Here is a 72,089-nt window from a genome sequence, read left to right as displayed (position 1 = left end):
ACCTGTTTATCTTCAAACATAAGTGTAGCCCTATTTACTTTAAAATATACCAAGTATTCCTTGAAAGTATACCAGTGTGTACTTAGGTGCTTTGTTGGATTAGGACTAGAGTGCTCCTCACCTATTGAGATTGGACCACCTTTTAATGGATAACATCTTAACTTCACATTTATGTATGTAAATAAAAAGAAAAATGTAGGAAAACAAAGGTTGCCTCTGGCTGTTGAGAATGGGGTACTGCCACAGCGGGGCTGAGCAGAAAGCATAGGGAGGTCAGACAGAATTCCTACAGGATTGACTCATGTTTTTAGGTGTAATTACTGTCCTGAGGATGGGTTATGGTTCAGGTTCCTTCCTCCAACTAGAAGCTGTGGAAGTATGTGTTGTCTCTAGCTGATTAATAAATACCTGGTGCAAAAATTTCTAAGGGCTGCTCCTAATCTTACTACCCTTCTTTGCCTTCCTTAGCCCATAGGCAGATGCCTCCAGTGGCTGGCAACTTTGGACAAGGGGGCATGCCATCCCTAAGGGAACTGCAGTGTACAATTAATTTCATTTCATTTAATTTCCTTAGCCACTTTCTGAAGGCTGAAGTAAATCTCTCAGAAAGAATGGTGCAAACAGCAGCAGGAGCGATAATGTCTGTTTTGATGAGACGGTTTGATGGTTGTAAGTCTTTATTTAGCGACTGGATTAAAGACCAATGGAAAATTATGGTCCCCTTTAAACCTGATGACAAGAAATAAAAAGCAGAAGGGTTCCTACTCCCTGTTAGTTCTGTGGATTCCTATTTATAATTGACGTTGGCATCCTGCACAGAGCCATCTCCAGTTCAGTTTGTCATTTGCATAAGTAGCTTATAAAAGTCCTGTGGCTTGAGCACGGTGGAGATGCTGTTTGCTTTAGGTTGTGAGGAAAAACAGTCTGTCTAGAAGAGGAAGAGTCAGGATAATGTCAAGCAAGGCATTGTATTGTATCTTCATTTTAGAGGAGAGAATCTGTTGAAAAGTTGTGTCTTTAGATGATAAACCATCAGTTTAGTTCTTGACCTGGAACTACCAAATTGTTCTTCTGTCAAGTTGGGTTCTTGTAGAATAAATGACAGGCACATTCTATTTCCTGCTGAGTTACAGTCTAATAGTCTGTTGAGCTGTGTGTATTGAGCTCTTTTTTAAAGGAATCCCCTGCAGATTCCCCCCATACTTTATGATAATCATAGAAAGAATAAAGTGGTTTAGCAGAAACATCTTATCCCATCTGATTACTTTTTGGGAGCCATAGATGTCCTATCAGGCTATGCCTTTTGACAAAAATACAGAAGTGACTACAGCGATAGCAAAATACAGGTGAAAATCTGGACCCATTGAAGACTGAGGGAATTTTACTGTTTATATTGCAGTGGCCAGGATGTGACCCGAACTCTTCAGGAATCCATGTTCTCTGTTCAACTAGAATAGCCAGGGCATCTTCTAGAAATAAATGGAAGCATTTTAACATGCCTCTTACTGCCCTCAAAACCTGTAAGTTCCCAGGAACTTGTTTCCCTGGAAGTATACCAGTTATCTTTCCAGCTGAGGTCAGCATTAGCTGATGAATATTTGTTCTTGCTAAATGACTGCAGCCTCAATGTGTAATTGGAAGATTAGTTTCATGATGTCATACTAGCTAGAAATAAGGATGCAATTGCCTTGACAAATAGGAGTAATCAACTTTGTTGGATGAAATCTGTGGCAAGGATGCTGACAAAAAGTGGTTTTCTTTTACAAATAGTTATAAAAATGTTTTTCTTTCACAAATAATTATATTTGGAATAAGAAAATATAGTTATGTGTGGCAAAATAGGCAAATAGTAGAGGCAAAATAGTTATATTTGGAATGAGGCAATGAGGCAAGTTTGGATTTTTGCAAATAGGAACTGGGAAAGCAGTGGGGCCAAGAAAACTTCCCAGTAGATGTAATATTGGACAGCTGGCTTCAGTTGCCAGGAAAACCTTAAAGGTCTGGAATCTTGTAATTTACTAAGAACCTTTTCCTTTCTTACATTCACTTATTTGTTAAAGTTTATATTTGGATGCAAACAACATAGGTTCATTAGTTATTAGAAAGCTGTGATAACTGAGGTATAGAAACAGCGTTTGGACTTTTCTTTGAACACAGGTTTGAAGTGTAGACTTAGCTGACATCCTGGAAGGTAGAGTTGATTTCAAGTGGATGAAGGATCATCAGCATTAATGCTATAAATATGATTTCATAACATAAGCTGTTTAGGATATTTTTCAATTGTATAGACCTTTAGGTAAGAGGGTCTCTACTTAGAGGGATGCATTCATTTTTCAAACAGGTAGTTACTACTGCTGGAGCAGATAGACATCTGATATAATTATTTCATGGTCTTTCACTCCCCCCACCAGAAATAAACCAACGATCATGTACAAGTTTAAAGTCTTTGAAAAAACTTTCTGAAGTAATGGTGTTATGTTGGATAGCTTTCAGTGTTTGTGCATTGTTTGCTTAATTTTACCTAGTTTAAACTTTTATTTGTTAGTAGCTAGGGCCTGGTAGACTTCTGAATTGTGGGAACTTCTGATGTAACAGATGTTATAATGTTACTTGCATGCTCATTTCTTAACTTCTCATTTTTGATTAGGCAAATTCACAGCCAATTCCAAAACATCCCCTTAAAATTGATTCAAAATAAGAGAACTGCTTTCTATTTTCTTGCTGTTTAAAGGACTGTATGTGTCGGGGATAAGAATGGTTTCCCTCTGTGTTTGTAGAACATCCTTGCTGAAAACTGAGCAACGCTGAATGGCCTGAGTTGCTGAAATGACCTTGTGAGTGTGTACCCACAATTAATTAGAACCATTCAGGGATTCTGAGATGGATATTGGGGTATACCCACTGATAGCAGGTCAGCTGAGGGGGTTGGCCAACAGATGCAAATACAGTAAAAGCTGTGTTATCTGGCACTTTACCATCCAGAATGCTCTATTAAGTAGCATCTGTCATAGACAGCGTCTGTTTATGGCAGTGGACTGACGTGGCAAAAGCAAAACCGGAAGTCCCACTCGCATTTCTGGTTTCGCTGCTGTGAGCCGAGTCCCACTTCTTCCTTGAGGACTATGGCCCAGGGCAGAGTAGCCTGCACAGGGCCCCCCCTCTCCCTGTCCCGCAGCACACTGCCAGGCAAAGACATCTCCAATCCGCTTGGCTAGAGAGAAGCTCTCAAATAACTGGCATATTTGATTAACCGGTACCCCCCACTTCCCATGGATGCCGGCTATCAGAGCTTTTGCTGTATTCATTCCATTAGCTCCATTAGCAACTGGTTAAAGCTGTTGCATAAAATGAAGTAAGTTACCTTGCATTTAGGGACTCCTCAGTAAGTTCTCTATTACTCTATGGATGACTTTGGAAAAACTCTGCTCTGGTGAAGATGCTGCTTTATCATCTTTCCTTTTCAAGTAGGGGGAGCTCCATCCTCAGGCCATGCATAATCCAAATCCTTTCTTTCATTCTTTGATGCCCCAAACCCATAGTAAATGTAATTTAAAAACATTTCTACCATATTCGGATGAGATTCCCATCCTGTATTCATGTCATGCTGTTGAGTAGATGAGTGACTCTCAACGTATCCATCAAAAAACATAATAATTTTGAGGAAATGCTGCCTTTTATAAAGAAGCTGGTTCAAGTAACTGATTCTTTCCTGCATGTCCCCTGGCCTTCAGGTATTTACATGACTAATGCTTGTCAAAACCAGAGCACAAGGCAGGCCTTCTGTATGTGAACATATTTGAACCCTCCCTGATCTCAGTTCCTTGCAAGTTCTGACCTAGCCAGCACATGCATGGAAATCTTTGACTGCGCTGAACATTGAGGTACATATGTTGCTCTGTGCTCATGCAAGAGATTTTCAAACCTTTGATTAAATTTTATTAAAGTCCTGCTGAACTCAGAATCACTAAGGTCAGAACCACTAAGGTTGATGAATGTAAAATTGAAAGGTCTTTCCCTTAATTTCTATGGGGTTTTATTAATTGCTAGAGTGATATTTGCCCCAAAAGTTGTTTTTTTTAGTTTGTTGCTTATTTCTATAGCATTTAATAGAAAAATATATCTCTGATATTCAAAATTTCAATAGTCTGCTGAAAAAAATAAATATTTCATGTAATATGGAATAGTGTACTGCTAGAAAATGGCTTGTAATATTTGTTACATTTTAGACTACTCTTTTTTTTTAAATAAAGTTTTTACTTACAAAAAGAGCTCTGGAGCAATCTAGTCCATCTGCTTATATGACCCTACTCTAGTGTCTTATGCTTTGTGTTTCATTTATTACATAGTGACTAAAAACCTCTCCCCGTCTCTCCTTGTTGTTCATAAATTTAATTTTCTTGGTCCATCTGTTATTGGAGGCTATGTATCTTGTTTACCTTTTTGTCACTGTTGTGTAGTTTATTGGTGAGCTTCAGTACCTCCTCCTGTTGTCACTTTTGACGTTTTATAGTTGACAGTAACCAGAACAAACACAGATTTCACCGTCTTTTATTTCTTCACTGTTTATTTTTTCTTAGCTGGATTGTTCTGACATGTAATGGATTCTGGTCAGTTTCTCCAATTCCTTTCACGTTCTTTTGGTCTGCCACTTTCAGATATAATACTGGATGGCTTGTATATGCACTCATGTATATCACAAGTTTTCAGATTAGGTTCACTCAACCCTGGATGTTCAGCAGCTCTCACTCAGGGAATTTTATAGAAATAAGTTTACACAGCAACCGCGTACTTGAAGAAGAAAGAAAAAAAAGGGGTCCTGATGGGGGCTAGCTCTAACTTAGCACCCTGTTACACTGAATTGTGCAGGGCTGACTATGATGTTGGGGCCCTCATGGTGCTTCCTTTCCCCCATCACATGCTGGGAAAATGTTGCAATTAGTTGTACAATTGATCAGAGGAGCTGCAGAAACAGCCAAAGCAGGGTCCTTCTGAACCTTTGGAGAACTTCTGTTGTTTTGAATGGACTTCCTTACTTCCCCTCACAGTCTCTTCACCTCAGCTTCGCTGCACAACTGCTTGTCTTAACCTCCTCACCCACTTTCCCTTTCTTCTTTCTTTCCTTTTAGACATTCCCTCTCTAAATTGATATGCCCCCACAACAGTTGTGGAACTAAGTGACTGTTTGCTATTATTTCATTGCTTGATTTGCTCATGCATGTTATATATGCCCATCCTGTGCATCTACTCTATTTAGAGTGTACATCTATCCAGTCTATTTTGAGCGTACGTATGCTCGTCAGGCCTGGGACAACCTACCACTCTGTGCAGAATTTCTAATATGCTTGGACCACTACGTTGTTGGTTGGGTTTTAGGCACTACTCTGATAGACATGGCCCATATCAAGCCATGCATCTACTAAGTGATTCTCATTCAAGTCCATATCAGGGTGTGGGTGCATGTGTGCGTGAGTACACATATTTTTCACCTTCTCATACTTTGGTAAACAACACCTCATGTTATAGCTCCATGGGTGCCTTAAATTGATTCCTTATAATCAGGGATCCTGGTTTTCTCTGATTTAACAAAATCCCCCATTTTCGGTTTAAAAAAAAAAATAGTAACCCCAAATCCACATTTCTCCATAATTAAAATGAAACAACACTATATATCTATCTCTATATTAGTAGTGTTTCATTTAAATCATGGAAAAATATGGATTTAGGGTTACTTTTTAACCAAAAATTATTTTGTTTTTTTAAACTGAAGAAAACCAGGACCCCTGCTTATAATCAATGTTTAACAGTTCATATCACCTCAAGATTTCTCAGCTGTTTCAGTTTTGCATATAACTTTTAGCCTGGGCAGCAGACTCCATATTAGTACTGCTACATTTATTCCTATACTAATTTCTGTGTAAACAATGCTGGTGAAAGGTGCTAGACTGATACCATGAGTCCACGATACTTCAGGATGCACTAAATTTGACCTAGAGATACAGACCAAAGACAGTTTCAGCCAACCTCTGTCCTTGAGTTTTTTGTTTAATCTCACCTTCAAGGGCTCCAGTTCACTATTAGATGTCTCGAATAGTTTGTTTATTCCCTTCCTTTGTGTCTAATTTTCTGCATAAGACCTGCAAAGATTTTCTGCAAGGTACACTATTGCTGTCTGGGGCTCAAGTACTCCCTGCTATTAGTGTTTTTTCTTCCTTTCTCTGAATGCAGCAGCAGTAGTTAATACAAATATGCTGAATTTAAACAGCTTTAACATGAGCAGCTTGATGGCTCAGTGCTTCATTAATGGGATGGAACCTTCCAGCAGTGCAAATGTTGCGTAGCCTGGTAGCAGCTAACAGCCAATATGTGCCGACTTTTCAGTACCTATGTGAAATGAGTCAGTTGTCTCAGTCTACTTCCTTGCAAACTTGTGTCCATGGCAAAATATGTCAAGATATTTTCTTGGAAGCCTCAGAGACCGAGAGAGAGATAGAGGAAGATAAAAGCAGAAACTGGCCTTCCATATGGGGAGAATCTCTCATCTCTAAAGTGACTGGGAAGAAGAACTCTTTAGACTGCCTGCCACTCCTGTGCCTTATGTTCATTTGGGCCTGGGCAAATTTGTAATAAGCATACAGAAAAGTGTGTGTGTGTACGTTGCAAGGAGTTAATAAAAAATATGGACTTAAAATTAGCAGTCATGAAGCTTTCTCAGAAGTATTCAGTGGACCCAAGAAATTTACTTTCTAAACTTCTTTTTAGAAAGAAGTTTTTTCTTTAAATAGGTGTGACCAAACTTTCTCCCACCCCTTCAAGGGACCAACTTAAATTGCGGTTTTGCGATTTTCACAGAAACTGCAAAAATGGTGGTTTCCTCTATCACCACAAAAGATGGTATTTTCTGTGATTTTTTTTTTTTTTTTTGCGTGGAATTCCCTCCCAGAATAAAAGCTTACCAGAATACAAAGAATGTGCAGGAAACCCTGCAGCCATAGAGTACATGGTTTGAGATCTACTAAGAGGCTGAGCTTGTGTTGTAGACTCAGTGCAGGCACCGGTCAGGAAAGCAAAAGGGTTTTTGGTTTCTTCTTTAAGAAGCTAGATGCAGTACTGCAGCAATGTTGCAGGCTGAAGATGATGAGTGAAAAGAAATCCAAGAAAGATTTTAGATCAGGATCATGTAAGACAGTTCCCTGTTGGAACATTGCATGCAGATGGTGATAAACTGTTTTGCTCATTATACAAGGTGACTCTGGATGTGTTGAGAAAAAACAGCATTTATCAGTGTTTAGAGTCCGAATCACATATGAAGTGAAAAGCTGCGGCAGAGGCTGAAGGTCAGAGCAAGAAACAAACAGCTATGTCATCAATCTTTAAAAGAACCACCGAAATCAGTTTGACAAGGAGAGGCTACATTCACACTAGTGGAGGCATTCATGGTCACCAACATTCCTTTGGAGAAAATTGATAACCCTAAATTAAGGGACAACTTGAACAAACACGTGTAAAATGCTGGCAGTTTCCCAAATGCAAAAAAAGCTTTCAGTCTGATCCATGTTCTGCCAGTGCAGATTTTGTAATCTTGATTGTACTAGATGAAGCAACAAATGTCCAAGATAACTTTGTTCTGCATATTTTATATGTACCTGGCAGCTGGACAGACCATGACCTGCCTGTTCTTCCAAGAGTCAGTTCGCCTTGCGTCTGTTCATTTTTCTGCCGTGGCAAAAGCTGTAGTGAAGGCTTTTGTAAACTACAGCTTAGGATTTAACAAGATTTCAGTATTTCTGTCTGATAATGCAATGTATATGTGCAAAGCTTTCTCTGATCTTTTTCTTCTTGTGTCTCTACACTACATTTGACCATTTTGTTGCACATACTTGTGCTGTTTACTGTACTTTGTGTGATCTTTCATTGTACATGTGCCTTCAAGCAGTAGGCACTGCAGCAGGTGTTGCATAGTCTGAGGCTCTATATCAGTCACAGATGGCTGAACCACTGGTATAGTCCTATGACTATGAAGTCCTATGGACTTCTTTTTTAGTTCTTTGGAGCGTCCAACTCTGATGCGTACGTGTTGTGGCATCGCCACCTGTGCATGGTTTGTCAGCCCCTGGTGGTAATGACTGGCCTCTGGAATGTCCATTTTTTCACTGTCAGGTGTTTTTTTTCAGCCTCTCATTCCACATCTGTAGTTGTCTCCTTGGGTGTGGCATTGAGAGGTTGGGTGCTGGCAAGGAAGCTCCTGCACAACAAGTCATTTGCGTTCTGCAGGATGGTCATACAGATGGTATCTCACATCTTCAGTTTGTCTCGATTGCTCTGTCAAGCTTGTCACTGCTTTTCTGATGTCAGGTGGAACAATGCCAGCCAGCAGGCACACACTGTTTAGGCTGGTAGGCTTTAGACATCCTGTGATGCATCATCAGCTGTAATTCAGAATGATGTCAAGGAACTTAGCACGTATGGGTCTCCCCCATATGGGGCATGCATACTCAACAGAAGAGAAACTGAGAGCCACAGCAGTGGTTCAGATGATTGAGAGGCTAGCTCCCCATTTCGAGTTGGTGACCTTATATAAACTGTTGTTGTGGGTACTCACTTTTGCCTTTGTCTTCATGAAGTGTTCTTAGTATGAGAGGGTTCGATTACATGGGCCAGATTACCTTAGAGCTGGCAGTTGGCCTCATGGTTTTTCAGATGGAAGGTTTTTTACTTGTATTTTCTCTGGGTTGGTGTGTAATTGGTTTCCCATGTAGTATGAAGTTATGCCAGTTAGTACCTCACTCTGGGGATTTGTCAGCATGGTCAAAGCTAGTGTTTCGGGCTGTTATGCACAGGTCATCTGCATAGATGAAATGTTTATTTCCAGATCAATTGGCTGGTCATTTGTATAGATGTTATATAACTAGCGTACAGTGCTAGTACGCTTCCTTGGGGAGGACATTTAAGCTTTCTCTGATGTGCTCCATGGAATGATGCTCAACACAGCTCGTGTCACCTTCAGTGCATGCATCCTTTCTTCAGTAAGTGACATCTGGTGCGCACAGTTTCCTGGTGTGGATTAACGTGGTTTCCTCTCTTTAAAAAGCCTTCAAACACTGTCCAGGCCATAAGCTCTGATTTACATTGTCAATCAAAGCAGGGATCTGCATGAGACTGTGTCACTACCACCAGAGCCACTGCTTATAAGATAGAATTTGTTGTTTATTTCAGTTTATTATGCAAAGGGCTACATGTGTACATGTCGCTGTATGGTGATGTTGCTACGGTACCATGCTTTAGGACTTCATTTTGGAAGTCCTAAAGCATGGTGCAGTATGGGCAGTTACTGTGCCAGGCATGTGGTGCATGATTAGATTTCACTGCTACATTGCTGTAGCAGCCTGCTATATCGGGGGAGGGTACCACTATGGGGACGTAGCTGGCAATCATGGGTAGACTCACATGATCACTATGTCACCGTAGTACGCTGTATGACAATGTTGCTATGTCACCGTAGGGTGATGTGTAGATGCGCCCATAGAATATGAAGTACAACCTGAAACTTGTGTGTGAGGAGCTTGAAATTACACCCAGAACACAGTACATGCTTAAATTATGCAATGTCTGGGGCGACTTTAAAGATCAAGTTAAGCTGGTGGCTGAAAATGCTATCTGGTTCATGAAGCTTGTAATGCAGTTTTGAAAGGCAGCAGGCTTTGATCCACCAAGCACACAACAAGCCGATAGATTGTTAAGTTGGGCTGAAGACATGGCATCGCAGCAACTTTCAGACTGTCAACATGAAAACCAGCAGAGAAGAGAACTGTTCCAGGCAGTAGCTGTGAAGTTGAATCAGTATGATCAGTCACTACCACTGCAGTTTAAACAAGCAGCTGCCTCCTCTTTTTTTTTTCCTTTTAGTGCTGTTCATATTTTTGACCCCAATCAGAGTGTGTTGTTTGAGTTTTGACCCTTGGCTGCTAAAATCAATCTCTGAATGGCAGAAAGAGCATGACAAGGAACATGCTGCTTGCATGAACTTTGTCAAAGAGTGCTAGATGCCTTTGACTGTGACTGTATTTTGGGAGTCTGTTTCTGATCAGTTTCCACATCTCTACCCCTTGGCAAAATGCTACCTTGCCATTCCATCTAATTCAGGGGACACAGAATGTGTCATCTCAGTGTACAGACACCATAGAAACAGAGGATGCCCACTGCAACTGCCAGTGGATGCTGGTGTTTAACAACTAGCATGAATTGTTTCTATTAATATTATTTAGTATTACTAAACTTTTTGTAGAAGGCTAATGATAAATTATAATACTATTAGTTACAATTAATAATGTATATAAATTTATATTCATTTCATAGACATTTGGGCTGGAAGGAACTCCAGAGAATCACTGAGTCCAGCCCCCTGCCCCAGGGGTAGGAAGTCAGCAGAGATCATAGGATCCCAGCAAGATAAGTATCCAAATATATCTTGAAGGTGTTCAAAGTGGGTGGCAGCCTATTCCAAACCTTGGGGGCTTGGACAGTGAAGAAGTTCTTTCTTATGTCCAACCTGAATCGGTTGTGGAGGAGTTTGACATTTTGATCTTGTCATCCCTCGGGGCGCTCTGGTGAACAGAAGTTCCCCCAGATCCTGATGACACCCCTGATAAATTTATAGGTGATCATCAGATCACCCCTGAGCCTGCGCTTTTCCAGGCTGACTAGCTCCATTGCTCTCAGCCTCTCATCATAAGGTCTGTTTTCCTGACCTCTGATCATGTGCATGGCTCTCCTCTGCACCCTCTCAAGCTACTCCACATCCTTTTTGAATTGTGGGGCCCAAAACAGTACTTCAGCTGCGGCCTCACCAAGGCCGAGTACAATGGGAGAATGATGGCCTGGGATTTGCTTGAGAAATATCTATAGATGCAAGCCAGCATTTTGCTCGGTTTACTAGCTGCAGCATCATGTTGAAGGCTCATGTTCATTTTGTGGTCAATCATGACCCCCAAGTCCCTTTCATCTGTAGTGCCTATAAACATGCTGCAGGTTTTTTCTCCCAAGGTGGAGAACCTCGCATTTTTTGGTGTTGAACACCATCAGGTTCTCATCCGCCCATTTCATGAGCCTGTCAAGATCTGCCTGGATCACCCTCCTGTCCTCAGGTGTGGATGCTTTACCCAGAGTTTGGTATCATCGGCAAACTTGGCCATTCGCTTCTGACACCAATGTCCACATCATTGATGAATATGTTAAATAGCATAAGCCCTAGGACAGAGCGCTGAGGGACCCCACTGGTGACTGCGCACCAAGGCGATTGGCTCCTGTCGACCACCACCCTCTGGATCCACCCAGTGGATTGTGGTGAGGTCAAGGCCACAGTTAGCCAGTTTAGCCAAGAGGTGATTGTGGGATACCAGATCAAAGGCTTTTTTAAAGTCAAGATCTACAATGTCGATCTCTTTCCCCTTGTCCAGGTGATAGGTCACCTGGTCATAAAAGGAAATGAGATTGGTCAAGCAAGACTTACCCGCAACAAACCCATGCTGAGTATCCCTCAGGATATTGCCTTCAGCTAGTCTGTTAAGGATGGCCTCTTTGATAATCTTTTCCAAGACCTTCCCCAGGATAGAGGTCTGGCTGATGGGCCTGTAGTTTGCCAGATCTACTTTCCTCCCTTTCTTAAAGATAAGCATGACATTGGCCCTCTTCCAATCTTCGGGCACTTCACCAGAGCGTCAGGGGTTTCATAAAATATTTTAATTTAGAGTTAAACATAATATATACATATATAATAACACGGTCATTTATTTGATGTTTCTGCAGACTTTGCTATTTAATTATGCCATGGTCTTAGCCTTTCAGCCAACCAGCAGTGAGGGGTGGGGCCACCAGGGCCCCCTGGCCAATCAGCAGTGAGGGGAGCATGCTGTGAGAAGACCACAGAATTGGCTCTGCACACTATGAGTGACCCATGAAAATCCCTTTGTCTCACCACAATTTAGTGGAGTTATCAATGCCCTCCCCTTTTTTGTAGTGCACATCAGTAAGGGTAATCAGGAAAAATACATTTTTGACAGCAATCAATTCTTGTCAAAGAAACCAAGGGACTTTATTGATATAATACTGATGAATACATGAAAACCTCTTTAAAATCTGCACTGATCTATGACGATAGAAAAGTGCTGTTAGTGGGGTGTTTGTGTGCTTATAGAACACTATATAGTACCAGGACGAATGCAAGCCCTTTAATAGCAAAGGAAACCAAACTATAGCTGGGCTTTTCTTCTGATTAACAGTGTGAGAGCCTGTGTATTTTATCTAACTATAGGGGTCCAAGTTGCCATGCTGATCCCTTATTGTCTGAACTCACAAGTTGTGTAATTTTTTTTACTACAGACCTACAGAACCCCACTACAGAAAGGATGTGGACAAATTTGGGGGGTTCAGCAGAGGGCAGCAAAAATGGTGAGGGGGCCAGGGGACATGACTTATGAGGAAAGACTGAGGGAACTGGGCTTATTTAGTTTAGAGAAGACTGAAGGGGGGATTTAATAGCAGCCTTCAACTATGCCCCCATTGGACTTCGAATAGGTGGTCATGGGCAGCCTTCGAGCGTTCTCTTGGCCCCGTCCGAGTGGTGTGTCCCCAGAACTTAGGCATTGGGTAATGCTCCACCCTGAGGGGAGCCCTAACAGTCGCCTGCTGTGGGTTGATTCTATATGTTCTTGGAGTGGGGTTCCTCCTGAGGTCTCTTGCTACTCCCTCACTGGAGTCATTCTTGGGGCTCCACCTCCTCTACACCCCAACCAAGAGCCAACCTTCTGGGCTGCTAGATGATGGGTCTTTGGCCTGCTCCTTGGCTTGGCTACTCCTGACAATTGTGGGGTGTAGAATTATCTTGCTTTTGCTCTTGCCCCTCCTCTGAGCCTCTTTCCCAAACTGGCTTTGATCTTTCTCCGTGGCCCTGGATGGTCTTTCGGGGGGTGGGGGAGGTGCCCTCCATGTGCACGCCAAGATAGGATAGGTCAAGAACAACAACAAAAAAACAATGAGAAAAAAATAACGAAAGGGTCTGGGTGTAGGCTTCTGCTCACCCCACTCACAGGGCTGCCATCTTAGACTCTCTTTGATCCCCCGATGTTGTCCCTCTCTTTCTTGGCTGTCCTGCCAGTCAATGTGGTAGGCCACACCAGTGTGGGGAGAGCCCCTTTTAAGGGATCTCTGTCTCCCTGTAACGTTGGCTGGGGAGCACCTTCGCCCCTCAGCATCCCAGTCACCTCTGCTGCCATTTCCCCACCGCTGGCTTTTAAATCCGCTGAGCAGCGTTTTTTTATGACATCATTTGCTGGCACTGCTACCAGCCGGCAATAAAAGCGGCTGATGAACTGCGCTGGTGTTTCTCCTCGGTGTGACTCGCTCTCCCCTGCAGGAGTAAGCATTTCTTCTTTTCAGGGCTCCTTCCTCTGGGACAAACTATCTGAAGTGGGATTCAAAAAAGGATGGAGTTAGACTGTTCTCAGTGGTGGCAGATGACACAACAAGGAACAATGGTCTCAAGTCGCAGCAAGTGAACTTTAGGTTAGACATTAGGAACAATTTTTCTCACTAGGAGGGTAGTAAAGCACTGGAACAGGTTACCCAGAGAGGTGGTAGATGTTCCGTTCTTGAATGTTTTCAAAACCCAGCTAGACAAAGCTTTGTCTGGGATGATGTTATTGGGGATGGTCCTGCTTTGGGTAGGGGGTCAGACTAGATGACCTCTTGAGGTCTCTTCCAACCCTAACTTTCTATGATTCTATGATACAGTTTAAGTTGAAATCCTCTCCCTAATGTGAATGAAATTTTGTTAGTACCAACTGTTTTATACCAGTATAACTTCTGGCCATGGAGGAAGGAGAATAGGCCATACTTATACAAGGCACTTGTGCATCAATAAAGGCGCCTTCATATCAATAAAACTCCATCCATTTTATGACTTTTTTTTTTTTGCTATAACAAGAAAATCAAGTGCATAGCTGAATCTCACCAACACAGTGACAGTAGTATTAAATATGTGGACCAGGCCTTATAAATGTCTTGGAAGTATGAGAGAAAGCTGCCAGGTGGGTACCCATGCAACGTTATAAATGTGATATGGTATTCTGAATTACCAATCTATCCAAGTATACAAAATATAAAGTTGTTGTTTTGAATCTCTAGAAATTTAAATCTCATAAAGTCAACTAGAAAAACCTAGAGCAAAACTTTTAGGTCCACATAGTGGCTTGGATTTGTACCAAATTCCAATCTTACTCTGATATAATTGCTGTGACTGTAATGGAGGTGCTCATGGGTTTTTTTTGCCAGCATAAGTGAGAGCAAAGAGCCTGTGTGCTAATTTTGCCCTGTGCTAATCTGAATACAGGGAGAATAGGTATGGCAAAACACTGTGTTTGTCTAATGTAGGAGAAAACAATAGGCTTGGACAAAAAGATGCTTTCACTGTTTCATTGTAAAAATGGTTTTCAAAATACTTCTCTGTCTAAATAGTTAAAGCCTATTGCTGTATCTACTTGCATTATTTGAGGGCTGTATTCTTTTCATAGTAGTGAGTTAGGATCAGCTCCAGTATTCAATATTATGGTGGGATGACTATAGCAGATGCTGGAGGACCTGGGCCATTTCTATGCATAGGCTTCCACAATGGTTTGTTGATACTAATTGCTCTGTGTGTGTGTGTGTGTGTGTGTGTGTGTGTGTGCGCGTGCTGTATGCTTCTGTTGCATACATGGAGTTGAATTAAGTGTGTGTGTGTGTGTGTGTGTGCGTGCTGTATGCTTCTGTTGCATACATGGAGTTGAATTAAGTGCACCAGAGTAGTGCGGTCACAGTGATCAATCTCTTTTGGAAGCTCAACATCAGGCTTAGTAGGGCAGCAGCCAAACCTCCTTTTGATCATCCTCATCTCTAATTGCCAATAGTTATATACAACAGCTAACACAGACAAAGGCATCAACCTAGTTGATTAACTAAGATGCTGTTTCACAGACATATGATAGGTCCAACAGGTCTAATAGAGCTTATAATGAGGTTCAGAGGGACTCTAATGAGGCTATAATGGGCATCCAAGCAGAGCTATAGATGAGATGAGGTATTCTGAGGGACTATAAAGAGGCTAGAATGAGGTCTTTCTTTCTTTTTTTTCTTTTTCTTTTTTGGCAGGGCCAATCTTGTTACTACAGGTGGAAGATAGCTTTATATACCCATTGATCTCATTCCACAACCTACTCAAAGTCAACCTCTAGTCCAGAGACTCTTATTAGAAGCTCAGCAATGGATGATGCAACTTGGAATCTCTTTCTCAATCTCTGTCTTTTTAATGCTTTTGGGTTGTCATAATCTAAGCAGTGGCACCCCAGTCCATGTTATGCTTCTATTTATGCTTGTGCTGAGCTGTATCCTTCTTCTTTCTTTTATTTTTCTCCATCACAGCATAATGACCATGTCCATGCCTACTCTGGGGGAAATTACTGTTTTTATCATCTATATTAATGTGCTTCACCAACTTTGAAACTTTGTCGAATACAAAAGAATAGAGGAGGATGTGCTTAATTTGAGTCCTAAGAAGGTAGTAACTAAACTTCCTTTTTTTTTTAGTGGATGCAAGTGCAAAGTATTTAATGGAATTATTAGTTTACATGAAAACACTGCAATTAGTGTGGTGCATAAGATTAATATGAGAGAAAAAATATACAATAAAGAAAGGAAAAAATGAATAATCATGGTAAAATGGTATGAATAATCTAAACAGTAATAGCATTAGTGTTCCATTAGGTTCTTAAATGATTTAGTTTCTCAGAGTGCTTTGACATACTGCAGTGCATGAGATGCTATTGTAGTAAATAATTAGCAAAGAGGGTACTGTTGCTTACCTTGAATGTTATAGTGCTAAAGTCAAATGAAAGAACTGCTATTTAGAATTAAGCTGAAATCTTACCATCATTAGCTTATAAGTCCTTTGCAACTTGGAGGAAAACATCTATTCATAAAATGGCTGTTCAAGTCTGCCTTTGGATACTGTTCTTTTCTTTTCTTTTTTGTTTATAGACTGTAGGGTATAGGTGATGCCCCCAAAATATGAGACTCTACTTGAAAAAAATTAATAAATTTGTTTAGTCTTGATTGCCTAAAGAAAAGAAAATGGCTGGTTGGATCCCAGAATTGTCCCCTGAAAGCAGAAGCATAAAAAGGGGCATAATTCAGTACATGTAAAATTGTCTTGTGTGCCTTCCCTGTGTTACTCCAGTGTTTAATGGTGCTTTTGGTTTGTGATGCTGAGTGCTCTACTGCTGCAAAGCTATCAAGTTAACCAACAAAACCGATTCCTACTGCTCCATCAATATCCTATATTGGGGGTTCAGGGTTGTAACTGTAACCCTCGCTGGCATGCTAGGCCCGGTGATATGTCAGATTCTGGATCCTCAATCTGCCAGTAGCCCTGGAAATCCCTCAGGCAGGTCTGCTGACTGAGGTGTCCCTTGGAGAGGTGTGTCCCTCAACCTCACTGCCCAAGCATTTACTTTAAGTCCAATAAACAAATGGATTTCTTTTTATACACAACTATATACAGAAAAGAAATGATTAATCAAGAGAAGAAATATATATGTGTGTGTGTATGTATGTATGTGTATATATATACACACACCAATAGTTAATAATAAAACCAACAATTTGAATAGGATTTACAACTGCAACAATAGCTGAATAATTCCACCACACTGGATGGTCCCACTTGCATCAAACAACCTCAATAATTACATTCACCTGGTTATAACACTTTAAAATGGTTTGCCCCCCACAACCCAGGTTGATTTTTCCTCTGGTCACACTCCCCTTCCCATGAAGCTGTATTGCCACTTATTGTTCACAGCACTAGGCGGCAGAGGTGAGGTTTCTGCTGCTCTGGGTAAAGTGGACTTTTTGCTCTTAGTAACTCCGCAAAAAAACAGCCACCACAGGTAGTAGGCTTCTTTTTAGTTTCCTTCTGAAAAATACACTAGGGGTTAAGTGTCCCCTCATACACCCAGGCAGATTCGGATTTTCACAGCCTGCCCCCTCTCTGGGCCCCACAGCACCTCCACATGCAGACAAAGGATTCCCCCTGCAGGCCTTTCCAGCCCAAACAGAGGCATTCTCCCTGCAGATCCCTGACCAAGCAGCTGCTCTCAGCTCCCAGCTAGCTTACCAACCCCTCCGCACTCTTTCCCGGGGTATCTGTGTCCCTGATTGTACAGTTCTGACCCTGGGTGGGAAAGCAGCTTCTCCTGGGATGATGCGAGCTCTCCTGTGTCCTGAAGTCTGGTCCCCTGCAAGCCTCAGCTCTGTCACCTCTGCCAGGGATGAAGAAGGGGCTGACTCCACCTCTCTCCAGCTGCTTTTCCCTCCCTCAGCATTTTATGGTGCCATAGTAGCCAATCAGCATCTGGAGGCTGCAGTTCAAATGCACGAGTAAAAATTATGCATTTTGCACAGCCTCTGGAAAGCACACCCTCTGGAAAGCTGCACACCCTGTGTAAACTTTTTATCGCTCTTCTCTGCACAGTCCTTAGGCACAACTCATCTACTCAGTTTGCAGCCAAGCAAAACGCTGCAGCTGTTGTTACATAACAATTAGGCAGGATTTTGCTGCCTCCTTCTTCAAGTCTTCTCTCTTAAGTGGGAAGTTTTGCTATGGCCAGGGGATGCCTTGGGAGTGATAGAAGACACGATAGGATTGTAGCTGGTGAGGACTTGCTTTGAGACAGACTCATCTCCAGCAACTCACAGAGGAATTTTTATAGATTCCCGGGGATCTATGTAGCTTGGGTTCAGAAATATAAATTGTTTGGCAGCGTGTGAAGAACATGCTAATGCAAAAGTAATTGGAGGACATCAGTTTATCTTCCTCTTGGCTCCTATGTGCAGATGAAGACTGGGAAGGAGAAGTCTTTGCCAGACTCCTCTCACAGACATTCCCCCCTCCCAACAAAGCCCTGCAGAAGAGGTTGTAAGGTCCACTCCCAAACCTGAATGATCTTTGGGTATCCATGGAGGAGCTTTCTGCTTGTAATGACTGTGGGACAAGCTGGGGCTAGAACTGCTTACTCCTATGCTTTATGCTTTCACAAGAATGTACCAAAGAAGCACCTGCAACTTATTTTTCAGCTGTGTTGCATGAGAAGGCAAACCACAAGCTAATGGCTAGAAAGTCTCAAACTTTGCAACCAGTTTCGCAACTATGTAACCCGAAGTACGCCTGCGCTAATGGAATTTTCCAATACCTTGTAATCGAGTATATAAGCAATGGAGAACAGGCACTCGGGGTCAGCTTTGATCTGAGTCTCATGACTCCAGGCCTACCTGCTTGCAAGCAATAAAGGCTTTGTCTCTGTGGCTTGTGGTGTGACTCACTTCTGGAGACCAAATTGGAACTTAGCCTCCAGGAGCTCGAATGGCCCCTTGTGCAACAATGACCATAACTTTTTGGGGCACTTATGTAGGGGTTCTCTATGATAAAAAATAGGGGTGGGGACTGTATTATTTTTCATCTAATTTTCATACTATTTGGAGGCGGGCAGCCTGTATCCTTGTGTCCCACCCTTGTAGTCCAGCCCATCTGTTGTTCTAGACTTCCTAGAGTGTTAACTCGGGAATGTGTTGGAAGGCTTGTATAGCAGGGAGTGGTATGAGTTAGCTGCTTGTCTCTGCTGAAGCATGTGGGTGATCTGCAGGGATCCTCATTTTCTCGGATTAAAAAAATCACAAATTCTCTGATTAAAAAACCCCAAATCTGTTATTAAAATTAAAAGCCCTGCAGCCCCTCCTAGCCCTTTTGGTGCTCCTCAATCACCCCCAATGCTTCCCTCCACCCTATTCATGCCTCTTGTCCCCACCCACAGCTCCTGACCCCCAGCCCTGCTGGAGGGGACCCCCAGCTGCCAGGGATATGGGATGCTGGACCCAAGTCTGCAGCTCCCTGCCCCCAACAGCAGGCAGCTGCAGCAGAAGCAGCATGGAGCTGGCTCCCCCACTGGTGCTGCCTGCTTGGCTGGTGCCAGGGCCAATGTCAGTGCCGGGGCTGGCTACTGGCTACCCCCAGCCCTGCTGGTGCCCCCCCAGCCATGACTTGCAACCTCCTAGCCCTGCCAGATGGGCCCCCAGCCCCCTGCAAGCCCCATTTGCCTCAGACTCCAGGAGTGAAGTGTGAACCTGAACTGAGTGGAGCCATGGCTGACAGAATTTCAGGCCCTGCCCTTCTCCCTCCCTCTCCTCTGGGCAGGGCTGGGCGTTTCTGGCTCTGTTTACAAACAGCTTTTGCAGGCTGTAGCTCAACTAGCCTGTAGATCTCTTTGCAAAAGAAGGGAATCCCTGGGTTTCTCTGCTAAAAGGGGAAATCTGTGGTTTTCTGTTTTTCCGTGGGAAACGGAAAACCAGGGTCCCTGGTGATCTGTACCTGGAGGCAGTCAGGTGAGGATAAAAAACTATTTTTCTAGTTCTGATATTTCATTTGCAAAGATTTTTAGTAACACTCTGGAAATTCTCCCCTCTTGTATGCTTCAGTATTTCATAGCTGAGTATATCTCTAGTGAGGATCTTTGCTTGGACCTCTTGAAGTAATTACCAGGTCAAGTAACCTGTGAAAAGCAGGTTCTATTCTCTGTGGCTGCATCTACAAAAGACACTTTAAAAAGAAAGTAAATTTGTTGGAAGGGACTTCAGGAGGTCATCTAGTCCAACCCCCTACCCAAAGCAGGACCATCCCTAACTACATCATCCCAGACAAATCTTTGTTTAGCCAGGTCTTAAAAACCTACAAGGATAGAGATTCCACCACTTCTCTGGGTAACCTATTCCAGTGTTTTACTACCCTCCTAGTGAGAAAATTCTTCCTAATATCTAAACTAAACTTCCCTTGCTGCAACTTGAGACCATTGTTTCTTGTTCTGTCATCCGCCACCACTGAAAAATCTAGTTCTGTTCTCTTTTGAATCCCCCTTCAGGTAGTTGAAGGTTGCTATTAAATCCCCTAAGTCTCCTCTTCTCTAGACTAAATAAGCCCAGTTTCCTCAGTTTTTTCTCATAAGTCATGTGCCCCAGCCCCCTCATCATTTTTGTTGTCCTCTGATGGACCCTCTCCAATTTGTCCACATGCATTCTGTAGTGGGGAGTCCAAAACTGAACAGAGTACTCCAGTTGTAGCTTTACCCGTGCTGACTAGAGGGGAATAATCATTTCACTTGACCCACTACAAACATACCAACAAATGCAGCCCAGGATGCTGTTAGCCTTCTTGGCAACAAGGACACACTGCTGGCTCATATTCAGCTTATTGTCCACTGTAACCCCCAGGCCCTTTTCTGCAGAGCTGCTGCCCAGCCAGTCATCCCTCAGACTGTACCAATGCATGGGATTGTTCCATCTTAAGTGCAGGTCTTCGCACTTGTCCTTGTTGAACTTCATGAGATTTCTTTTGGTCCAATACTTCAATTTGTCTAGGTTCTTCTGAATCCTAGCCTTACTCTTCAGCGTATTTACTACTCCCCCCAGGTTGGTGTCATCTGTAAACTTGCTGAGGGTGCACTTGATGCCATCTTTCAGGTCATTGATAAAGGCATTGAACAAAATTTGCCTCAGGACCAACCCCTGGTATGTTCCACTTGATGCTGACTGCCAACTAGACATCGAGGCATTGATTACTACTATCTGAGCCAAATGCTCCAGCCAGTTTTCTATCTGCCTTATAGTCCATTCATCTAGCCTGTATGTCCTTAGGTTATGCCCGAGCATGCTGTGGGAGACTGTTTCAAAAGCCTTGCTAAAATCAAGGTATATCACATTCAATGGTCTCCCTACAGCCGCAGAGCCAGTCACCTTGCCATAGAAGGCAATCAGGTTGGTCAGGCATGGCATGCCCTTGGTGAATCATGCTGATTGCTCCTGACCACCTTCTAGTCCTCCAAGTGCTTTGAAATAGATTCCTTCAAGATCTGCTTCATGATTTTTGCAGGGATGGAGGTGAGGCTGACTGGTCTGTAATTTCCTGGATCCTCCTTTTCCCTTTCTTAAATATGGGCACTATGTTTGCTCTTTTCCAATCATCCAGGACCTCTCCTGATCGCCCTGAGTTTTCAGAGATGATGGCCTGTGCCTCTACAGGCTCATCAGCCAATTCCCTCAGCACCCTTGGGTGTATTCCGTCTGGCCCCATGGACTTGTATATATCCAACTTTTGTAATGAGTCCCTAACCTGTTCTTTCACTGTTCACTACTCGCCTCCTTCCCAAACTGTGCTGCCTTGTCAAGTAGTCTGAGAGCTGACTTTGCTTGTGAATACTAAGGCAAAGAAGGCATTGAGCACTTCAGCCTTTCTCTGTCCTCTGTCACAAGTTTGCCTCCCCCATTCAGTAAGGGACCCACACTTTCCCTGATCCTCCTCTTGCTACCAACATACTTGTAGAAAACCTTCGTGTTACCCTTCATGTCTCTTGCCAGCCAGAACTTCATCCCTACATGCCCAAGCAATGATCTTATACTCCTCCCTATTTATTTGTCCAAGTTTCAACTGTTTATAAGCTTCTTTTTTGTGACTTAGTTTACTGCTAAGACAAGCTGGTTACATATTTGCTAGTCTTCCTGTGCGTTGGGATGGTTTGTTCTTGCACTCTCAATAATGCTTCTTTAAAGTATAGTCAGCTGACCTGGGCTCTTCTCTCCCTCAGACTGGCTTCCTGGGGGATCCTGCCCATGAGATCCTTGGGTAAGTCGAAGTCTAAACTGTGTAGTAGCTTATTTACTGTGCAGTAGCTTGTTACTACTTTGCAGTAGCATTGCGGGGAGCAAACCAAGCTACCGTGCAGTCAGTGTCACCAAGAACCATGTGGGGATGCTACTGCGCAGTAATGCCAGTTACTGTTTAGTCATTTAGTACTTAGGTATGCAAATACTAAATGATCATGTAGTAACAACTACACAGTCAACATCTCATGGAGACACAGCCTTTTATGTGTAGGTATGTTTAAAGGTACTGGGCATATATCTCTAATTCATGCTTTACTGCCTGTTTAACAAATCAGATACAGAAGTGGTGTTAATGACACCTTGTTATGAACAGTGTACTAATGAGCAACAGGGGATGTAAATTATATTTGGAATAGGCTGCATTACTTCAGAGTTAAAAATTACAGGATGTCATCAGCGTTAATTTGGGTCTCTCTCATGGATGTCATTAACCTCCAATGTAAATATGAAAAGGTATTGTGGTCATTTCTGAAATATCCCATTTGTAAAATAAAAACATTATCACTGCAAAGCAATTTTTCACAGCTCCTGTAGCATGGCTGAAAAGGCAGTGTGCCTGCCTGGCCTTGAGTATACGGTTGCGTGCTACCTTAGCACATGTGCCTGGTGTTGGGTGTTGTGTGGGATCTTGTGACCTCTGGAGGGGTCCTCGATCACCCCAGGGAAAGCCCAGAAATTCACCTGCCATGACTTTGATCGAATCTTCAGTGGTGGGTTCCCCTTCTAAGCACTCTCCCAGGTGGTTCATGTCTCCTGGTGGGTATCCATGGGGCTCCATCTCCTCTACACCCCTTCCATATGCCAGCCTCCAGGCCGAGTCCAAAGGTCTTTGTGTGGTATGCCCTCTGGTTGTGCCAGTCCTAGCTCTGTACTCTGCCTGTGCTCCTGGAGCAGCTGATTCCTCCTGACCTGGTGTTTCTTTGTGGCCAGCCAGCCACCTGCTATGGGTCTAAGGTGGCTCCTGCCTCAGAGTGGTGCTGTACCCTGGCCACAGCAAAAGAAAAAAAGGAAAACCTAAAAGGAATGCCAATAATAATAATAATAATAAAAAGGAACACAGCCCCCCCGAGGGACTAGGCTAACAGCCTCTCCTCCCTCACAGCCCCCATGCCTGGAGCCCGAGTCATCCCTCCTGCCAAGGACCTATCTTCTCCTCATGCTGGCTCTTCAACTGAGCTGTCTGCATTCGGCATGGAAAATGCCTTCCTCGCTGGCTCTTTCCCCCGCTCTCCCTGTGCCTCTGCTTTTATTCTGGCTGGGCGGCGTTCCATGATGATGTCAGCTGCCTGAGCCAGCTCCAACCAGAAGTAAGCACAGCTTATAAATTGCGCGGGCAGCTCTTTCCGGTGTGGCTCGTCCCATGCTTCCCAGTCTGAAATTGGTAAGTTTACTGTGGTTTCAGAGCTTTCTCTGTGGAGGTGGGTCACCCTCATCCCTGTCCTATGATGGGGAAGGTTTCCCCAACCCCCAGTGACTGTCTCCCTGAGACATAACCCCCCTTTAAGATGCCTTGGGGTGTCCCTCTTTTCTGTCCTGCCTTCCTTCCTTTTATTTCATGCCTCTTTATAGCTTGGTGGTCTGTGTTGCTGGTTCTAGCCTTGTCTCCGCACCTGGATAAAAAAGCCGCTACAATGTTATTTTCCCCTGGTCGGTACAGTATGTGAAGTTTAAGCAGTTGTAAGGCGAGGGCCCACCTGGGGATTTGAGCATGGTTGGGTTTGGCTGTGCTCAATCAGTTTAGAGGGGTGTGATCTGTCATGAGTTTAAACTCCCTCCTCATCAGATAATACCTAAAATGCCCCACTGCCCAGGGGTTCGCTAAACATTCTCTTTCTACTGTGGTGTACCGTGTCTCCGCTGGTAGTCGTTTCCGACTTGCATAGGCAACGGGCCTCTCCAGCTCGTCATCCTCCTGAGTCAAGACTGCTCCAATGGCAGTTTCTGAGGCATCTGTCTGTAAAATAAAAGGTTTACAAAAGTCAGGTGCATGTATTATGACGTCCTTGCATAAGGGCTTTTTCAGAAGTTTGAAGCTGTACGTCATTTCTGTGGTCCATTTTATGGTTCTGGAACATTGACCTTTTAGGGCCTCTGTGAGGGGTGCCACTGGCTCAGAAAAATGGGGCACAAACTGTCGATAGTAGCTGGCTAATCCCAGAAATGACCGAAGCTGTTTGTTCTTCTGGGGTGTTGTGAGATTACAGATGGTCTCCACCTTTATCTGCCAGTGGCCTGATAGTGCCCCACCCAACCAGAAAACCCAGGTACTTGGTCTGTCTCTGAGCCAGGATGCATTTTCAGGGGTTTGCTGTCATCCCCGTCCTTTGTAATTCTCACAATATAGCCTGGAGGGCTCATTGTGCTGTGCCCATGTCTGCAAAAACACGACGGTGTCATCTATGCACACTGTGGCTTATTCAGTGTGTGGAGCCAAGATCGGGTCCATCAGGCATTGGAATGTAGCGGCCACCCCATGGAGCCCAAACGGTGTACGTATAAACTCATAAAGACCCCACGGTGTCCCAAAGGCTGTTTTTGCTCGGTCTTTCTTAGATACAGGGATTTGCCAATAGCCTTTGGCAAGAGAAGTGGTCGTGATGTATTGAGTATTCCCAAAGCATTCCACTAGTTTAGTTACATGGGGCACGGGGAATGCATCAAAAACTGCCATCGCGTTCAAACACCGATAGTCAACGCATAACCACAAGGACCCATCCGGCTTGGGGACTGGGACCAAAGGGCTCTGCCATGGACTCCTGGACAGACCTATTGCCCCTTGCTCAAGCATCTCCTCCACTTCTTGTGGATTTCTTCAAGAGGTGGTAAGGCATTGGTTGCCACCTTTCTTGCACTATCACTCCAGGAGGTGTTTTTATTGAGTGATAGTTGTCCTGGACCCATCCCAGTTCCTCGCAAAATACATCCTTGAATTCCCACACCAGGGCCTGCATTTTGTGCTTCTGGGACACTGACAATTCCTCTCCTATTTGGACTAATTCCTCCATCCTAGTATTAGTTTTCCCTTTAGTCATCCCCTGGGGTCCAAGTTCTTCCACGCCAGCTTCTGTAAATGCAGCCCACCCCTTGGGTTTATGCCATTCTCGTAGAAGATTCATCTGATATATCTGCTTCTTCTGCATGTGGTCTGGCTGATAGATCTCATAATTCATGGGCCCTAGTCTGTGAATCATCTCAGAGAGACCCTGCCATTGGGTCAATAACTTGCTCGTGGAAGTGGGCAAGAGCACCAATATCCGCTGACTGGGTTCAAATTCTCTTTCCTTAGCCTGGGCATCATATTTTTCCTTCCGGTGGTATTGGGCCTCATGCAGATTATCTTTGGCCAGACTCTGGGCTACCTGTATCCACTGTTGGAATTCTTGTTGGTAGGTGACTGGATCACTTGTATCTCCTGCATTCTCTTCCCAGTCTTCTGTCAGTGTTTGCAGTAGGCCCCTAGGATGGTGCCCCAGTATGAGTTCGAATGGGGAGTACTTCATTGACTCCTGTGGGGTGTCCTGAATTGCAAACAATACTAGGCGTAGGAGTAAATCCCATTTTCATGGGTTGCCTTGTATGCATCATCGCATCATTCATTTTATTGTTCAATTGAGGCATTGGACAAAGCCATTGGTTTGTGGGTGATATACGGAGGTGTGTAAATGTTTTATCTGGAGTGTGCAACACATGAGTCGCAACACTCCAGACATAAAATTCCGCCCCGATCGGTGAAAACCTCTGTTGGTATTCCCATCCTCAATATCCATTTAACAAGCTCTTCAGCTACCCATGGTGCTGTCAACCCAAAATGGGTTGGGGTACTGGGTGGCATGATCCACGAACACCAGTATATACTGGTGTCCTGCGCAGCTCTGGGGTAGAGGCCCAACCATGTCCATCTTGAGAATGGGGCGTGGATGATGGGCAGAGTTTGGATTGGAGCCCATGCTGGGCAGTCTTCCCTCATCTTCTGGCATTCAGGACATGCAGCACAATGATGAGCAATTTCCTTCTGCAACCCTGGCCAGAAGAACCAACTAGTCACCCTAGCAGTAGTTTTGTCTTGGCCCCCTGTAGGGTTCTTGTGGGCTAGTCTCCATATTACTGGACAGAATCAGGTGGGGACTAACAGTTGTGTTCCCTCAAGGTCCCCTGACCTTTCCCTATGTACCCGGTACAAGACTTGGTTTCTCACCTCATAATGTGCAGTTCCCACTGGTGGTGGTGCTTGGCTGTCCCTGGCCTCAAAGGCTTATGCTTTGAGTGCTTTTAGCTCCTGGTCCTCCTTTTGTGCTTCCCGGAACGGCGGGATGCATGCCACATTGCGTAAGTCAACCTCTGTCTCATCCATCGATTCTTCATCCTCGTACAGTTCCATGAGCCATCCTTCGTGGTCTCTGATCCTCATCCATCCTACTTTGGCATCCCGACTCATTCTAGGGTGTCATAGAGTGCTGCCCAGTCACGTCCAAGTAGCATGTCACATGCCAGTCAGGGTACCACTCCCACCAGTAGCTCTCTGTGATGCTCTGTGGTCCTCCCACCTGGAGCTGGACCTTGATGGTCAGACCGTCTTGTTTCCCCATGAAGGCAGGCCATCTTTACCGGGACTGCTCTGTGATCCCTTTAGGGTGTGATAAGGTCAGCCCTCATGAGCGATTGTGTACACCTGGAATCCAATGTGGCCTGAACAGGACAGTTCTCCACCCAGGCCTTTATGACTGGATGCCCTCAGACAGTGCTGTCTCCCCACAACTCATAGCTGTAGTTCATCATCTTGCTACCTTCCGACTCCTTTTGTGCCTTAGATTGTATCTTTGGGGAACTATCTGGCTGCCATTGTTCCATAGAGCCACTTGATCGTTCTTGCAAAAGGTGTCCGGTCCTCCCACACCAGAAGTAGACCACATCCCTCAAACCGCCCCTGTTGAAAGGCTGCCACCTATCTGGCTCTCAAGGTAGTGGGGACATTGGACTAGGGCTCCACTGCTCTTGGTTATACCCCATCTCAGCCACTGCAAAGGCCTCTGCCAGCTTCAAAGCCTCCTTGCAAGTGCGTGGCAAATGTTGTTGGACCCAGTGCTGGGTTTGCTCTACAGGGTCATTCTGGAACTGTTCCAGCTGTATCTGGTCTGCCAGAGCATCACAGTCAAATGCTGCCAGATTCACCCACTTGTTCAGAAGATCCCAAAGCAGTTGTAGCAGGATCCTGGGTTGCCTCTCATCTGGCCCCTTCTTCTCCTGGAACAGCTTTCAGTAGTGCTCCAGGTTTATCTCCAATCTGTATAAAGTATCCGCTTTCACTTGCTCGTAGTCATGGGCTTCATCCATAGGGAGGGCCCGATAGGCTGCCTGGGCCTTGCCCACAATGACTGCATCCAGCTGGCTGGCCTAATACTCTTTATCCAACCCTGTCATCATTGTATGGCATTTGAAGGCCTTGATGTATGCCTCCAGATCATCTTCCTGGGTCATTTTTGGCATCTTGAATGCTGCTAGGCTATGGTGCAGCCAGTCCTGCTGTTGATCCATCATCTGCTGTTGGGTATCCAGGATCTGTGTAAGTTCCCTCAGGTTTTGGCTTAGCACATTCGGAGGGGTCATGGCTGCCGGTTGCACCTTGCTATACTCTGTGTCTGCCAGGTCTCTCTAAAGTTTCCTTGCCCACTTTGTGCCCACCTGGCCTTGAGGATATGTTTGTGTGCTGCCTTAGCACATGCACCTGGTGTTGGGCATTGCATAGGATCTTGTGACCTCTGGAGGGGTCCTTGATCACCCTGAGGAAGGCCCAGAAACTCCCCTGCCATTAATTTGATTGAATCTTCAGTGGTAGGTTCCTCTTCTGAGGACTCTCTCAGGCGGGTCATGTCTCCTGGTGGGTATCTGTGGGGCTCTGCCTCCCCTACACCCCTTCCATATGCCAGCTTCCAGGACAAGTCAGATGGTCTTCGTGTGGTATGCCCTCTGGTTGTGCCAGTCCTAGTTCTGCATGCTGCCTGTGCTCCCGGAGCAGCTGATTCACCCTGACCTCCTAGCGTTTCCTCATGGCCAGCTGGCCACCTGCCATGGGTCTAAGGTGGCTCTTGCCTCTTGGAGAAGTGCCTATGTCCTAGCCACAGCAAAAGAAAAAAAGGAAAACCCAAAAGGAATGCCAATAGTAATAATAAAAAAGAGGAACACAAAGAAAAACCTGAGGGAATAGGCTAGCAGCCTCTCCTCCAATAGGAAGTAAGCGTGGCTTGTCCCGCACTTCCCGTCCTGAAATTGATAAGTCTACCTTGGTTTCAGGGCTTTCTCTGTGGAGGTGGGTCACCCTCATCCCCTGTCCTACCATGGGGAGGGTTCCCTGTCCCATTGTGACTGTCTCCCTGGGACAGGCAGCTTGAGTGAGTTTGAAATTAAAAAACTTGTGATTTTCAAAAATTACTGTAGTAATCTCATAATCTGCAAACAGGCAGTTTATTTGTATTAAAATGTATTGGGGGGAGGGATAACAGCAATATTTAAAAGATAATTTTAAAGACATGCATTGATTTTTTTTTTTTTTTTTAACGTAAAGATTTATAGCAACAGCACAACACCAAGCATAGAAAAGAAATATTAGGATGGCCAAGAAGCAAAAGCATGTATTCAAATACCTTTGCCTTTGGACAAGTTCAGACCGTGCTTTTAAATTTTGTGAGTTCTTTCCTTATATTTAAAGCCTGATTCTAAAGCACAGTTATACTCATTTATCTGAAGGCATGAATTATGACTATATTTTTGTGTATGGTCATATTTGCATTGATGTAAACCCAAATTATGCCCGCATAGTTTGCATCTGCTTTCTGACCACTGGCAAGCTAAACCTATCTAACTTGATTAACTATCTAACTGGAAAGCTAAACCTATCTAACCTATGCTACATTATTGGACAGAAATATGAACCTCAAAAACTAAATGTATCCTGTGCTGCAGCTTGACCTAATGAGCCAAGGCTCCAAAACACCCTTGTTTTTTGTTGTTTGGGTATGAGGTAGAACCTGTAATGTGTGCTCACCAACTGAGCTGGTCAAGAATGTTCCAATTAAATAGTCTCAACAAACATTAATTTTTTCAAACAAAAAATTGTCATGAGTAAATCACAGGGCAAGTACTTAGTGGGCACATCTACACAAGATGCTTAGCTTCGCATTAGCATAGTTTACTGTGAAGTAAGAATGTGCATCTACACATACACATGCTTACTGTGCAGTAAACCTCCCTAATACCAAGTAAATTTGTTACCTACAAATGGAAGCGGCAAATTTACTCAGTATTAGTAATGGTGCTGTAGCATGTGTGTAGACACCTGACCAGGACCAAAATCTGCTCCTGGTCAGACATCTCACCCAACTCTGTGAGCACAGAGCTAAGGGGAGGAACAGGCTGGGGAGCCTATTCCCTCCTCAGCTTCATGCTTATGGAGCTGGGTGAGGAACAAGCTCCCCAGCCCCCATCCTGCATGTCCAGGTGGGGACAATGTCACACTGACCCAGCAGTAGGGAGCTTCCAGCCCCTGCTCCCCAATCATGATCTTAATCATGGAGTGGGAGCTGCAATTTTATTCCCAGCCCCTACTCTGCAGTCACAGAGCCATAGGTGGGAACAGGTTGAGAGCTTGTTCCCAGCCCTTGCTCTGTGATCACGGAGTGGGAGCTTGGAATAAGCTCTTCAGCCCTCACTTGGCAATTTCAATTGCAGTCAAAGCAGGGGCTGGGAGCTCCCTGCATGGGGACAGTTCCCTGCCCAGCCTGGAGCGGCTGGGACCTGGCCCTAACTGGGACAGTTCCCAGCCAGCCCCAGGCTGCATTGGAAATCACATGCAGCCTGGAGGTGGCTGGGGACTGTCCTGTTTCAGGCAGTCTCCAGCCAGCTTCAGGTTGAACATGCACACTTCTCTTTGCAGCCCGGGGCTGCCCAGGAAATGTCCCAGTCAGAGGCAGGCCCCAGCCTTGTGCTCTGATTAGGTGATTGAGGCATGGGGCTTGGAAAGAGCTGCAAGAGAGGGGCAGATCCTAGCCCCCTGCCCTGATCCACCAGTGGGGCAGCTAGCAGTGAGCTAGCTGCCAGCTGCCTCACCAATGGATCCGGGTATAGGGCTGGGACCTGCTCTTCCCTGTCAGCTCTTTCTAAGCCCTGTGCCCCTGATCATGGAGCCAGGGCCAGGAGCTCCCTTTTGCCAGGGCAGGGGGGTATTGTCTCCACTCGAGCAGCAGAAAATCCTCTGGGGCCAGGAGACAGCTGTGCTCCCTGCCAGCCCCTGGACAAGCACCCAGGGGGAACCTGGAGCTCCCCTCAGTGGTGGCAGGGGTTCATTACAGGGCTGCATGGAAGTGGATGCAAATCTTCTCCTAATCCCCACATGTATCAACACCTATCCAAAACCCCTTACTCTGCAGTATTTTACTGCACAGTAAATCTAGGCTGGAGTAAATGCACGTGTAGATGTACCTACTTTTTTTTTTACATGAGATGAATGTATTTTCTCACATAAAGTATACCCTGGAATATACTACATGCCTTTTGTGAAAGGCAGAATGGAGGAAAAAAGAGCGGTACTTGCAGTAACTGAGTAGCAGTGGCTAGGGAGCTGTGCCTGCTCATGGTTCTGCTTCCCCTAAATTGTGTGCGGATTTTGTTTTCACTTTTGCCTGTTGCAGTATTTTTCACATACAGTGTGCACTGCAATTTCCAGCAGCTGTTTTGGGAAAAAGAATGTTGTTGGATGGAAGAAAGTACAGCATATTGCAACATGCTGATGCAAAATCATGAGAAGAAAAAGACTGCAGTATTGTGACATGAAGGTTTTAACAGAAAAACAAGTACTTGCTCATCTTGGTTTATACTAGAGTAAATAAGTTGATTCCCAATTTTAGACATGTAGATGTGTTTGTCAGGTTTACAAACTTATCCTAGAAAGAAATCCCTAGATCTCTATCCCTATAGTTTATAGTTTAACTGTTCAGGGATTTGTTACTGTTAACATTGTCCATGCCTAGCCTCACAAGTGGCCTATTTCCCCCTCCTCCTCCCAAGTGCTGAATACTCCCTTATTTGGGGGTAAATACAGAAATGGTCTGGATCCCAATTATGAAAATATGACCCAGGGACCTAAACCTGCAAGACCTGCAGTTTTGTGCTTAAATTATGAACTTGGGGTTTTTACTTTCCGTAAACTAAAGAACATTTGAATTTGGGGTGAAATCTAGCTCCAGCTCTAAAGTAATTTTCAATATAAGACCTTGCTTTGCCATGCAGAGAGTCATCTTATTATCCTTTAATTTTATTTTTACCCCCTTTCTTTTCTCCCAGATCTTGCCAGATCTTGTGAAGGAGTTGCCTTGAAATCAATGTTACTTTTTCCTTTGGTGTTAATGCATCTCTCTGGGGACACAGGGACTTTCTGATTACCATGTTATGTTCTGTTGTACATGCTGCATGGACAGTAGACTTGTTTTACTTGGGATTTTAATTTCAGGCCCAAAAAGGTGACTCCTCTCATTGTTAGAGCTCTGGATAGATGCTACATAAGTCCAAAGGTATTGTGTCTAAGGATAAAGTGACAATTCAGTTATGAGTCTTTCTTTTAGCTGTCATAATAGCCATGATATGCCATGAATTCTCTTCTGTGCTGAGCCAGGTGGAGATGTGAAGAGCATCAAAACGGCTTTGTTGTTGTTGCTGTGAATGCAGATTCTCTTTTTCTCATTCACAGCTTTCCTACTGTTCCCCCAAATAGGCTAAAAGTGTGTGCTCTTCAGATGCTTTAGAGTGGTACTATGACATTTTGTAATATTCAGTTATGAAAGAAAGGTACAAATCCATCATTACTATGTGTGCCATTGTAACCCACTAGTCTGGCTAAATAGTATGACAATTACCTCACTTTATTTGTTTGAAATAAATCTTAACCATGACGAATTTTTGGCTCAAAGTGGGGTGGTACACTCTCATACTATACTTTATTGGATACATCTCCTTCTGATTCAATTAACAAGAACATACATGCATTGCTTGAAAATTTAAATACTTTTTATTTCGAGAATTCGGCAACGTAGCAGTGACTGTGTTTGTCAAACAAATGGATCTTTTGGTATAGTTTCTTGTTTCTGCACTAAGAAACCATAACAATGTGGGAATATTTCTGTCATTATTTGAATTTCTAAAAGATCCTTAGAACAATGCAACTAATATACAATCTTGAAACAGTTAATTGTCCTGGAACAATAATCTCATTGTTTTATGGCATTATCAGCATAGCACAATTACTTCATGCTTGAACAGGCTACTTGAGCACTGCTAACTTGTTTTCACTGGCCTCCATACCTCTGATAAGTAGATGATTGCTCACTTGATATAAACAGCAGTAGGGCTTGCATTTGCTGTTTTGGGCCAGTAGTGATTTTCCTAAACATGTGCTTTAAAAAAAAAAAAGAAAGAAAAATAAGTTTATATTTTCAGACATTACAGTGAGTATATCTTAGCTATGGCTTGGAAAGCAATTCCAAAATCTCTGTTATAATAATCCTAGAATAAAGCCTACATACCCTTCTAATAGTTGTTCTACTATATTCCTTGAGGGATAACAGCTGCCCTCTCTTCCTCATCAACCCCCCACCCCAAAAAGATAAGGGCATGGGGGTGTGTGCCCCCAGATGTAAGCACAGGGCAAAGTTAGGCTGCTGCTGCAGGCTAGGGTCAGGGCTGCACAGGCTCTTCCTGGTGGGGGGGCTGGGCTGGGCTGCGCTCAGGGCATGTGGTGGTGGTACTGGAAAGCGGGGTTGGGGGGCTGCAGCCACCCCAAAATTCTCTATAGCCTCCACTCCCAGTGCCACTGCCCCAGCCTGGATCCACAGCCCACCCTTGCCCTATGTGCGGATCTGGGGGCACATGCTCTCTGTGCCCTTCTGGGGTGCGTGTAATGGCATGAGTGCCCCTCCTCCTCCCTGTGCCCCCTGGATTAGCCTCAGCTCTGCCCAGTGCCCTGCCCCACCCCACGTGAACAGTGCCTGCCCCTGCCCCAGCGCCAGCGCCAGCCTCACTCCTTCCCTTACCAAGGGGGCCTCAATTTTCATCCCCATGCCCCTTCCTTCCCCCACCCCTTCCCCCACAGCAGACTTACCATCTGGATGCCGCTCTCCATGCTGCGGGGCTGCATATTAGAAATGGATCAGTATTGGCTGATGTGGCTCGTTAAAGATCAGCCATCGGTATTGGCCAAAATAATCTCCATTGGTGCACCGCTAATGGAGAGTAAGGCCCCAAGATTCTTGGCCTTGCTTCCCTGAGAAGCTGGGGTGCCTGAATATTGGTAGCCTTCTGGGTCCAACCAAGATGTTTTGGCATCAAGCTGCACCTGAGATGCAGCCCATTTCCTTGGAAAACTGCCAGCCCAAGGAATGGCAGAGCAGGAGGAAAGTCCAGGGGGATTGTGGCTATAGTGCAGGGGTCTATTTGATGGCTTCCTGAATCCTGGGTTCAGGACCCATTTTCCTGGAAGGCTGCTAGCCCAAGAAAGTGCAGTGAAGGAGCTAGCTTGGAAAAAGGGTAGTCTTTCATCTTAGTAATGTCTGGTTTTTCGTTTTTCTTTTTTTTTCAGTGTCTTGGAGAATAGCATTTAAGGTGTCTGAGAGAGAAGGGTGGGCATCTTTGGTTCCCTGTCCTAGAGGTTTGGGATAGGGAGCCAGGCCCTGTGATTCTTGGCTTTGCTTCAGACTGAGAGGCTGGAGTGTCTCTATCTGTTGGTGCCTGGATATAGCCAAAATATGGTCTAGTAGCTGTGTGAAAGGCTTGGTCTGGCCAAAATGTTGTCATGACAACTTACCCATATAACACTGCCAGTATGCCTCCCTTGACCTATAGGACACCTACCTGCCACAGTGTTTCTTTTTTGGGAGGATTGCCAGCTGGGTGGCACCTAAATTATGGGGTTAGCATCAGCCAGCAACAACATTCATAGATTAGCAGAATGGCTTGCATTTGCTAACTAGTGTCTGATTTCTATTTTTTTTTCTTACCAATCAGTAATTATTTTTCTTTCATGTTTTTGCCACTCTATGATTTCCCAGAAGAATTAGAGCATTGTTTCACATTTTCAGGTGAAGGTGTAAATATGAAGAGCATATCTAAATCTCTGCTTCCTTTGGAGATGAAATGGCGCTTAAACAGAGTTTAGTTTTTTCGGGAAAGATTTAGCTTGTATTAAAATTACATTGATTACATGTTAGGAAAGAGTAAACCCTTTCTAGCGATAAGGAGGATTCAGTGTCTGTGAGCTGGGATTTTGTTCTTGCTGCATTCTAGCTCTTTTTTTAAAGACAGTAATCTATACAGTGGGATAACCAGCATGGATAGTGAAAATGAGTATGTGTTTTTTTCTAATAAGGGGTCAAGTCCTGCTGAAGAAAAATTACCGCATGCTGAGACATCTCATTGACCTCTACCCCCAACTGCAGTCCCTTGTACAGTTAATCTATTATGCTGATGGACAGTCATGGTTTCAAGTGGAATATTTCTAAGTTGCCCGTCATCTCTTGTGTTTCCTGGCAGAGAGAATGAATCATATTACTGGGATAATGAACCATTTAATGACTTGTGTGTTGATTTATCAGATGATGCTGGAGAAGCCAATTTAAAAATATAAAGCCATAAGTCACAGAATCGCTGTGTATGGGTAGTCAAGGCTTTTTGGCTCCCTTACGAATGATTGCTATGTTAATCAAGGTGTCATTAGGGCTGGCAAGCAGCAAAAGTGCTTATATGCAACACTTCTCATTCTGATGTGCCATTGATTCTAAATAACTAACTATTCATTATTTTTCCCACTTTTACAGATAGATTAACCTAATAAAGTCAGTGTTGCTGTCTTTCATAATTAGGTTGTTTCAGTGTGAACCTTAGAAATTTATTTACAGTCAGCATGGAGATATTCTGAACAACCCAATGTTTAATTTGGGCAGCCAGCAACGAACAGGGAGGAGGTTCTCATTGGTGGGACAGCAACATTGTATTCTGTCCTGAGGCTTGTACACAAGTATGTATTGCAGAATTCAGTCACTAGAAAATGTAGCCAGTATATCTGGGAAATGATTGCTGGAGATTCCTGAATAAGATGTGCTTAATGCCTGATTTTGTCTGTCTCTCTTTCAAATCCCAATTTTAGAAATGATCTTGAACTGATCTCCAAAAAAGGTGGATTCTGAGTGAACTGTTCAACCCACCGTTACTGAAACTCAAGAGGCAAAAATGTGCACAGGCCAATGACCAGCTGGTGGTGATCTATAGCTTAAGACAGCATGGGATATGTTTTAGATGATGCAGCAGTAAGAGAACAGTAAACACCCCAAAAATGGGGGTAAGTTGTTGTGTTATGATATATGTTCTCTGAATGTCAACTCAAACCTGCAAATGTCTGTAGACTCAGACCACTGCTCAGACTGCTGCAGTTTATATAATCCTCTCCATCTTCTTTTTTTTCCCTCTCCTCCCCATTTAGTTACCAAGACCAATTGTCCATTTTTACTTTAATGTTTATTATATTGTGGAGTAGGGACAGTGACCAGACTGTAGCTCGCTGGGCTCCTTCTGGAACTGTTTTCTTCCTTCCCGTTCAAAGCATTTGGAGAGTATAATGTTTTGGAGAAGCTCCAGCTTTCTTTGAATGGGTCCTAAACATGTAGGATCAGAAGATGTTAGATTCTGCACAGCAGAATTGGCAGGAAAATGTTTCAAATACCTCTGTCCAATAGACTAAAGCTATTTAGAATTTGAAGGGAACAGTGAGCAGGTCAAGCATAGAGATGAATTTTCTATTTTACATAGCACACATTAAGAACAGACGGAGAGCTATGGAAAATGTGCACTCCTTATGGTCCATTTTGATGGCTTTTTTGATACTTGCTTTAAATGGCTCAGTTTTCTGCAGTTCTCTCTTTAAATGACTGGGCCCCAAAATGCAGAGGCTTTTACTCCATCTGATTTTGGTGATACAGATTGTGTGTCCCCCCAGACTTGCAGTCATTTTTATTTTAATATTTGCTTCATTTGGGCACACAAATACAGTGTAGTGCATACAGCCTGGCTTCTGGGCAAAGCTGAAACATGCATGCTCAGACCCGTGTACATGAGTAGAAACTCTTTTTATAGAGTTCTTTGCTACATAATAAAGTTTAACAGAGCAGAAGCTGAGACTTCCTATTTTTAATTCATTTGTTACTGAGGTGACTCAGCTAAGGCATGGATGAGACTTGTCTGGGGACCTTTTAGCCCTGCACTCACCCAGAGGTGATGCTGTCTTAGGCATGTGAGGGTCTGTCTCATGCCAGGCAGCAAAAGCAGCATTGCTCTTCAGAACAAGAGCCTAAGTGTGTTCTTCTGTTCAGCAGGGAGCACTACTAAAACAGCTTAGGTGTTGGCTTTCCATTTTTAACTTTTGACAGCTGAGATGTCAGAATGCCCCTCTTTTATTTGTGCAACAATTTAAGTTCATGTTTCTGTTAAGAGTGAACAGACTTCAATCAAAGTAAGTTCCCAAACCATATAATTCTCTCATTTTAGAATTGTGAGGATTCCAGATAAATTATTTCCTTTTTAAAATGCATGGGAATTGCATTTCTGAAACCTTTTCATAACAATTTGAAAAGAAGATGCACTTTAAATTTTACAGTTGATCTGAAATGGAGTGATTTGAATTTCTAATTCACAAACAACTCCACAGCTCTATGTTCCATTTGTTATATCCCACAGAAAACAAATTATCTGGTGTGTTTTTTCTTTACTGCATACCTGGAAATCAGCTTCATGAAGGCTGGCAAATATAGACACATTCTTGGGTGCAAACAGGCATTGCCTTTTATCATGTATGCCCCTTCTCGTGCCATACATTTCCAAAACTTGAAGGTGCAACAAAGTTGGTATTTGTGCTGCTGTTTAGCAGTGAACGTCTATTTGCTTTGTGGAGGGAGAGTGCAGGCAGCCTGGACTCCCCCAGAGAGATGCTCTGTGGACTTGAGGGTCCAATCCTGTGCACCCCTGGAATTTCTGTGCAGGATTGGCCCCTGAACCCCCCCAGACCACCTGCCCAGCTTTCCCACTTACAGAGAGGAATTTTGCATCATATTTTGATAAGTAAGAAAAGCTGGGGTTTTCCGCTTGCAGAGAGGTGCTTCTGGGATCTCCAAGGCATGTCTCCATAAGTGAGGAAACATGAACTTTCCACATTCATGGAAATGTGCCCCAAGTTCCCAGGCCTGCCTCCCTGCAAGCAGGAAACTCTGACTTTCCCCTTCAAAAAGCGGAAAAAGGAGGACCCGGGAAACTATAGGCCGGTTAGTCTCACCTCGATCCTAGGCAAGCTGTTTGAGAAAACTATTCTGGCACACATCCACAAGAGGCCTGCAGGGGACTGCATGCTTAGGGGCAACCAAGAAGGGTTCATCACTGGCAGGTCCTGTCAGACCAACCTGGTGGCCTTTTACAATCAGATCACCAAATCATTAGATGTGGGGGTAGCAGTGGACATAGTCTTCCTGGACTTCTGGAAGGCTTTCGACACTGTCTCTCACCCTGTTCTCATTAAGAAACTGGGGGACTGTGGTGTCGACACCCACACAGTCAAATGGGTTGCCAACTGGCTGGAGGGCTGCACCCAGGGGGTGGTAATGGATGGGTCCTTCTCAACCTGGAATGTGGGCAGTGGGGTTCTGCAGGGCTCGGTCCTCGGGCCCGCACTGTTCAACATCTTCATCAGTGATTTGGATGAGGGGGTAAAAAGCACCCTGTTCAAATTTGCTGATGACACTAAGATGTGGGGGGATGTGGGCACACCGGAAGAAAGCAACAGGTTACAATCAGACCTAGACAGGTTACAAGGGTGGGCCGATGAGAATAGGATGGGATTCAACACAGACAAGTGCAAAGTGATGCACCTGGGGAGGAACAACCGGCACCATACCTACAGGCTGGGGAACTCCCCTCTTGTCAGGTGAAAAAAGGATCTTGGAGTCATCATTGACTCCAAGATGAACATGGGCCGGCAGTGTTGGGAGGCAGTCAGGAAGACCAACCGTACCTTGTCATGCATCCACAGATGCATCTCGAGCAGGTCCGAAGAGGTGATCCTCCCCCTCTATGCAGCACTGGTCAGGCCGCAGTTGGAGTACTGCGTCCAGTTCTGGGCGCCGCACTTCAAGAGGGATGTGGACAGCATGGAGAGGGTCCAGAGGAGGGCCACTTGCATGATCGGGGGACAGCAGGGCAGGCCCTATGAGGAGAGGCTACGGGACCTGAACCTGTTCAGCCTCCAAAAGAGAAGGCTGAGGGGGGATTTAGTGGCCTGTTATAAACTAGTCAGGGGGGATCAGCAGGCATTGGGGGAGTCCCTGTTCCCCCGAGCACCGCCAGGAGTGACCAGGAATAACGGTCACAAGCTGGCAGAGGGTAGATTCAGGCTAGATATCAGGAGGCGCTACTTCACGGTCAGTGCGGCTAGGATCTGGAACCAACTTCCAAGAGAAGTCGTGCCTGGGGGTTTTCAAGAGGAGGTTAGACGAACACCTTGCTGGGGTCGTTTGACCCCAGTACTCTTTTCTGCCATGGCAGGGGGTCGGACTAGATGATCTACTCAGGTCCCTTCCGACCCTAGAAACTATGAAACTATGACTTTCTCCGCTTACAGAGATATGCCCTGAGATTCCCTGGGGAACTTCTCTGTAACTGGGAAAATCTGGGCAGCAGCACCATACCTAGACTCCTGGCAGCCCCAGGCCAGCTTTTAGTATTGGGCCCCCCTTCACCAGAGATGATGATGATAATAATTAAAAAATGGCTGTTTTTGACCCTCCTTTTTGTCTGGGTCCTGGGCAGTTGCCCGGTTTGCCCATGCCTGTATCTGGCCCTGCTGGGCAGGCACTTCTGGGATTTGAGGGACCTGAACTTGCATGGGAGTTCTGAGGGTGCACAGGCCTGGATCACTTGAGCCTCAGGAGAAAATATTTCCCATTATCCTGTACCATCAATAGGCAAGACAATGGGTGATGCGCTGTTAGCACTAGATTTATGACTCGGATACCTTTTTCCAGGCAAACCGAAACCCTCAGACTGACCATGACTTCTTCCATTCAATAATAGGCAAATTTTATTGGTACACAGTGATAGTAGAGTAATGCAGGCAAGGCAATCAAAATAACCCCCCCACTTCCCTTATCTACCAGTTCCAGTGTTCACAGTGAAAGGTACGTCTGGCCATTTTGTGAGCTTCATTCTGTGGTTCTTTCTTGAATGTCAGCAGTCTTGGAGGTTGAGGATTGAGGCCCACTCCCCCTGCTGGGGTGGGTGGGACAGGATGGTGGTGTGTCCTTTGTCCATGGTGGCCTCAGGATTCTCCTGTGGGGACCTTTTGCTGCTCTGAAATACCTCCTTTTGTACTCTTTGTCCTCTAATGACTCTTAATTTTTGGGTATCATTGATTGGTCTCCCTGTGGTTGTCATACTGTCCATATTCTGCTCTGTCAGCATATTCCCTTGTTCCAACAAACCTATTACATACATACGTCTTAATTTGGACATTTATCAGTGTCTTGGGTATGCCTGGCCTCTTAATTTGATTCGTTCACCAAAAGCAGAAATCCCAGGGGTCTTCCATCTGGGTACTCTATGACCTGGTGCCAAAACAACAACCTGTCTTTTGTTATGGATTTTCAGGAAAAACTGTGTATATTTCATAGACTTTTTGTCCGTTCATTTCAGATATGGTGTCTGCTGTGAAGCCTGAAACTTTGGCACAAACAGGTTTTTAGAAACCAATTAACCCTTGCCATTCCCCTGGACCATTGTTCTAATGCAATATCTACTTTACCTACAAGTCAATTCCTAAAAGCAAATCTCTAAATATTATTTTCTAGTGATCAGCATGTTTTGCCCAATGAAACAGATCAGCTGTTCCAGCTATAAAATCACATGTTATCATTGCATATAGCCTGGAAATCAGAAGTGGAAATGTGGTAGCAAGTAGATTGCCAACTCAGTCTTTCACCCTATCCTGCTCTGGGGACTGTTAACCACTACTATATTAAGTGAGGATATGAGCACACTACTGTTTTTCAGGTGAGTTACTTGAGCATCTTTGGATAAATTGATAGATAAAAGACAGGAAAGGGGAACCAAGTATCAACCTCAACTGTATTTTAAAACCTCAGAAACAAATGAAAACAGGGACAGGGGATAATCACCTGGACTTTTTCTTTCCCACCTTTCATCATATGAAAAATTTTCAAGAGAAGCCTTGGGATTAGAAGCTTCCAAAGAGCCTTCAAAGAAGCCATACCTGAAAAAATGGCTTGGTAACTGGCTTTCAAAATGTGGCAGCTTTGATATGTAAAAAAAAAAAATTTGGCCAAAAGTTAACATTTTAATTTTCCAATCACTCACTTCTCAGTATTTGTTTCATGATAATCGCTGTCATTTAAAACAACAAGAATAAGTTAGCTGGCTGTCAATAAGGCATTTGCTAACTGGTGAGGAGGTATTCAGCAGAATTTTGTAACACCAGATCTTCTTTTTGCATGTTTCAAATTAAAACCTATCAATCACAAGTAAAAGTTTTTAGAGACCCAGTGATTATAGCACATCTGAATCCTCTCTTGATTTGGATCATGTGTGGGTTAAATCCAACAGCACAAAGAGAATATTTAAAGCCCCCTGCAACCTGAAAATGGAACATGCATTTCAAAATCTTCTGTTTTTGCAAAAAACATCAAAACTAAAGAATTCATGTTGATATATTAATTGTCAGGGGACAAATAAAAAAAAGTCTGGTGCATGTGGCAGGATTTGTCTTGAAATTTGAAAGTGGTACTCTTGCAGTTTATTCTATTTCTGTTGAAGGATCATTGCTTTTTAAATTAGACCCAAACAATTGAGTAGAAAAATAAATTGCTTCTTTTCAAATACAAATGCTACTCGAGACTTGGTATTTATTTTAAAGCTTTCAACATAATTTCTTTTCAGCTGCAGACATCCTTGAAGTTAATAGGATCAGTAGTGTAAACTGGGGCAGGTAAGCAGGGCACCAGCTCTGGGTGCCAGCTTAGCTCCCCCATGGAGCTTATGACTGGCAACAACAATAGCCCTGCAGTGTGTGGGTGTGTATGTGGTGGGGGTATACAGTGCATACATGTGTTTTAAAGTCAGCAAGGTTTTATTTTTACTTGTGAATTTGTGCATCAATACCTATAAACAAAGGTGAGTTTCAGTATGCATCAGTATCTCCACAGTAAGTGGCAGTGTGCCCTGTTTACCCTGTGCTAGATGAAAGCTTCTCTGTGGGACCTCACTCCCTCAATGAAAGAAATACTTCTCTCTTACTTCAGAGTAACTTGTTTATGTGCTCATGCCCTCAGTAATCTAAAGATCTCCTCCCACACTAGGAATACATTTACATCTTCATCACAGTTAATCTGAAGCCAATTCCACTGCAACATCCTTAACATACAGAGTCTGGCATAGTGGTGTTAATTGCTTTAACAGGACCCCCCGCCCCCCGATTTAAACAGGGATGGTTTCTTCATCCATGGGAATCTATTGCAAAATGGCCAGTAACTTTAACACCACACAGAATAATTTCTTGGTTAAAGAGTCTTCCAGAGGGGAAGGGAGCCAGATGTCCAAGGTGAGTGGTTGCTCCTTAAGGAGACGATCCTCCATGCCCAAAGGGAGGTAATCCCAACAAGGGTCAAAGGGAGCAGGAGGGCACATAAACCCCCATGGCTCACTAGGAGCATCCGGGAATGTCTCCTTGCTAAAAGGGAGGCATACACCCAATGGAGGGATGGGGTCATCACCAAGAAGGACTATGTTACAGTTGCCCGAGGATGTAGGGGGGCAGTCAGGAAGGCCAAGGCAGAGATGGAGATAGGACTAGCTTCCCGGATTAAGGACAATAAGAAGTCCTTCTTCAAATCCATAGGGGGTAAAAAGAGGGTCCCGGGTAATGTGGGGTCCCTGCAGGACACGATGGGCAACTTAGTCATCATGCCAGATGACAAAGCTAACATATTTAACGATTTCTTTGCCTCTGTCTTCCTAAGTAGGGACCAGTTCAGCCACCTCCCTGCTGGGCCCCCCTCGGGCCCCGGGAGAGACACGCCTGGGCCAGGGGTTAGCGAGGAGTTAGTTAGGGTACTTCTGGAGAGGCTGGACGTGTTCAAGTCCGCTGGTCCGGACGATCTTCACCCTAGGGTTCTACAGGAACTGGCCGAGGTCATTGCGGGACCCCTGGCGCGGCTCTATGAGCACTCGTGGTGCTCTGGTGAGGTGCCGGAGGACTGGAAGAGGGCCAATGTGGTCCCTATCTTCAAAAAGGGAATAAAAGAGGACCCAGGAAATTACAGGCCAGTTAGTCTTACCTCAATCCCGGGTAAGCTCTTTGAAAAAATTATCCTGGCACACATCCAGGAGGGCCTTGCGGGGGAATGCATGCTCAGGGGCAACCAACATGGGTTCATCAGTGGCAGGTCTTGTCAGACCAACCTGGTGGCCTTTTACGATCAGGTCACCAAATCATTAGACACAGGGGTTGCTGTGGATGTAGTCTTTCTGGACTTCCGGAAGGCTTTCGACACTGTCTCTCACCCTGTCCTCATCAAAAAGCTGGGAGACTGTGGTGTCGATGCCCACACAGTCAAATGGGTTGCTAACTGGTTGGAGGGCCGCACCCAGAGGGTGGTAGTGGATGGGTTCTTCTCGACCTGGAAGGACGTGGGCAGTGGGGTTCCGCAGGGCTCGGTCCTCGGGCCCGCACTGTTCAACATCTTCATCAGTGACTTGGATGAGGGGGTAGAAAGCACCCTGTTCAAGTTTGCTGATGACACTAAGATGTGGGGGGATGTGGGTGCACTAGAAGAGTGCAATAGGCTACAAGCTGACCTTGACAGGTTGCAACGGTGGGCGGATGAGAATAGGATGGGGTTTAACACTGGTAAGTGCAAGGTGTTGCACATGGGGAGGAAGAACCGGCACCACACTTACAGGTTGGGGAACTCCCCTCTTGCCAGCACGGAGACGGAAAAGGATCTTGGAGTCGTCATTGACTCCACGATGAACATGGGCCGGCAGTGTGGAGAGGCAGTCAAGAAGGCCAACCGTACCCTGTCATGCATCCACAGATGCATCTCGAGCAGGTCCAGGGAGGTGATCCTCCTGCTCTATGCGGCACTGGTCAGGCCGCAGCTGGAGTACTGCGTCCAGTTCTGGGCGCCACACTTCAAGAGGGACGTGGACGATATGGAAAGAGTCCAGAGGAGGGCCACTCATATGATCAGGGGTCAGCAGGGCAGGCCTTATGAGGAGAGGCTACGGGACCTGAACCTGTTTAGCCTCCACAAGAGAAGGTTAAGGGGGGACCTTGTGGCCTGCTACAAATTGGTCAGGGGGGATCAGCAGGTATTGGGGGAGTCCCTGTTCCCCCGTGTGCTGCCAGGAGTGACCAGGAATAACGGTCACAAGCTGGCGGAGGGTAGGTTTAGATTAGATATTAGGAGGCACTACTTCACAGTCAGGGCGGCTAGGGCCTGGAACCGGCTTCCAGGGGAAGTGGTGCAGGCTCCTAGTCTGGGGATTTTTAAAAGGAAGTTAGATGAGCACCTTGCCGGGGTCATCTGACCCCGGTGCTCTTTCCTGCCAAGGCAGGGGGTCGGACTAGATGATCTACCTAGGTCCCTTCCGACTCTAGCTACTATGAAACTATGAAACTATATGCTCCATGATTTGTGTCCACTTCACCATCTTTTTATAGTATCTACTTGTTGTATTAGATGTAATAAATATAGCATGACAGCAATCAACTAATTTGATATCCTGCTCAAAAAGAAGATGAGAGAACTTCAGAGGCAGTTGTGTAATAGAGCAAATCTAGGAAATTATTTCCAAATTCCTAATCAGATCACCTGATTTATAGATATACTGTAACTGTGTTCAGTGCTGTTGGGTTGAAGCAAGAATTTCTGGCTGAAATGTATGGCCTGCGGTACATAGGATGTGAGACTGGATGATCATGAATCTGGCCTTAAAATCTGTGAATCTGCCATGAACTACAGCAGAAAGATCCTCTGTGTGACCCTGGCTATAATTGAAGTGTTGTCCTTCTCCTCCCTAAACTGATACTGTTACCAGCCTTTCATTTAGGTCAAATACTTTCTTTGGTTCATCTGTCACCATGTAAGCAAGGATGTGAACTTTTTTGCGGTTTAGAGTTCTTAAATGTTAAGCCTCTACTTAAGAGTGTTGAAAAGCATTTCCTTTTAGAGGGAAAACTAAATAAACCAGGAATATACTTTAGAAGCATTTATTGCTTTATTTTTATATGTGTTTGCTTTTATTACATGGTTGTATTGTGCTGTCTCCTGCTGATGTGTATTCTTTGTCTGATCATAGATTTATCATGTGATCATAATTTCCCTTAACTTCTACTGTTAGATATACTTTCTGAATGTTTGGCCTCTTGTAGCTGCTGTAATGTGAGATGTAATTATCTATATAATTAATTTAGTGTATTCTGTGTAGTCCTACACATTAAGATTTATTTCCATGCATATTAAGTTTTTATGTGTCTTTGTTTCTTCCTTCATCCCAAGACACTGTATTCTTTCCAGTATTAATTTTTGAAGAAATGCCTTTTGTTTCTTGCAGAATGCCAGGAATGGCCACTAGAGTTAAATAAAACAGCAGGAAGAACTGCATAAAACCTGTTGTTAAACAAATGGAGAGTACAAAGTAAAAAAAGATTTTGTTATTTCATCCTGACTTATAGGCTCTAGAGATCTATAAATGCACATTTTAGACACAACTAAACACAAGAAGCCCACACTTAAATGGTTGAAAAAAAATCAATAGACAGAAGATGGAAATTATCATGTTTTTGTTACCAGAAAAAATGAATAATTAATACACACTCTAAAATAGCAGTGACTACAATTACATACTTTAAGTCAGAAAATAGAATTTTGGAGAAATTATTAGAGAGTGAACATGTTAATGCTTGGTGCTGACTTTTCAGTGAAATGTTCATTTACAATAATATTCAATTTGCTTTTCTTTAGCTTAAAAATTGTATTAGGCAGACATGCTGGACAAATCATGTTACCAGATTTTCATGTGCAGATCACAAGTTTTGAAATAGTTTTTAGTATATGTAAATCCCTTTTTTCGGAGGAGGCAATATAGTCTGTTGATCTTGGCATTGTGCAGTAAAGGTAGATTGATGCATATTATGAGAGTGAACAGGGGTTTTGTACTAATGTGCTCACCAGACCTTTTACACAAGAAGGCTTTGTGTTGCTGTCCAGAAGTATAAGGAATAAAGTGCCAAGTAGGGCCCTTCCCTTCTTCAGGTTGTGAGGGCTGAGATGAAGTAGCACATCCCTAGCCAGGAGCTGACTAGAAGGCACCTAGGATAGGGGGTGGTCATAACAGGGGGTACAAATAGTATTTATCCCATGTCTTGCTAGTTGAGACCTCCCTTGCAACAAAACAGCAGCTGCCCCCCTTCTTGAACTATACCCCCTTGGATCAGGGTAAGATTTTATTCCATGACCTATTTTGGACTTTGTGATCATTGTCCTTTTTTCTTAGGGGCTGAGAGAGAATTTTTCCCTCACTGCCATTCTGGGTCAGGGATCTGGTTGGATAGGTAGGGAGATCAGGTTCAAGTTGTTGCTACTTAACAGGTGGCAGGTGTTCAATGCAAGTACACATTCCATAGGAGTCTGGTTCATTAATCAATTAGAAATACTAGTAGATTTGGGAAAAGCCTCCTAAGGAGATTCAGGCTTCTAACAGCTGGCATGGCAACGGCACTGGGAGCGGTCCTCTCACAAGAGGTCAACGGAGAAGAAAGACCGGTGGCCTATGCCAGCAGGAAGCTGCACTACTCGGAGACCAGGTACTCAACCATAGAGCGCGAATGCTTAGCGATAAAGTGGGGGGTCGAGTACTTCCGCTATTACCTACTGGGCCGTGAGTTTAAGTTGGTGATGGACCATGTGCCCCTGAGGTGGTTACACACCACAAAAATGGACAATGTACGGATTATGCGTTGGGCACTGGCCTTGCAACCGTACTGTTTCTCGGTGGCTTACAGGCCGGGCAAGGCAAATATAGTAGCGGATTTCCTATCCCGATGTGGAGAGGGCACAGAGAGCAGAGGCCAAGAGACTATACACAAGGGTGAAGACAAAGGAAGAGCGCCTAGGGGCGTCTTAAGCGGGGGGAGTGTGGAAGAGCCCCGACCCCAGGCAGCCCCGGGACTCACTGGGTGGGACGGAGCACGCCCGGCCGGAGCCGGCAGCGCGGGAACGCCGGGCATGAGAGGTGCGGCACAGCTGGAGCCAGTGCGAAAGCCTGGGAGATAAGCCCAGCGCGGAGCCCGGCGGCATGTGCTTTAATGAACTCTTCCAGGTGCCGGCGGGTTCAAAAGCGGCGCCGGTGCGGTGCGTCGGGGGCTGGAAGCAGCCGGAGGAGGAAGAGCTTCCCGTCAGGGAAGCAGCAGCAAGGTGGACGGCAAGAGGAAAGCCGGCCCGAACCTTTTGGAGCAGGGTAGGGCCCTGCGGGGCAAACTACGACGGACGAAGGGCCCTCAGGGCCACTGATTGGGTGGTGGAGGCTGGGAGTGGGGAAGCCCCCTCACCACAGCCACCGCCGGTGCAGCCCTTGGCCAGAGGCAGCAGAGGCGGGCTGAACCAGGGAGGACTGTTGGTAGACAGGCCCTTGGCAGGAACAGCGGGCCCCGGCTATACCTAGGGGACCCCGCCGAGACTTACCGAGTGACCCGGGGGTCACTAAGGAGGACTCGCATGTGGCAAAGAGAGAGACCCGACCCCGGCCGGGTTGGGGGGAACACCTTTGGGACTCACCGTGTGGAGGCTCGGGCGAGGGTGTAGGGGGAGGCCGGAGCCCTCAAAGACCCCAGACCAGACGAGACCGGAGACCTGTTTCTAGACCCGTACCCGCCAAGGAACAACACTGAACCTATATCATTGAAGTCGTGGCAGGCGGACTTGGCGGGAGCAGGCTGGGAATGTGAGTGACTCCAAAGTGCACAAAGGGGCTGGGCCCCTAGGCAACCACGGGTACGTGAGTTGTGCCCTTATGGGCGGACCCGTGACACATGGCAAGGAGACTAGCACCTTTCATCAGTACCTTTTCAACTCCTAGAAGAGGGGATAATGGTAGAATTCCAGTATTGGGCTAGGATGAGGTTGGAAAGAATGAAGGTGGATGGCAACCCTCCTGAAATACGTTGGACGTTTCATAGGAGGAATGATGACTTACACTGTACAATTAAATAACCCATAGTATTCTCAAAAGAGTTAAAGTTCAGCTACTAAACTGCACCCTGTGAATCTTCTCTGTCTTCCCAGAGAAGGACAGTTGCATCATACTAAAACAGCAGAAATCAATAAGTGAATCACAGAATCATGAATATGAGGGATGGAAGGGACTTCAGGAGGTCATCTAGTCCAACTCCCTACTCAAAGCAGGACCTCAACTAAGTCATCTCAGCCAAAGCTTTGTCTAGCCAGGTCTTGAAAACCTCCAAGAACGGAGAGTCCACCGCTTCTCTGGGTAACTTGTTCCAGTGCTTTACCCTCCTAGTGAGAAAATTCTTCCTAATATCTAACCTAAACTTCCCTTGCTGCAACTTGAGGCTGTTGCTCCCTGTTCTGTCATCTGCCACCACTGAGACCAGTCTAGTTCTGTCCTCTTTTGTATCCTCCTTTAGATAGTTGAAGGCTGCTATTAAATCCCTCCCTCAGTCGTCTCTTCTCTAGACTAAATAAGCCAACTTTCCTCAGTCTTTCCTCATAAGTCATGTGCCCTAGCCCCCTCATCATTTTTGTTGCCCTCTGCTGGACTTTTTCCAATCTGTCAACATCTTGTCTGTAGTGGGGGCTCCAGAACTGAACACATTACTCCAGATATGGCTTCACCAGTGCTGAATAGAGGGGAATAATCACTTCCCTTGACCTACTGGCAACACACCGACCAATGCAGCCCAGTATACCATTAGCCTTCTTGGTAACAAGGGCACACTGCTGGTGCATATTCAGTTTATTGTCCACTGTAACCCCCACATCCTCTTCTGCAGAGCTGCAGCCCAGCCAGTCAGCCCCCAGCCTCTAGTGGTGCATGGGATTGTTCTGTCCTAAGTGCAGGAGTTTGCAATTGTCCTTGTAGTACCTCATAAGTTTCCTTTTGGCCCAGTCGTCCAATTAGTCTAGGTCCCTCTGAACCCTAGCCATTCCCCCAAGTGTATCTACTACTCCCCCCAGCTTGGTGTCATTTGCAAACTTGCTGAGGGTGCACTCTATGCCATGAGTTGGGGAGCAGGAGCAGAGGGAGCAGGGTGCATGTGTGCCACTCACACGAGCACTCCCTTACCTCAGCAGCGGAGGTAGCAGCAGCAGCAGAGGAGACAGCGGCAGAGGCAGCAACAGCTGATTCCCCCTAAGGTAAGTGGGGCAGAGGGCACAGCACAGCTGAGGTGGATCTGGAGGGGGAGCCCTTCAGTGCCGCCTTAGCTCGCCCGACAGGGAGCCGCGCTCCCAAGCTGCACGCGGGCAGGCAGACAAGCGACCTGGGGGGATTTAGCTGGGAGGAACTAGCGGGGGCCTTTCCCCAAAGCAGGGGGGCAGTCCCAGATAGTCCCTTGGCCTCGACCCCGGGAGTCTAGTGGGAGGGTTGGTAGGGGGCGGAGCCGCCTGCACGTGCTTCCGGGCTAGCTGGAAGGTGTGATTGGCTGAGAGAAAATCGCGGGAATTTCAAACCGTGGACTTTAAAAGCTGCTGTTTGAAATTCCAACGGCAGTTGTGGAGCAGGAGTGGAGGGAGCAGGGTGCACGTGTGCCACTCGCACGAGCACCCCCTTACCTCAGTGGTGGAGGTAGCAGCAGCAGCAGAGGAGACAGCGGGGGGAACAGGTTTGGTGCCCTGGCAGCTGTGACGGAGGAGGACGGTGGAATGGCCTCTGGCAGGGATGATGCCGCTCCCCACACAACAGGGAATGGGGCAGAGAGCGAACACCAGGGGGAAGAAACGGCTGGACATCGGAGACTTCATCCTACGAGGACTGGAAGGTCCCATCTTCCGGCCCGACCCCTGGACACGACATGTCTGCTTCATGCCTGGGGCTCGGGTCAGGGACATCATGGAAAGGATCCTGGCCTACATCCGACCTGCAGATCAGTACCCCTTGGTTGATGTTCATGTGGGTACGAACAATGTGGCCAGGGGCAACCCTGACCTCATTATGAAGGATTTCAAGGCTCTGGGAGACACGCAGAAGGAGACGGGGGCGCAGGTGGTATTTTCCTCTTTTCTTCCGGTGAGTAGGTGGGGACGGCGACACGAGGCCTGCATTGGCGTGGTCAACCGGCGCTTATGCAGCTGGTGCCACCAGGCAGGCTTTGGGTTCCTTAATAATGACCCATGCTTTCGGGTAGGGGACTTGCTGGGGTGGGATGGGCTTCGTCTCTCTCCTAAAGGCAAGTGTATCTTCTCTTCCAGGTTGGCTGATCTCATACGGTGAGCTTTAAACTAGCCTCGCTGGGGGAGGCGGCCGCAGGAAGACAAAAAGACGCCATCCGAGCAGGACAGGTGACAGGCAAGGAGTGCTAAGGTAAGAAACGGGGGTCCAGACAGGTGCCAGATGACTGAAAGATAGCTAACGTGGTCCCCATCTTCAAAAAAGGGGAGAGAGAGGACCCTCTATCCTTGGGAAACTCTTTGAGAAGATCCTCAAGGAGCACATCTGTGATGGGCCGGCTTCAGGGATGATGCTCAAGGGCAACCAGCACAGTTTCATTAGGGGCAGGTCATGTCAGACCAACCTGATTGCCTTTTATGATCCGGTCACAAAGGCAATGGATGCAGGTGTTGCCATGGACGTAGTCTTTCTAGACTTCAGCAAGGCTTTTGACACCATCTCCCACCCCATCCTCATTAAAAAACTAGGTGACTGTGGCATTGATGCCTACACAGTCAGATGGATTGCAGATTGGCTGAAGGGTCGTACTCAGAGGGTGGTGGTGGATAGGTCATACTCAACCTGGGGGGAAGTGGGCAGCGGAGTCCCCCAGGGCTCGGTCCTGGGGCCTGCGGTGTTAAATTTCTTCATCAGCAATTTGGACGACGGGGTGAAATGCAACCTGTTTAAATTTGCTGATGATACCAAAATTTGGGGTGAGGTGAGCACGCTAGTAGGGAGGGAAAGACTGCAACAAGACCTGGATAGGTTACAGGAGTGGGCTGACATAAACAGGATGTGTTTCAATACTGACAAGTGCAGGGGGCTGCACTTAGGCAGTAGAAACCAGCAGCACACTTAGAGAATGGGAAATGCCCTTCTTGAGAGCACGGAGGCAGAAAGGGATCTTGGAGTCATTACTGACTCCAAGATGAACATGGGCCGACAATGTGAGGTCACAGTTGGCAGGGCTAACCGGACCTTGTCGTGCATCCACAGGTGCATCTCAAATAGAGCCAAGGAGGTGATCCTCCCCCTGTATGCGATGCTGGTCAGGCCGCAGCTGGAGTACTGCGGCCAGTTCTGTGCGCCCCATTTCAGGAGGGAAGTGGACAACATTGAAAGGGTCCAGAGGAGGGCCACCTGCATGATCTGGGGACTATAGGGCAGACCCTACAGTGGGAGACTGCGGGACCTAAACCTGTTCAGCCTTCACAAGAGAAGGCTGAGGGGAGACCTGGTGACTGTCTATAAACTCACTAGGGTATACCAGAAGGGTTTAGGGGAGACACTGTTTCCCCTAGTGCCCCCTGGCATGACAAGAAACAATGGACACAAATTATTAGAGAGTAGATTTAGATTAGACATCCGCAAGAACTACTTAACAGTTAGGGTGGCTAGGAGCTGGAACCAACTTCCTAGGGAAGTGGTGCTGGCTCCTACCCTGGCGATCTTTAAGAAGAGGCTTGATGCCTACCTGGCTGGACTTATTTGAGTCTTTTCTCCCACCCAGGTGGGGGGTCGGACTTGAAGATCTACAAGGTCCCTTCCGACCCAACTTCTATGATTCTATGATCTTCCAGGTTGCCGATGAAGACATTGAACAAAACTGGCCCAAGGGCCAACTCCTGGGGCACTCCACTTCATACCAGCTGCCAACTAGACATTGAGCCATTGATTACTACCCTCTGAGCCCAATGCTCCCGCTAGTTTTTCTATCCACCTTACTGTCCATTCATCCAGCCTGTACTTCCTTAGCTTGCCTGTGAGAATATTGTGGGAGTCTGTATCAAAAGCCTTCCTAAAATCAAGGTACCACATTCACTGCTCTCCCCACATCCACAGAGCTAGTTGCCTTGACATAGAAGGCAATCAGGTTTGTCAAGTATGACTTGCCCTTGGTGAATCCATGCTGACTGCTCCTAATCACCCTCTTCTCCAAGTGCTTAGAAATGGATTCCTTGAGGATATGCTTCATGATTTTTCCAGGGACTGAGGTGAGGCTGACTTGTCTGTAGTTCCCTGGACCCTCCTCTTTTACCTTTCTTAAATATGGGCATTATGTTTGTCCTTTTCCAATTATCCAGGATCTCTCCTGATTGCCATGAGTTTTCAATGATAGCTAGGGGCCCTGCACTCAGATCAGCCAACTCCTTCAGCACTCTTGGGTGCATCCCATCTGGCCCCAGGAACTTGTATATGTCCAGCTTTTCTAAGTAGTCCTTAACCTGTTCTTTTACCACTATTGGCTGCTCACCTCCTCCCCAAACTGTGCTGTCAGGTGCAGTAGTCTGGGAGCTGACCTTGACTTTGAAGACTGAGGTGAAAAAGGTATTGAACACTTCGGACTTTTCTGTATCCTCTGTGCCAAGGTTGCCTCCTCCGTTCAGTAAGGGGCACACACTTTCCCTGATCTTCCTCTTACTACTGACAAACTTGTAGAAATCTTTCTTGTTACCCTTCACATCCCTTGCTAGCTGCAACTCCAATTGCACTATGGCCTTCCTGACTTCATCCCTGCATGTCTGAGCAAGGCTGTTATATTCTTGTCTAGTTTCTTGTCGATGTTTCCACTTTTAAGTTTCCTTTTTGTCTGCTGCCCAAGTTGCCATCTGCTACTACATTCCCCGCTAATTCTTGTCTCTTTGTGAGCAGCAGACCAAGAAGAGCATGGCCCCTAGTTGGCCACTCCAGCACTTGCACCAGGAAATTGTCCCCAATACTCTCCAAATACTTCCTGGATTGCCTGTGCACTGCTGCATTGCCCTCCCAGCAGATGTCAGGGCGATTGAAGTCCCTCATGAGAACCAGGAAAACTTCCACTAGCTGTTTAAAGAAAGCCTCATCTAGCACTTCCTCCTGGTCTGGTGGTCTACAGCAGATACTCACCACAATATCACCCTTGTTGCTCTCCCCTGTGACTGTAACCCAGAGACTCTCAACAGGCTTATCTGCAGTTTCATACTGGAGCTCTGAGCAATATGGCTCTTTTACATAAAGTGCAACTCCTCTTCCTCTTCTCCCCTGCCTGTCCTTCCTGAACAGTTTATACCCATCTATGACAGTGCTTGTCATGTGAGCTCCCACCAAGTCTCTGTTATTCCAATTGCATCACAGTTCTGTGACTGCAAGGAACAGGCTATTCTTCCTGCCTATTTCCCAGGCTCCATGCATTTGTGTACAGGCACCTGAGGCAACTTGTTGATTGTCCTGATTTCTTAGGAAGTAGGAGAGCAACTCCCATGTTGGCCCTCCTGCTTGATCTTTCTCGAGGTCTCTCGCTTCCCCACTTACTTGGGCTTTGATCCCCATCCCCCAGTGAAGCTAGTTTAAAGCCTCCTCACTAGGTTGGCAAGCCTGTCTGTGAAGGTGTTCTTTCCTGTCTTTGTCAGTTGGATCCCATCTCTTCCCAGCAATGTTTCTCCTTGAAAGAACATCCCATGGTTGAAGAAGCCAAAGCCCTGCTGGTGACACCACCGGTGCAGCCAGATGTTGATCTGCAGGATGCACCTGCAGCCAAGTTCTGTATGTTCTAGATGTCCTCTAGAGATCTCCCAGGGCACAGAGTCAATGCCGAACAAGACTTTGTTTTCATGTGACTGGGTTCTGACCTTACCTAGACCTTTGCAAAAGTGAGATTTTGCATTACAGCATGAACTCTGGAATTTCACAGTTTGCTTTCTAACTCGTTAGGGTTACTTAAGTTTGCTTAAATTATGGTGATGCAGTGTAAGTCAATGATGACTGAAAAGCGTTCTCTCTGAAACATTGATGCCTTATGTTGTACATGGAATAAGAAGGTGAATTAAAGTCTAGTTATGAGAGAACAGGGGTTTATATCACCAAACAACACCCAGAGTTGGCTGTTATTGGTATAAGAGACATTACTAGTAGGTTTGTGCCCTGGTCAAACCCCTGCTGGAGTAGGAGAGGGAGGTGAGATTACCTGTTCCAGGAACTCAGAGGCCCCGGCTGCTACTAGTGCAAAGTTGTCTGTTCGGCCCTGGTTGCTGATGCTACAGCAATGGCATTGAGTCCCTACACCTGAATGCTGGTGCAACAGTTCAGCGTGGGGCTGCTGCAGTAGTACGTACTCTTTGGGGAACCACTATTCTGGTGCCCCCTCTAAGAGGTCATTTGGGGCTTGTGCTCCAGTCTTTCATCCTTTATTACACTACTGCTTGGCATCCTTGTGCTTCTTCAAAGACTTGAACTTGAGCTTAACTTTGTGTACTGAGTTGTTTTATAGGCCTTGTTCTAGTTCATTTTGTCTCTGTCTCTGCTGGCTTGAATCTGGCGACTTATCTCTTGCAGTACGTCTCTCTTATCTGTCTGGTATCATTCAATGCGAGATGGTTGAATTTGTTCCTCAGCTGCTGGTTGTGGAGAGGTGGAAACAAAAATGATACACACTAGCTCTGGATAAAGAAATTTTAACTCGATGCATCTGATCTGTTGATGACCTCATGTTGACAGAACCTTGGGCTGGTTCCCCTGAGCTATCTCCACCACGCCAGAGTATTACAGAACTGACCAGAAACCAAAAAGAAAATAACGTAGCATGGTACACATCTGAAGTATGTTTCCTTCAGACAAAACCTTGTCCTTGCTCTTGTTTCTTGCCTAATAAGTTTTCAGAGATAAGGGAATTTAATTTGCCATCTTCAGTGATGTTTCACATGGAAATAATTTTTTATTACTGATGGTGGAGTAATTCTTACCATTTGGCAAGTATCCAGTACACTATTTGGTATAGTTATAACACCCAGAAGCAGTAATAATTGTTTTATAATGAAAAGGGCTCCTTTCATTTCCTGTTCTTCCCATCATTCTTTCTCTATTTAACAAAAGCTCTACAATGGGAAGGCTAAACCTTAACACATTGTGACAAATTTGTTTAACAAATAAAATAAAATCAAGGGATTTAAAGTCCTAAATTACATTGTTCAGTACAATTGAGCATTAGAGGAAGTTGATTTTAATGGGATTATCAATAACTATAATTGTGCCTTTTCTTCTTGCTCCTCTGCTTGAATGCTTTTTTATGTTAGCCATGAATACAAGTTAGGTCAGAAATTCCAGATTCCTCTGCCTACACTGGCTTTTTATGTCATCTGTTGCAATGCAATTCAGATTTATTTAGAAATAACGGAAATAAAATACCTATATGTGTGTGTGTGTGTGTATATATATATATTGCTTTGTTTCAGTCTCTTGTTTGATTTTTATCACAAACCAAGCATCTTGGCTGTTTCCATGCATAATCCCTGTATTATATGTTTTAAACATATGAGCAAATAAGCATTTCTGTTACCCTGTAAAGGCTTGTTTTACTAGTGTTGGAAGGACTAATGATGCTAGTGGGTACAGGTGTGTAACCTGTCCATTAATTTTTCTTTATGGAGAATTTGGGCTTCTCTTTATGGAGCAACTAGCTTACTGGGAGTTGATGGTTACAGGGTTCTTTGCCCAGTTGTTGTTTGTATTGTGAACTGCAGCCGAAAGCAGAACTGCAAAACTACAGCAGAAAGATCCTGTGACCCTGGCTATAATTCAGGTGTTGACCTTCTCCTCCCTAAATTGATACTGTTACCAGCTTTTCATGTAGGTTGAATATTTTCTTTGGTTCATCTGTCACCATATAAACAAGCACGTGAACTTTGTGGCTTAGAGCTCTCAAAGGTTAAGCCTGTGCTTAAGTGTATTGAAAAGTGTTTCCTTTTAGATGGAAAACTAAATAAACCAGGAATATACTTTAGAAGCATGTATTGCTTTATTTTTATATTTATTTGCTTTTATTACATGGTTGTATTGTGCTGTCTCCTGCTGAGGTGTATTCTTTGTCTGATCATAGGTTTATCACGTGATTATCATTACCCTTAACTTCTAGTGTCAAATATACTTTCTGAATGTTGGGCCTGTTGTAGCTTGTAAGTAATTGTTTATTCTGTCTGTTTGCTGTCATGAGGAAATCTTAGGGGTGTCTCTACATGTGCTCCAGGGTAGCATGGTGGGGTGTTAATTAAAGCATCTCTTGGACAGCCACTCTAATTAAAACATTGTAGTGTCATGTGTATTCAGTGTCCCACCTTTTAAAATAGTGACGGGGTGCTTTAACTAAAACTTTAACTGATAATTAATTAGTCCTGTGATCAGGCACTTCTAAAGCTCTCTGCAGCTGTGCACTTCTGTCAGGGCATGGCTGTACAGCACTTTCAAAGGGCCAATTGTGCGACAAACAACTTCTGTCCATGCCTTCAGTGCCTGCATCTGCATGCGTGCGCGCTCACTCATTTTCATAGCAACAAAGGTAAAAAGGAAGTAATCCATGAGCTATGGATGGTGAACACTATTCAGGCTAGCTGTTGAAATCAAGCTGCACAAGATCTCTCATCTGAGGTCAGATTAAAGGCATTAATAATGAACATCACCTGATTGCTGAGGATTTGTAGCAAGCAGCTTTGAAATCAGATAGCATCAAGGGTACTACCTATGACAAACTGAAGATGTGCTCTGAATCCTAACATATTTCTCAACCGGAAACATTGTTGGAATTCTACTCAAGCAAGCATGCACACATATACACTGACACAGGTTTGTAGCATCCAATCGATGCGAGAGGTACTACATACATATAACATCCTCCTGCTTGGAAGGTTTGAGATATTATAAACAGCAAAGATTGTCAGATGCGGTAAATTATGAGTTTTCAGCAACAGAATAACTCATTTTAATCTTAATCATAGGACTGCCAGATTTTACAAGAACAGTGTGTTGAAGTGTTCTTGAAAGGTAGCTGGTAATCTAGCTAGAACATCTTCTATTTGGGCATTTAATATAGTGTGTTAATGGGATTTATTTTCCCAAACAAAATCAGGCTTGTTTGGGAAAATAAAATGCATCAGGTCACAGCAGATAGAGTATGAGGATTAATTAGGGTCTTGTTACACATTACACTTAGCACATGCTAATTTTAATTGGTGTTAAAATAAGCACGTGCTTTGAGCAGTTGCACATTAAAGGTTAATACCCTCTGCAATGTGCACTGCTCTGACCTGCCCTTGGAGAGTTGGTGAGTGGGGCATGGTTAGGAGACAGCTTTGGCTCTGTGCCTGCTCATCTGACTTGTTCTCAGGGTAGGGTAGGTGGCCCAGATTGTGGGCAGCCCCTGACTACCCTGACTGGGTCCTCACTGCCCTCCTCATCCTCAGATCTAGCACCTGGCCCCTACCCCCATCCTTACCCTGTCGCTGGCTCAGATCTAGCAGACCACTATTCCCCCAACTCCCCTGTCCCTGAGGTTCCCTCCCTGCTCCCCAGCCCTCATGGCTCACCCCTGTCCCCCCACTTCCCCATGTCCCCTAGCTCACCTGCCTTGCCAGCACTGCCCCAGGGGAACAGGCAAGGAAGGGGAACCTGTTTGCCTGGCTACCATCACTGCTGGGCTGCTACTGTTCTCTGGGTCTGGAAAGAGCCCAGAGCGGGAGAGAAGTGGGGATTGTTACCTTTAGGTGCATTCCTGCTGTTACTGGGGAGGAATATAGAGTAGCTGGGAGCAGTGCCTCCGGAGATGCTGGAGGACTGCTCCCAATTGGTTTTGGGCCTGTGGAGCAGTTGCACATGACTGCAACACAAGCTGCCTTAAACCAATTAGATAATCCTCAATGGAAGAGGATTATCTCTGAGCCACTGGGAGGGCCCTTAGCAGATGGTTCTTGCTGCAGTGTGTGGACACTCCTGGTTTAAGGGCCCTTAACATGTATTTAAGTTGTTGTGTAACCACACCCTAAGAGAATATAGAAATGAACTGGGAACTAGAAACTACTAGGGAGTTTTAGACATTTTTAAAATGATTATGATGTGAAATATTAAGCAGTTTCACTTTCTAATTGTTGCCAGGACTAATGATTAATAGTTCATTCAGCCTGTTGAAGTGACTGTTTTACTTTGGCAGAGGCAAGATCTGAAATTCAAACCTAAATCTCTTGCATTATTATCCAGATCCTTGTGTAGTGTCAAGTTTTACGCTCTGTTTGGGGTTGGCTTTGTCAACAAAGAAACTGATAGCGATACAACTCATCCACTTCCGGGTTGGGTGGTGGTCGGGGTGGTACCTGCACCTTATCTTTCAGGATTAGCCCTATGACCAAGGGATGGGGTGGAGGGATGATAAACATGGTGGTAGTGAGATACTGGCAGATATCTCATGATTCTTGCTAATGGCATAAGGACAGGTTTTGTGGTTTCCGTTTTATCAAATCCAAAGCTCAGGCTGGAGCTGATTGGATCTGACCACCATTTTGTTCACTCATTGGTAGGTTTGTTTGAGGGAGAACAGAATAAAGCCAAAACATAAATGTTTGTAGTATATTTTTATATTTGCTTTGAATGTGATACCCCTTGGGCATGGTGTACGTTCAGTTCTTTACATTCTGAACTTGGATGATTTCTTAAACATGCTTGAAGGTGCTTGTGAGAAATATGATAGGATGATACCCACTCATTAAGCAGGTGAATGCTAACAGTTTTATGTGAGTGAGGGGCTTGATACTCTTACCACTAAATCACACTTCTGCCTTATGCTGTACAAAATTAGTATTTCTTGGAAACTATAGCTGGATAGAAGGATAATTGAGATTGAATTGTGTCTTAAAGGAATTGGTTGGCTTCATTTAGTTCATACGATACTTAATAGAAAAATAAATTTGTGGGGGGGAAATATCTTTCTTGTTTGGAAATCTGTGCATCAATCCATTTGCTGCTCAGTCTTCCTATCTTACGCTTACACACAGCAGGGGTAATAGCACTGAAGTGCTAAGAAGCTAGGCTCTTGCACTGACCTTGACATAGAGGATCATACTGCATTCATCCATTTCAGTCCTGATTCCCATTTACCCTTCTGCCTCTCTGCTGTCTAAACCGAAATGGAATACTGCAGACAGAAAATCTATATTGCCAGCTGTATACAGAATTCCCTTTTGAATAGAAAATGTCCATCATTTAAAGAAAAAAAGACAAATAGAAAATGCAAAAATGCTATCACAAACTCATAGTGACTCTCATGTAAATAATCACTCAAAAAGCATTTCAGCCTGCGATCCTGTATCTATGAGAATTTGTAGTTGTGTGGTAAAAATTGGAGCGTGGTGTTCAGTACGTGAAGGTGGCTGCCCAGTGAGCTTCACGCTACCCTATACTATAGCTCAGAACGCAGTTCCAAGAGCCTTCCCATTTCACAGCTGCTTTGCCAGAAACAATCAGTAAGATCCGTATAATATCACTGCAGCAATAAAGCTGGCAATCAAAATAATGACAGGGCAGCTGAGTGAAATTCATTGATCATAGGAGTTGACTCTGCTATGTTTCCACTTTCCACAGTTCCATGCATCAGACAGTGTCTGTATTCTTATGTAACATGCTTGCACGAAGCCATAAAGCGTGTGCTATGTGGAGTGTGACAAAGGGTTGTTCAAAGCTGTGAATCTCCTTTATTATTACCAACAGTGGCTCAGCAGCCATAGATGATATTTGTGGCTCTGATCTGCTTGCATGAGAATGCTTTCCATTAGCACAGTGAAGAGTGTGAGTAAACTGCAAAGAAAATATTCAGCCAGTCATCCTAAGTAATAAACTTTTTAAAAGAATGCTTCTCCTTCCAGGTTGAAAAGCCTCAACATGGGCTGGTTTAAACCTCTTCCTGTTGATTTCCAAATCCAAACGTATAGCTTGTTTGAAAAATAAATAAGTGACTCTACTTGTTCTCTGATCTTACTTGGAAGAAATATAACCGGGTATTTCCATATGCATTTTGGCTTTTGCAAATAACTTCACCTTCTCCATGAAGTCACTCTGAACATTGCAACTTGAATGCAAAAAGGAGTTTTTTTTCAGAGCAGTTAAAAACAATATCTCTGTTCATTTTGGATAATTTTTCCATTGTCATTTGTGTCCTCCCATACTACTTTTTTTTCATCCTTTCACAATGGCTAGGGTAGGCCAGGATTATCCAGCACAACTAGTAACTTAAGTTAGAAAAAAGAAAGTTCTTTTTTTGGAGACCTATCTAACTAAGACCTATATAGTAATCTAGATCTCACACAAATCTTTGACACATGGGAAAAGGAAATGGTGCTCAGCAGCAGTGTAACAGGCAAAGTTTGCACCTACCAGAAGCGGGTAGGGGTGTTTTAAGAGCTGGGGAAGAAGAGAGGGTGTATGGATCTTGCCCATGATGGAAACTCTAAAATAGTCCCTGGCTGCTACTGCCGCTACCATCATATCATGCTCTGCCCATCCTGACTCTTACTCTTAAAGCAATGGCACCTGGGTGTTCATATAGTGGCACCGCTGTTACAAGAACAATGGTGAGGGGCTGCTTTTGCTGCTGGGGCATAGACTTCATGGGGGTGCAGAATGATTTGGGTACCTTTAAGTTGGCACTCAGGGCTTCTTGTCTACCCCTAGTTATGCTAGGTCTCACTGCAGTTTTCTTGTGTACCCTATTCTTTAAAATGGTACCAGGAAAAGAAGCCTTCTCTGTTCTCAGAAGAGCCCTTTTGGTGAGAAGTATAGGGAGAAAAGAAACAGGGACTGAACCCTGTCATGGCTGTTGTCAGTCCTTGCTTTGTCCCTCTCCTGTCCATAGACCATTATATTTCTTGTGGGGAAAATAGAGCTACGTGGTGACCCTGTGTAGATTCATTGTCTTGGTTATACTAAACATGTAACGAGCTTCTTTAATTTTGTTATATAGTGCTTTATTTTTATTTTTTCATTTTAAAGGTGCAGTAGCATTATTTGCTGTTTTTGAAAGCTTCACTGAAATTGGATCAACTGTAACTAGCCAGTAATGAATGATTGACAGTGTATAGATTGCTGTTTTGTTAAGGTTACTGTCTCAGTGTTAAACAACTGTGATCTTGGGTAATGGCAGAATCCAGCTTCCTGTACAGATTTGTAGACTGACCAGGAATAAATAGATTTTTTCAATGATTGATAGCATAATGCTGAGAGCTACCAAAGATACTCCTTTTATTAAAAAAGCTTTTAGGCAAGTTTGAATAATTGAAAAGCATATGTGTTATTTTTTTTATTTGATAATTTCCATAATTTTGGGGACAAGTGACAGCTTTAAATTAAACTGTGTAGACTGGCAAACTGTTTTTGTCTTGGAAGCGGCAGCTGCTTGTGCATGCAAGCATGGCTTTTTAATACACATTGTGTTTTACTAGCTTATAAATATGAATACGCCTTTGACTGTAAAAGCGTAATTGTATTTGTGAGGGCATTTTAATTTTACAGCTTATTTTCACTGATGAGGTCACAATTACTTTCAGTGAGCAATTGGTTCATTAATTTTTAAGCAAACAGCATTAACAATTCCTATAAATAGCTCCTGTAATAAAACTTTGTTATGCTTCAATTTCTAGGTTCTTAATAGTTTGTAAACAAAGTTTGAAAATAAACTTTTAAATATATAATCTGAGTTCTGCCAGGAAATGACAGCTATGACATTTTTGTAATGCTTGATATTTCTGTTATTGCTCATAAGAAATTTTAAAAAAATGTACCTTGCATTTCAGTTTCAAACATGACTTAGAATATATTGACTTTTCTCAGGTAGGTACTTTTCAAAATGTTACCCATAGTGCAATACCACATGCTGGCTTTGTTTCTAGTTTCAAATCAAGTGATTGCTCCTATTTGTAGAGGAACATGCGATAATGGAAATTTCATCAGCTATCTGTGACATCTTGCTCCCCCTTAAAAAGGGGATAACAACATTTAGAAAGAAAAAGGCCAGCATAGGCTAGGAATGCAGGGAAATTGAGGATCAAGTGGTGATTATTCCTATTGATCTGTGAGGTCACCATTTACTATCTTGGAATTATATGCACTTCTCTCCCATGAGGGTAGTTCACTGTTCACTACCTTTGTCATTTGAGTTAAGTTTACTTCTGTGAAACTAATGCTAGTCAGGCTAGTCTTAAAATCCACGGAACCAATTTCCCAGCCAGCGGATCATGGTGGAGCCAAGGCCACAACTGGCCAGTTTGGCCAAGAGGTGATCATGGGATACCAGATCAAAAGCTTTTTTGAAGTCAAGATATATGACATCAATCTCTTCTCCCTTGTCCAGGTGATAGGTCACCTGGTCATAGAAGGAAATGAGATTGGTCAAACAAGACCTACCCACAACAAACCTGTGCTGGCTATCCCTTAGGATGTTAGCCTGGGCCAGTCCCTCAAGGATGGCCTCCTTAATAAACTTTTCTAGGATCTTCCCCAGGATAGAAGTCAGGCTACTGGGCCTGTAGTTAGCCGGATCCACTCTCCTCCCTTTCTTGAAGATCGGCACCACATTGGCCTTCTTCCAGTCTTCGGGCACTACACCAGAGCGCCAGGAGTTTTCAAAGACCCGTGCCAGGGGCTGGGCTATGACGCTCGCCAGCTCCTTGAGTACCCTGGGGTGCAGATTGTCAGGGCTGGCTGACTTGAAGGTATCCAGCTTCTCAAGGTGTTCCTTCACGAGGTCAGCATTTATGGAGGGTAGGGGATCCCCCTCACCCAGATTTCCCTGTCCCATAGCAGGCATGGGCATATATCTATGATATTCAATAAATAATAGGTGCCATATCCAAGATAATGTGCCATGTGCAGGAACTAGTTCCAAGTCCACCCCATTTCAGTCTGACTGTACAGATACCATTTTCATGGTACCACCAACAGGAAGGGACCATTAGAGGAAGATGCTATGTAACCATTGTTTTGCTTTTTACTTTCTAATCTGTTCCCTATCCTCTGTGTAAGGATGAAAGTACATGGCTAATGGGAAAAATGAGGCACTGAATCAGTGCAACTGTTTGGAAACAGAACATCAGAGAAGGCACTACCTGACATAGAAACACAGTTCCCAATTCTGTGGCAGTCTACACTCATTTTACATCAGTGTTTAAGATGCTGTAGTGGTGAAGAATTGGGCTCTTTGGCCACATCCAGGCAAGAGTGGTTGTGCAGTATGTGGCGCTGCAGACATGTCTGCAGCATCACATACCATACATTCCGGTGTTTTCCATGCTGCAGTTTGTATGGGTTTTTTTTTGTTTTTTGTTTTTGACCTGTGGATATCTAGGGGTCAAAAAAAACCATGCAAAAAACCCCCCAAAAAACCAAACTAAAAAAAGCAGAGCCGCGCACATGGGGTCAGCGTACACTGCTCAAAACCAGAGCCTGGCTGGCTGGAGGCATGTTCTGGCTGCCAGCCAGGCTCTGAATGGCAGGATCATCACTGCTGCAGCCCCAGGAGGCCCCCAAGACCCCAGGTAAGACTGCTGGGGCCAGCCTAGTGCTGGCCCTAGCCTCCCCTAACCCACCCAGGGTAACCTGCCACATGCCAGAGGGTGTGTTGTACAGGTGTTCCTTGGGGACAACTAGCAGTGGCACAAGGTGTCCCACTGCTAGTTGTCCCTGGGGAACAAAATGTCCATGCTTGTGTGGATGCAGCCTTTGTGTGTAAATGTTAGCAGTGGGTACTGCTGTTCCTGTTAAACATTTTTTTTTTCATTTCCTTTCATAGATTGCTATTGTGTATTCTTCATGTGATCTCCACGTATCTCCCTGAATTCCATGTGGGGAAGAGGTGACCATTGTGTGAGTACCTGGGATGGTGCAGACTGTAGAGAAGTTTGCCTTTAGTTTGTAACATTATGTTTCTAAAAGGGTTTTAAGGTTCTTTTGGCATGAAAACGGCTTTCTGAATGTTATGTCTTTTGGAAATCCTCATCAGAGATATCACATTAGGATGGCTGACAGCAGAGAGGTAAATGCCAAAGGTTCTCAATTAGAAATTCATACCTGAAGTCACTGGGCCACATTCTGGCCTCGTTAACATGTAATTTGAAGGAGAATATTGGGCTTTAAGTCAGGTCAAAATTCAGCCCTGTGTGAATTAGAAGGATGTTGATTGCCAGGGACTGTAGAAAATACCCTTGCTAGGGATCATTGAACTGGCTCTAATTAATTTAGAAGATTGACACATTCGGGATAAAACAGCTGCCTCACTCAGCTGAGCAGCAGGAAGGGTAAAATTCAGATCCATAGTTGCTGATTCAGGTTTGAGAGAGCAGATGTTGACATGCAGGTAACACCTGTCGCTGTTGCCATTCAACATTACTGTTTCAGAACCACAGAATTTTCAAGCCATTTCCCAGTTGTGTTACTAACTGTTGCTTTGAAGTTACAACCAAGGAAATGTAAAGGCAGTCAAAACACACTACCAGGTAGGAGGACCATGAGGCAATAGAACGTCTGAATTCATAAATTCACTTACAGGAACCAAAATGCACTTCTTGGGTATAAAGTGGTGCATATGTACAAAATATGCATGTGAATAACTCTGGAGTCTGCATACTTGCAGTGGGGTTCTTTCCATATAAATTGGGCAGATATTTCCATCCAAGTGTGGATGCATACACCCATTTTACTCATTTCTCCTCCAAATAAATGATACCTTTGGAATGTACTGGGGAGGTTACTTGGTTAATAGTGGAGTTATTGTCATTGAACTTTTGACACTTTTATGGAGGCTGCAATCTCTTTTTGGAATTGGTAGTCTCTGATGCTTACCTTTTCTATGTTTGTCTAGGTTCACAAGCTATATAAGAGAGATGGAGAAGCCCTCTGAGTAACTTTGAAACGGTTTTATAGTTGACAAATGGGAGAACCAGATGCTATTTAATAATAAAGGACATGCTTATGTTCCCATGAAGATGGTTGGCAGATGCTGTTTAATAATAAGGGCCTTGCTTATGTTCCTATAAAGATGGTTGGCAAAGCCCCGGTTGATTTTTCTATGTAACTTACTTATAAATATTTGGTAGAGATTAAATCAGCCATTCTCAACCTGGGTGCCACAGCATCCTGGGGTGCCATGAGATTCTTTTAAAGGTGCTGCTAAGTATCAGTGCTGTTAGGTGTACAAACATGTACACGATTCACAGCAGGATCCCAGAGATTTCAAATAGGAATCCACAATATCCAAAACATTCTGACCTGTTGCTGTCTCTGACAACAGAGGAATTACTCTATTTTTCTACGGTCAAAAAAGAATACAAGCTAAGACCTGGAATTTTCATAGGGGTGTCTTGAGTCTAAAAGGTTAAGAACCACTGGATTAAATAGTTATAATTGTCAGGGGTCCCAATGTGCGATTTCCTCCCAGTCGCCTTGCCGATTAGGTGATCATTTCTTTTTAAGAGACTGTCAGAACAAAATGGTGACACGCCAGAGATTTTTTACTGTCACAAGTGGAATCAGAAATAGAGTTTGAATTCAAACTCATTTCCCTCTCCTCTAGTGCTCAAAAGTTAAAACCTTCTTAAGCCAAACATTAGCATTTCACAAAAGGGAAGTCTATATGCTATTCCCATAATGGTTATTTAAAGAACACAGCCATATCTTCTGAATATGCCCAAAGATGGCAGCTATAATAGGAAAAAAGTGAGAAGCAGGAACCTTACGGCAGCATTAAACCTCTTAAATGACAAACCTATAATTGTAGAAGAAAAATGATTCCCTGGATACACGTTATATCTTCAAGTTCTAAACTGCAGAGTTCTTACAGAAATTGGTTTCTGCCCAGGAGGAGATAATGTCAGTCAAGATGCTTGTTTTTTTGATCAGCTCTTTGCTCCTACAGATGAGGAAAAGCCTTCCCATTCACACAGCAGCACTTAGAGCATAGCTGAACATTAAAATACACTTTTATTTCCTTACTTAGGGTTTTATCAGCACTTAAATGGGAAAAATCCATTGTGCAGTTAAAAAAAAAGAGTTGAAAATGCTGTTCTAATTTTAGTGTGACCTAGACATATAGTATAAGTGTGTTCATAGACAGAGTTGGTGGAAAAATTTTAATTTTTTTGACAAAAAATTGTTTCAGAAAATCTTTTGTCAAATCAGACTGTTTTGGGTAAACTCACCTTTTTCAACAATAATAAAAAATTGATCAGTTGAGCTTCACAAGTCCAGGATGAAGAAGAAATGCAAGAGAGAGAGAAACTCTCTCTGTGAAATGGGTTCAAGGTTTGCTTCAATCTAGGGTGCTCACCTGGTCTCTATATCATAAAAGCATATCCCAACCACCAAGCATTCTCTTTTTCCAAAAAACATTCTTTTTTAACTATTTTCAATATTCTTTTGAGAGAGAGAGAGGTTGAGAGGAGGATACAGATGGTGGGAAGACGAGGTGAAGGAGATTCAATATCTCACTGACATCCACAGTTTTTTCAATGCCACCAAAGCCATTTATAGTCTGAGCACTTGGGCACCAACCCTCTTGAGACCTAAAGATGGAAGAGACCTGATCAAGGAAAGGGGAAAGGAGCATTTTGAAGATCTAATGGAAGGAGCATTTTGAAGACCTTCTTCAGTTGAGACTCTGTTGTTGACAAGGGGGTTCTCAGGTCTATCCTGCAACACCCTTTCAGAGACATGATCTCAGAATGCCTCCAACCTTTATGAGGTGATGAAATCCATCGAGCAGATGAAGAATGACAGTGAGGAAATCCTAGATGACACGAGGGATGCCTTAATTGTGACAGTTTTCAAGAAAGTTCAAGTCTGATTGTGGGAATTACAGAGGGATCACCTTGCTGTCCACCAAAGGGAAGATCATTGTGAAAACCCTCCTGAACTGTCTCCTTCCACTTTGGAGCTATTGAAGAGCTCCTTCTAGAATTTCAGTGTGGGTTTAGGGCATCAAAGAGTAACTGAAATTTTCAAATTTACAGAAGGCATGGGGCCCTGGGTGACAGCCCAAGTGACCTGGAGCTGTCTGAAAGTGCACAGCTTTGCATTGCGCTGTGCTGAGCCACGCTGGGCTGCACCCATGTGAAGTGGCAAAGGCAGCACTGGATGGTAGGCAGCTGGGGCTGAGCCATGCTGCCCTGTGCTGAGCAGGGGGGCTGTGCTAGAAGGCCCTAAGCACCCCAATGGCCACTGCTGCAGCTGGTGAGCTGTGGGGGGGACTGCTAGGGCCCTGGGGGGGTGTAGCCCCTGTGGGGGAGCTCTGGCTCCTGTGGGGAGTCATGTGGGCCCGGAGGGGGGGCTGTGGCCCTGTGGAGGGAGCTGTGGCTCCTGTGGGCAGGGGCAGTCTGTGAGCTGTGTGGGGAGGCTGTGGCCTGAAGGGGGCAGGGGACCCACTTCCTCTGAGCAGCCCCCCTCCTATATGGTTCCCCCACACCCACAGTCCCTCCACAATCCACCCACAAATCCCACACTGCTAAGACACACCTACAAACCCCTCACCCACATACCTGTTCCTCAAATTTGTGCTACTCCTATTTGTGCTGCTGCAAGTGCATATGCCTGCAGGTGTGGATATGCCTGAGGAGGGCAGACAAAGCTGTCTTGACATCCATAAGGCCAACTTGAAAAAATGCAACATTGACATCAGCTGGTAGGAAACTATCACCCAGAATCACCCCAAATGGAGGAAGAGCCTGCTCCAAGGATCTCAGTACTTTGAAATCTTATGATGTCTACAGGAGATGGAAAAGTGGGAGGGGCAGAAACAGTGTGTCATGGACTGAATTGAGAATCTGGAGTCCTCCACCCTGCATGGAAACACATGCCTGAGTTGCAGCAGAACCTTTCAATCCCAGAGCAGCCTTATCAGCCATTTTTAGACCCACAGATAAGACTGCTGGTCTTGAACAGTCTCTTGGGGTTTTGCTGGTGCGCTACAAACTTGTTATGGCAAAATAGATGTTATTTTCTTAGATTTTAGGAAGGCCTTCGATTCCATATCTCATCCCATTTTCATAAATAAATTAAGAGTGTGTGACTTAGATGCTTACATGTTCTGGTGGGTGCAAATTGGCTTGGGGGGTCGCATTCAGAGAGTGGTAGTAGATGGGTCTGTATGGACTTGGAAAGATGTGGGTAGTGGGGTCCTGTGGGGCTCAGTCCTTGGACCTGTTCTTTCCAATGTCTTCATCAGCGACTTGGATGTGGGCGGGAAGTGTCCTTTGCCCAAGTTTGCGGATGATACTAAATTGTGGGGGGAAGTGAACACTCCGGAGGGTAGGAAATGACTGCAGGCAGACTTGGACAGGTTGGAAAAGTGGGCAGAACACAATAGGATGCAGTACAACAAGGACAAATGCAGAGTGCTGCAGCTAGGGTGTAAAAATATCCAGCACACCTACTGGCTGTGGAATGACCCTTTCATCAGCACAGAAGCAGAAAGGGATCTCAGAGTCATAGTGGACTCCAAGATGAACATGAGTCATCAGTGTGATGAAATCATCCGCAAAGCTAACTGCACTTTATCATGAATCACCAGATGTATGACAAATAGAACCAAAGAGGTGATACTTCTCCTCTGTGCAGCATTGGTCAGACCACAGTTGGAGTACTGTGTCTAGTTCTGGGCTCTGTACTTTAAGAAGGATGTGGATAACCTAGAGAGGGTTGAGAGGAGAGCCACTCATATGGTTAAGGGCCAAGCCCTGTGAAGAGAGACTAAGGGACCTGGACCTCTTGAGCCTCTGCAAGAGAAGGCTGAGAGGTGATCGTGTGGCTGCCTACAAATTCATTGGGGGGGGTGCAGCAAGAAACCAGAGATGCTGTGTTCACCCAGGCACTTCTTGGGGTAACAAGGAACAGTAGTCACAAAGTGACAGAGAGCAGATTTATGCTGGATATCAGGAAAAACTTCTTCACGGTAAGGGTGGCCAAAATTTGGAATGGGCTTCCAAGGGAGGTGGTGCTCTCCCCTACCTTGGGGGTCTTTCAGAGAAGGCTGGATAGGCATCTGGTTGGGGGTCATCTGATCCCAGTACTTTTTCCTGCCTAGGGCAGGGGGTCAGACTCAATGATCTGTTGTGGTCCCTTCCGACGCTAGCATCTAGGAATCTATGAAAATTAGTTCCTCTTCAATCACAACCACTACAGCAACTGTATGGGTAACATAGTTCATGTTCATGTAAGTTGTGTCAACATGTCTGCTGGTGGGATTTGCTTATTGGCGATACATAGGGGGTGCATGCGGGTGCATTTGCACCCTCTGAGATTGGCCGTTACCCCCATGAGAGAAGCAGCAGCGGCACTTCCGGGCTTTGCTGTCGGCATTTTCCCTGGTTGGCCATCAGCTGGTGGGGACCCCCCCGCCACAGTCTGTGATTGGCCGCTGGTTTTGCTGGCAGTGCTTTTATTCACCCAAGTTAACTGATGTAGTTGAGCTGGCAAAATGTTATAGTACTGACCTGGCTGTAGATTACTTCCTTCACCACATGTAAACTGCAGGTCTACCTGTTCCTACCTTCTCCAGCTACCCCTTATCTATGTGTCTGCTGGAGAGAGCTGTGGACAGACGGATGGACCAAGTTCCAAATAGTCCATGAGCAAGGTTAACTGCACTACTTTTTAAGTCTTTCTGGGTGGCAATCTAGCTTTCAGTCTCTCTCTTTTTTAAAGCGATTATATGACCAATGCTAGTCCCAGTGAAGTCAATGACCTAACAGTGAGCAATATAAAAAAATATACAAAAGCAATATACTTTTATAATATATATAGCAGTATATTTTCCAGCAGGCTGCTGCTCTGTAGCAAAAAGACCCTGGTATATCTAGAACCTTCAAGGGCATGAGGAATGACTAAAAGCTTAGCACAAAATAGCAAAATGCATGACAGTTTATTTTAGACTAGCACAGCCTTATAGTAATTTTTATTTTTGTGTGGTCTGATGTCTAGAAGATGGGACTATCATTAGATCTAATCCTGTTGGTCACAAATTTACTATATGAATATAGGCAAGTCCATGCCTGTGGTCCAGTTACCCCATCCTTACAACTGTAGATGGCAAAAATTAATAAAGGCACAATTTCATAGTTTCATAGTTTCTAGGGTCGGAAGGGACCTGAGTAGATCATCTAGTCCAACCACACGCCATGGCGGGAAATAATACTGGGGTCAAACGACCCCAGCAAGATGTTCATCCAACCTCCTCTTAAAAACCCCCAGGGTAGGAGCCAGGACCACCTCTCTTGGAAGTTGGTTCCAGATCTTAGCTGCCCTGACCGTGAAGTAGCGCTTCCTGATATCTAGCCTAAACCTGCCCTCTGCCAGCTTGTAACCATTATTTCTGGTCACTCCTGGCAGTGCACAGGGGAACAGTGACTCCCCCAATGCCTGCTGATTCCCCCTGACTAATTTATAACAGGCCACTAGATCCCCCCTCAGCCTTCTCTTTTGGATGTAAAATCAAATTTATAAATCTATAAAATCAAATTTTATAGATGACATTTGATTTAAAGTATAACCCTGTGTCAGTGACTGTAGAACTCTAAGAATTCAGGATGGCTCTGAAGTACATCTGTGTCCTAACAGGTTTTTTGGTGCTCAAGCTTACATTTCAAAGTTTCAAAAGTGATCACTTTGCTCTGAACTGCATCCTACTGTTGCTGTGCTGCATCAGTCTGAGATGGAATGATTATTTCACTTATCAGTCATATTAATGAGTAGTATCTGAATATGTCATGCCTGCAAAGTAAACTGACTTTTTGTTGGAGTCATGCAAAAGATATACCAAACTTGCTCAAATCAATCCAAAAGATACATTGATATTGTCCCATAAAAGCTTAGGATAATATCTTTGTTAAGTGATGAATCGTGTATGAAAAAATCACTTAATTTCCTATTGCATTTTGATGCTGAAAATCTATAACCACTAAAATACTATTGGAAATGGATATTAATATATTATAAATTATTCTTCTACATGGGTAATTTCTTAAATATATTAAAGAGTGGTAATAGCAAGGAAAGTAAAACTTAAAAAATACTAATAATCAAAATAGAAGAAATAAAATATTTAGAGTATTCTGGTAGAAAATGTATATTTCATGATGTTTTATACTTCTTCCTAAGCAGGTAGAGCTTTTTAAATTATTCATTTACTAAAACAAGACTGTAGGAGTATAATAACTTTAACGTAACTTTGAATTATTTTAATGATTATTTCTTGAGAATATCAAACATAACTGTGACGCTTACAATTGTTTTAACCTTCCAAAATGCCAAATGATTGAAATAGTGCATAAAACCATTTACCTTACCACTGGATAAATGGGCCAGAAGTTATTCATTTTTTATTAAAAAAAAGAAGAAAATAAATATAACAACCAGCCAAGTGGCGGAAAATGTGCTTAATCCCCATTTCAATATATTTAATTGTTGCCATTGCCTCAGCACAAATACCAGCACTAAATTAAACACCAGCGGGAATACCACTATTCAGCAGTCTTGTGCGATGTGGTAATGGAGCTATATTTTTGGGAAATGTGAATTAGTGATGGTTGTAAGCTTCATTTTATACTAGTAAGCAAACAACTTTTTTTATAATTGGTGTGCCTGCTGCCCTTGAAAATTTTTGAGCCTTCAGGACTGAAAGCTTAAGGCAGAAAGAAGGATGAGTATCGAGGGAGTTAAGGGTAACACAACTATCTGATATAAAAATTTAATGAGCTCTCTTTTGACACCATAATTTGTCTTAGCAAGTTTCTCTAGTGAGCAAGGCCAGAAGCCATATGTAGATGAGTTTTTCTTGTGACTTGTTCTTGCCAGACTGCTGCAGCTGCAGGGAATATTTGGGTGATGAAATGATATTACACATAATGGGGTTGAAGAAGACTACCAGTCATTTCCTTCAGGGAAGCATACTCTGTTCATTTTTTAAGAGAGCTTGCATTGGAAGTCAGAAGTTCAAGTCTGTGTTAAAATGTTGCAAAATCTGTGAAGTGAGGTTTGTGGAAGCATAACAAGTACCAAGTGCAACTTGCTAATTAGCAGTTCTGCTCCTGTCATGATTGCTTGATTGAGCATATGTCTTTCACTTCACAAACACTCTATTTATAGTACCTGTGTTTTGTGAGCTAAGCCCCAATCTCTATTGCTATAAAATATTTTTGCAATGGATGTTCAGAGAAGAAATCCTAGAACTCTATTGCTAGAACAGTGTGTTGCGATGCTGGCTTACAGAGTGCTTTGTGTTAAATTATTCGGTTTATTCATACATTCAAGGCAACTTTGAAAACATAATTTGGATAGTTGGTTGTGGTCACACAGATCTGCGATATGGGTATTTTCATTCAAATTTATGCTGAAGTGCTAATATATAAATGTATATAATTAAAATTATATAATTAATAAATTTGCGCTAATGCTAATATAACAGCATGTAGTATCCATTGAGAGGATGGCTTTGTAGTTAACGTGCTGAGAGAACTGGATTTAACACCCAACTTTAGAATAAGCACCTTTTTCACTGAGGGAAAGTGATAAACTTATCACTTCCCCTCAGTTCCTTAACAAAATGGAGATGCTAATTCTTCCTTTCTTCTTCTCTGTTGTTTTTTCACTGAATTCACAAATCAATCAGTAAATCTGTTTTCAGCAATAACAATTCAGCAAAATCTATTTTCAAGTAACAATAAAAGCTTTCAGTAAAAAATAAGTAGCAATTTGGGTTTTCAAAAAATGAAAATACTTCTATCAAAAATGTTTCTTATGAGTACAACCATCATTCCTCCGCACAGATTTTCAAATTTGCTATGAAGAAAACTATTGTAAACTGTCCTGGTGTGAAATGCATGTAGGTATATGAATTTACAGTGTATTGCAAAATGAGGCTCTAGGCATGATTGAGATTTGTTGGGTATAACTGGAACGCAATACGAATGGAATGGAATATAAAT

The 72,089-nt window shown here is 44.3% G+C and overlaps 1 long non-coding RNA gene across 1 annotated transcript; it reads left to right on the top strand.

Moving 5' to 3' along the window:
* The first annotated feature begins 49,391 nt into the window (after positions 1–49,391).
* On the top strand, positions 49,392–64,093 carry LOC149857201 (uncharacterized). Its single transcript, XR_016444286.1, has 3 exons — positions 49,392–49,485; positions 62,909–62,982; positions 63,977–64,093. It is a non-coding gene; the product is annotated as an uncharacterized LOC149857201 (long non-coding RNA).
* Positions 64,094–72,089: the final 7,996 nt, after the last annotated feature.

Source organism: Crocodylus siamensis, chromosome 9 (assembly GCF_052110815.1).
Source record: "Crocodylus siamensis isolate JL-2025a chromosome 9, ASM5211081v1, whole genome shotgun sequence".
NCBI lineage: Eukaryota > Metazoa > Chordata > Crocodylia > Crocodylidae > Crocodylus > Crocodylus siamensis.
The sequence above is the reverse complement of the archived record's forward strand: the minus strand, read 5'-3'. Positions and strand labels throughout refer to the sequence as shown.